Source organism: Salvelinus sp. IW2-2015, unplaced genomic scaffold, assembly GCF_002910315.2.
Source record: "Salvelinus sp. IW2-2015 unplaced genomic scaffold, ASM291031v2 Un_scaffold16326, whole genome shotgun sequence".
Taxonomy (NCBI): Eukaryota; Metazoa; Chordata; class Actinopteri; order Salmoniformes; family Salmonidae; genus Salvelinus; species Salvelinus sp. IW2-2015.
This window is the reverse complement of record NW_019957535.1, coordinates 1,004,569-1,067,113: the sequence shown is the minus strand read 5'-3', so window position 1 is coordinate 1,067,113 and position 62,545 is coordinate 1,004,569. Positions and strand designations below refer to the sequence as shown.

Sequence of the window (62,545 nt, the reverse complement as noted above, 5' to 3'; positions counted from 1 at the left end):
CAACTGTACATCATAGTAAATAGCCGTTCCTTATTATACATTTTTAATTTGGCCTTTAGCCTCGTCACTATCAATGGAGTTCCACTTCTATTACCATTCAACATAGGTTTTAACCCAGCTTAATTMATGTATTTGTTCAGTAATACCTTATATTGGTGATGTTTAAAATATTACCTCAGCTTCATGGATTTGTCGATGATTGAAGTCCAATGCCTAACTCAAGCAGATTATGTCTTTTTCTTCACCTTTTTAAGTAGACCCCATTTGTAAAATTCTTCATAATTTGTAATTGTGTCATTCTATCTTAAGAGATGGTGAGCACTCTGCATTCTACAGGCATAGAACAAACACTGGAAAGTTTCTTCCACTATTCTAGATGTACGATTCATATCTACTCAACTCAGAAGAGTGGGAAAAACATCTGAAACACCTGAAAGCAGTAGCATTAGAGATACTCCCTAGGAGGGCATCTTCATAGGACTCCTCGTAGAAGAGAAACAAGAGGGATATAGTCACCTCAGGTTGCGACGGAGTTTACACTTACTTTGCCACTAATGGGTTTTCCTATGGCTCCACTTACCGCAGTTGGGACTCCATTCTGTGAAGACAACAASCTGTTGTTCATTCCAAGTGTGGGGCCAGGTTATATTGACACCAGTATTAGGCCTTGGAATTTCCAGAATACATGCAACCGCATTAACGGGAAGTACTATGAAAAGGCATCACGTGCAGTCTTAGATGCAGGTGCTGATATTATCTCTATAACGTCATTTAATGAATGGCATGAGGGAACCCAGATTGAGATGGCAATTACAAAAACAAGCCATACTGTGTACATAGATTGCTTATTCAACAAGCCTGTTGTCTATTTTGAGATAACTCRGAAATAAGCAGCAATATTTAGCAGTGAGAGGAAGAGATGGCCAGAATGAGAGTCTAACATCTGACCAGAAATGTACTTCACACATATTGCATTAATCAGCCAGGTATACACAGTATACACAATAGTGTGACAGAAACCTATGTTCACTTTTTATCCTGTGTGGTAACATTAACATGCTAACAAATAAAAAGGCAGCCTTATGTACGGAAGTATAGAATTATGTGATCTTTCTCCTGCTTCATAGGATTATGATGATTTGCACTTTAATGTATAACTCTTTACTTAAATTATATTTGGGCAGTTGCCTACCCAGGGCCTACCCCGAATAAACCCCTTCCTGACTAAAAAGTACTTTTATTGGAGGGTCTGAATTGAATATGCTTCTTAGTCCAGGGAATGCTTAACCTGGTTCTGTGCAACCCACCACGATGTGACAGTTCTTACGTCAGAGCATTATATACTTACTTTTCGATCACAGTCACTATTTAACAGGACACTGAGAATGTTTAATAATGTTTAATAATGTACCCCATAAATTAAATTGTCATATACATAMMAATGACTAAGCAGTTTAAAGYTTGAGTCCTTTATTGAAACAMTAACAAAGTGGTCTACCCTCCTCTGTTTTGGTGAAAAGCTGAGGGATAGGCCTGGAGTAATGTAACCACTCTCAAATTCATAGACAGAGCTATCATCCATGATACCAAAATTATACCGTTTTTTTTTTACATTTACATTGTTTACAAACATTAGAGTAAAACAAGCTCATATTTTGGGTTCTGATGGGGTACAACAGTTGAACTAAGTTAATGAGGCAAGTTATACGTTTAASAATCAATGGGTGTATATATATCATTAATGTATGTCCAAAAATGTATATATCAACTAAAGATTCTAGCTTGAACATACCATTAAATCAACATTGAGAACATCTAGGCTACTCTTATGTGATGTGTCATTTCAGGGTTATCCTTCTCCTCTATAAGCTTTCTTTAAATATAGGAAATGCAACAAAAGGGGCAAACATTGTCATTAAAATCATGATACATCAACATAATYTCTGGTGATGTGAACTGTAGACTAATGTATCTCCAAGACAATTTAGATGGAGGATTAGACTATTCAAAATTATCTACCAAATAAAGCACGAATCTTGTCAAATATGTGAATGTGGGTTTGGATATAGGCAATGCCTATGTTGTATTTGTAATTTTAAACATTTACTTGGAAAACCACATCACCTGCGAGCAAATAGGCTAATTGTACGAGCAGCGGCAATATTGCACAATCATTCCTAATTCAGATTGGGAACGCATGAATCACATTCAATTTAATCAATAGCCTAATGCATTTTTAGCATGCACGCCCGACTAGAATCTCTGCTCGTCTATCTACATTCGGTTTTGCGAAAACGCTTTCASCGTACAGCTGCATTATTGGTAAATAGGGGCAAGGTAGCGCATGGGCAGCCAGTGGGGAATAATTCCACATCGCATCACATGCCTTACATTGCGTCCTTATATGAACGAAACCTTGCATTTGATRATATTTTGTGAATTAACAATAGCCTAACAGTCATTTTCGAATTCTGGTAACCTTGGCAATCAGGTCGCATTAGATGGGTATTCATATAGCCCTCCGTTGCAAGATCGTGGAAACGATATGGGTTTCGGCACCCATGAATCATGGCTAATTCCTGCAAATATTGCCACCGGYGCAGTGTATTTACATCCTTAACGTTTTCGGCATGTAGGATGGTATGAGGGAACGACCTGGCAAGCCAATGGGAAGATATGCATATTTTAACACGCTTGTCGAGATGGTGAGTAAAATGTATTTTCCTCAGCTCCATGTCAGAACAGTGGTACCTGGTTTCGCAAGACATTCTGTGCTAGCTAATTAAAAATAAAACATAAATAAAAAAATTCTACGAAATGTATATATCGCGTCATCGTTCAAGTCACAATTTTGGATTAAAATGATGCATTGCGAAAAGTACACATTTGTATTAAGGTCATTGACGTTATCCTTCAATGTGCCCTCTTGATGCATGAGGATAATGAGTAGTGTTCTCAAATATGCTTACGGCCAACAGTGATATGAAAAAAGGGCGTTTGTTAACCCGAGAGAATAGGTAGCCTATCGAATAAGGCTACATTTGAACAATTGCTTTTATTTTAAACAATTAAACACAATGCTGCATCATGATGAATGACTCATTGCAAGTGTGTATAGGCTACATCAGGTTTTTAAATGACCTTCAGTTGCACTGGCTAAACATCCATTCTCACTTTGGATACTGCTCTTATACCAGCTTCTGCTAGTGTAGCCTATAAACCAAAGGAGAAATGGTTTAGGAAATTATTCTAATAGCTAGCCTGCAAATGGACCTGTTTTATTCCGCCCTCGGATAAATTCAATARCCTGCACAAGACCATTGCATGCACCCCACTAAAGCATTTGCCTGCCTATGATTTTATTCTGCACTGTTTGAGTTAAAACAGCAATAAGCTCACGTAACCTAATATTGCAAGCTCTGATATTGCTAAAATGTAGAGTACAAGTAGTCAATAGTCTGCCCTACATACAGAAACAAACAACATTAGGATATCTTAAAGCAAGTTGGAAATATAGACCAGTAAACACACAGATACAATAGGCGGGAAATATCAACTATTAATATTTATGATGACTTCACTTTTTGGTAGCTGTTCAATAGACAAATTTGCTCTCAATCAGTGCTGTATGGTCCTGCCTGACAAAAATACATACAGTAACACATGTTTTTGATGTTGTGGCCATTGTAATCTGCTCTACTGAAAACATCCCTAAACTGTCTGGAGGGGGTTGGGCCACAAGCTCATGTAACCCAATATTGCAAGCTTTGATATTGCTCAAATGTGGATTACAAGTAGTCAGCTGTCTACTTACACACACAAACAGCATTAGGAAATCTAAATGAATCTTGGAACTATATACCTGTAAACACAGACACAATAGTTCATAGCTGTTCAATAGACAACTTTGCTCTCATTCAGTGCTGTATGGCCGTGCCTGAAAGAAAGGCATATAGTTACACGTTTTTTGATGTTGTGGCGCCAAAGAAAAACAAGTGGGCACAGATATCAAAATAAAAATTTTGTGAGTGCAAGGTTCCATAAAGGTTTTTGGATCTTTAGTCCCTAGTCTTGCAATTAAATCAAAGGGGCAATCACAGATTATCTTTATATTTTGCCTCAAATCCAATATGGCTTCCAAAATMAAATTAAATATGGCTGCCATAATAACATTTGATGCAGGATAAATCACCTGTAAATGAGGCATTTGTTCAGAGATTTGCAACACTCACGCCTATAAAGCCTGTTGGTGTGAATCAATTTGATTCTGAATCCAATATRGCCAACATGATTACACTCACACCTTAAACTGCATACAGCGCCTTCGGAATGTATTCAGACCCCTTAACTTTTTCACCATTTTCTTGTGTTACAGCCTTATTCTAAAATTAATTTGAAATACATTTTTTTTATATTGGCAACAGTCTATGAAGTATTTATTTGGGTCTGCAATCTGAGGTGAGTTAACACTAATGCACTTATCCTCTGCAGCAGAGGTACAGTAACTCTGGGTCTACCTTTCCTGTGGCGGTCCTCATGAAGAGCCAGTTCATCGTAGCATTTGATGGTTTTTGCGACTGCACTTGAAGAACTTTAAAAGTCTTGAATTTCCGTATTGACTGGCCTTCACTCTTAAGTAATGATGACTGCGTTTCTCTTTGATTATTTGAGCTGTTCTTGCCATAATATGGACATGGTCTTTTACCAAATAGGGCAATTTTCTTTATACCACCCCTACCTTGTCCACAACACAACTGCTTGGCTCAAACGCATTAAGACGGAAAGATATTCCACAATACATTTTTTAACAAGGCCACATTCATTGAAATGCATTCCAGGTGACAACCTCATGAAGCTGGTTGAGAGAATGCCAAGGACGTACAAAGCTCTCATCAAGGCAAAGGTGGCTTACTTTGAAGAATTCTCAAATAATACATACAGTTGAAGTCGAAGTTTACATACTGTCACGTTCCTGACCTGTTTTTGTTGTTTTGTATGTGTTTAGTTTTCAGGACGTGAGCTGGTGGAATTCTATGTTGTTGTGTCTAGTTTGTCTGTTTCTATGTCCAGCCTAATATGTTCTCAATCAGAGCAGATGGTAACGTTGTCCCTGATTGAGAATCATATATAGGAGGCTTGTTTTGTGTTGGATTTTGGTGGTGTTTGTTTCCTGTCCTGTGTTTGTGTTCTGCACCAGATAGGTCTGTATCGGTTTCACGTTTGTTATTTTGTAAGTTGTTTGTAGTGTTCACTTGTTCTTTAATTAAACATGTTGAGCACTGGCTACGCTGCATTTTGGTCCTCTCCTTCACCCCTGGAAGAAACCGTTACAGAAACACCCACCAAACCCGGACCAAGCAGCGTAGCAACGGGGAGCAGCAGCGGCCCAGTACACAGGACTACTGGACACAGGAGGAATGGTCTTGGAGATCATGACGGAAAAGGACCCTGGGAAGGGTTGGAGAGAATCGCCGCTCTCGGGAGAAGAAGGAGGCAGCCACAGCCCAGGAGCGGTGGATTGAGGAGGCAGCACGTAAAGAGAGGCTGGAAGCCGAGAGGCTCACCCAAAATTTCTTGGGGGGGGGGCTAAAGGGGAGTGTGGCGAAGCCGGGTTGGATACCTGAGCCAACTCCCCGGCTTACCGCTGGAGTGTAGAGGGCGTCGTACTGGTCAGACACCGTGTTATGCGGTAAAGCGCACGGTGTCCCCAGTACGCGTGCTTAGCCCAGTGCGGCTATTCCACCTTGCCGCACTGGTAGGGCTAGGTTGGCATCGAGCCGGGTGCCATGAACATGTACATGGCAGCCTTACAGGTGGTCCCCGGTTCGCCTGCATTGCCCGACTGGTAGGGCTAGGTTGGGCATCGGCCGGGGTGCCATGAACATGTACATGGCACCGCAGCCTTACAGGTGGTCCCCGGTTCGCCTGCATAGCCAGTGCGGGCTATTCCACCTCGCCGCACTGCAGGGCTACGGGACCATTCAACCTGTAAGGTTGGGAGGCTCGGTGCTCAAGAGCGCGTGTCCTCCTTCACGTCCGGTATATCCGGCGCCACCTTCCCGCCCCAGCCCAGTACCACCAGTGCCTACACCACGCACCAGGCTTCCAGTGCATCTCCAGAGCCTGTTCCTCCTCCACGCACTCTCCCTACGGTGCGTGTCTCCAGCCCAGTGCCTCCAGTTCCGGCACCACGCACCAAGCCTCCTGTGCGTCTCCAGAGCCCTGTACGCACTGTTCCTTCTCCCCGCACTCGCCCTGAGTGTGCTGCCCTCAGCCCGGTACCTCCAGTTCCGGTACCACGCCACCAGGCCTATAGTGCGCCTCGAGATCCAGTGTGCCCTGTTCCTGCTCCCCGCACTCGCCCTGAGGTGCGTGCCCTCAGCCCGGTACCTCCAGTTCCGGCACCACGCATCAGGCCTATAGTGCGTCTCAGCCGGCCAGAGTCTGCCGTCTGCCCGCGGCGCCTGAACTGCCCGTCTGCCCAGCGGCGCCTGAACTGCCCGTCTGCCCAACGCCGTCTGAACTGTCCGTCTGCCCAACGCCGTCTGAGCTGGCCGTCTGCCAAGCGCCATCCGTTCTCCCCAGCGCCATCTGAGCCATCCGTCTCCCCAGCGCCGTCTGAGCCATCCTCCTCCCCAGCGCGTCTAGCCATCCGTCCCCACGCCTCTGAGCCACCGTCTGTCCCGAGCCGTTAGAGCCGCCCGTCTGTCCGAGCCGTCAGAGCCGTTCGTCAGTCAGGAGCCGCTAGAGCCATTCGTCAGTCAGGATCTGCCGGGCCGCCAACCAGACAGGATCTGCCAGAGCCGCCAACCAGACAGGATCTGCCGGAGCCGCCAACCAGACAGGATCTGCCGGAGCCGCCAACCAGACAGGATCTGCCGGAGCCGCCAACCAGACAGGATCTGCGGAGCCGCCAACCAGACAGGATCTGCCGGAGCCGCCAACCAGACAGATCTGCCGAAGCCGTCAGTCAGCCATGAGCGTCCAGAGCCGTCAGCCAGTCATGAGCTGCCCTACAGTCATGAGCTGCCCTACAGTCATGAGCTGCCCACAGTCATGAGCTGCCCTACAGTCATGAGCTGCCCTACAGTCATGAGCTGCCCTACAGTCATGAGCTGCCACTCAGTCCGGAGCTGCCACTCAGTCCGGAGCTGCCACTCAGTCCGGAGCTGCACTCAGTCCGGAGCTGCCACTCAGTCCGGAGCTGCCATTAGTCCTGAGATACCTCTCTGTCCTGAGCTACCTCTCTGTCCTGAGCTACCTCTCTGTCCTGAGCTCTCTGTCCTGAGCTACCTCTCTGTCCTGAGCTACCTCTCTGTCCTGAGCTACCTCTCTGTCCTGAGCTACCTCCAAGATCATGTGGGGGCCTTGGGGAGGATTCTTAGGCTAAGGTCGTGGGCGAGGTCGCCACTCAAAGGACGCTAAGGAGGGGACAAAGACCGTGGTGGAGTGGTGTCCTCGTCCACCGCCGGAGCCGCCACCGCGGACCAGATGCCCACCCAGACCCTCCCTTGAGTTTTAGGGGTGCGCCCGGAGTTCGCACCTTGAGGGGGGGGTTCTGTCACGTTCCTGACCTGTTTTCTGTTGTTTTGTATGTGTTTAGTTGGTCAGGACGTGAGCTGGGTGGGAATTCTATGTTGTGTGTTCTAGTTTGTCTGTTTCTATGTCCAGCCTAATATGGTTCTCAATCAGAGGCAGATGGTAATCGTTGTCCCTGATTGAGAATCATATATAGGAGGCTTGTTTTGTGTTGGGATTTTGTGGGTGTTTGTTTCCTGTCTCTGTGTTTGTGTTCTGCACCAGATAGGTCTGATCGGTTTTCACGTTTGTTATTTTGTAAGTTGTTTGTAGTGTTCACTTGTTCTTTAATTAAACATGTTGAGCACTGGCTACGCTGCATTTTGGTCCTCTCCTTCACCCCGGAAGAAAACCGTTACACATACACCTTAGCCAAATACATTTAAACTCAGTTTTTCACAATTCCTGACATTTAATCCTAGTAGAAATTCCCTGTCTTAGGTCAGTTAGGATCACCACTATATTTTAAGAATGTGAAATGTCATAATAGTAGAGAGAATGATTTATTTCAGCTTTTATTATTTAATCACATTCCCAGTGGATCAGAAGTTTACATACACTCAATTAGTATATGTAGCATTGCCTTTAAATTGTTTAACTTGGGTCAAACATTTCGGGTAGCCTTCCACAAGCTTCCACAATAAGTTGGGTGAATTTGGTCCATTCCTCCTGACAGAGCTGGTGTAACTGAGTCAGGTTTGTAGGCCTCCTTGCTCGCAAACGTTTTTTCAGGTCTGCCGAAAGATTTCTTAGTTTGACGTCAGGGCTTTGTGATGGTCACTCCAATACCTTGACTTTGTTGTCCTTAAGCCATTTTGCCATAACTTTGGAAGTATGCTTGGGGTCATTGTCCATTTGGAAGACCCATTTGCGACCAAGCCTTAACTTCCTGAATGATGTCTTGAGATGTTGTTCAATATATCCACATAATTTTCCTTTCCTCATGATCCATCTATTTTGTGAAGTGCACCAGCCCTCCTGCAGCAAAACACCCTCACAACATGATGCCGCCACCCCCCGTGCTTCACGGTTGGGATGGTGTTTGTTCTTCTTCGGTCTATCATTTTTCTTCTGAGGTCTTGGCTGATTTCTTTTGATTTTCTCATGATGTCAAGCAAAGAGGCACTGGGTTTGAGGGAGGCCTTGAAATACATCCACAGGTACACCTCCAATTGGCTCAAATGATGTCATTAGCCTATCAGAAGCTTCTAAAGCCATGACATCATTTTCTGGAATTTTCCAAGCTGTTTTAAAGGCACAGTCAATTTAGTGTATGCAAACATCTGACCCACTGGAATTGTGATACAGTGAAATAATCTGCCTGTAAACAATTGTTGGAAAAATTACTTGTGTCAATCACAAAGTAGATGTCCTAACTGACTTGCCAAAACTATAGTTTGTTAACAAGACATGTGGAGTGGTTGATAAACCAGTTTTAATGACTCCAACATAAGTGTTTGTAAACTTTCGACTTCAACTGTATATCGTTCTATGCTAGCTAGCTGGCTAGATAAACATGGTGCTAAGATATCAGGTATGAGCTAATAGCCAACGTAGCTAGTTAACGTTAGCTGGTTATCATTTTGAACATGCACCATTTTYGGCAACGAGTCATCTGACTTGCAGTGTAACGTTAGCTATTTACTGGTGTGCTGATCTGACCAGAAGCAGTCAGAAWAGATGATTGTCGTTATAGGGAAAGCAGGAAGCGTTGTAAATTCCTAAATAAAAAGTTGATAATAAGTTTAGCTAACTACAAATGTTCTTTTATGTTTATGGACCAAGAAAGCTGTAGATCAGAGCACGTGYATGCGTTCTCACTTCTCAAACTATGGGCAGATTTGAGTCATTCAGACAGAACGTGCATCGTCAATTTCAGATTTTTTACAACCCTAGCACTCTTTGTTAGATATTATGCACATTTATGGCTGGGTAGAAAATGTCATCGCCATTGAGCTATTTCTCATAGTGGCAGTAAACAGCAGCAAGTGATATGAGGAGATGTGAAAGGGGAGCGGAGTTAGCCTCGCTCTATCCAATCATAGCAGTGGGATCAAGTTACAACCTGCYYRWYGCTTGACAGATAGCTGAAATAGCCAATTGAGTTGTTTATAATTTGGCATAAAATCTAASAAGGAGAGCGAGGGTAGGAAAAAAAGATGAAACGAMGATGTACATTCTGTCACACCCTGATCTGTTTCACCTGTCTTTGTGCTTGTTTCCACCCCCCACCAGGTGTCTCCCATCTCCCCTCATTATCCCTTCGTATTTATACCTGTGTTCTCTGTTGCCAGTTCGTTTTGTTCGTCAAGCGTACCAGCATTATTCCCCTTGCTCCAGTCYTTGCCAAAGTTCCTGTTTTCTATTTTTTCCAGTTTTGACCATTCTGCCTGCCCTGACCCTGAGCCTGCCTGCCATCCTGTACCTTGTCCCACCACACTGGATTATTGACCTCTGCCTTTCCTGAGACTGCTTGCCATTCTGTACCTTCCTTACCTCTGCCTGCCCTTGTCCCGTCRTTTTGCCTGCCCCCTGTTCTAGTTATTAACTTTTATTACTTCGACACTGTCTGCATCTGGGTCTTTCCTAAAATGTGATAGTACGAACTGGCCATGACCGACCCAGCAGACTCAGATTAGCTCCACAATGCTGTCTCCCTGCAAGGAGCCACCATTGGACGACACGAGGAGTTACTGCAATGTCTTATGGAGGGACTCYATACCCTGGCAGAACGCCATGACCAGACTTCGAGACTTTGYTGGAGMAATTCCKCGGATTCCCCACTGGGCAGCGGGTCACACCYGTAATCTCCCAGCMTACCCCAGTGTCCCGAGAWCCCCGCTTACCWCCTCTGGAGCGCTACGCTGGAGATTCCGGAACCTGCCTGAGTTTTTTTTCTCCYAGTGCTCCCTCATTTTCGAGCTGCAGCGTTTTTCGTTCCCATCAAACCGCTCGAGGAWRGCGTACATCATAACKCWAATGTCCGGGAGGGCACTCGCCTGGGCTATGGTGCTCTAGGAGYAACAGTCCGCCGTCCGCCTCWGTCTMGAGGAGTTCATGGYGGAAGTTCGGAAGATGTTTTGTTCTCTGTTGCCCGGGAGACAGGCTGCGTCAAGACTCCCATAGTGTGGCAGACTACGTGGTGGATTTTCACATGTTGGCGACTGAGTGCCTGTAACCCGGAAGCATTGTTCGAGATGTTCCTTCACGGATTATCGGAGGTGGTCATTAGCCCCTCTGCTGTTCATCTTCTGTTGCCCCATACCCTCCGTATACATCCCACTTTCCATGTTTCTAAAATCAAACCCATGTCTCACAGCTCTTTGTCTCCTGTTTCCAGGCCCACCCCTCTCCCCTGTCTCATCGACGGCCAACCGGCATACACGGTGAGGTGTTTCCTGAAGATTATACCTCGGGGCAGGGGATTCCAGTACCTGGTTGACTGGGAGGGTTATGGCCAGGAGGAGAGGTGCTGGGTCCCCGCTAGGGACACCCTGGACCCAGGCCTCAWCGCAGATTTCCAATGCCGACACCCCGGTCAACCAGGTATGCGCCCAGGTGGCGCCCCTAGAGGGGGTACTGTCACACCCTGATCTGTTTCACCTGTCTTTGTGCTGGTCTCCACCCCCCTCCAGATGTCTCCCATCTCCCCTCATTATCCCCTGTGTATTTATACCTGTGTTCGTCTATTACCAGTTTGTTTTGTTCGTCAAGCCTACCAGCGTTTTTCCCCTTGCTCCTGTCTTTTCTAATATTCTGGTTTTATAGTTTTCCCAGTTTTGAACATTCTGCCTGCCCTGACCCTGCCTGCCGTCCTGTACCTTGTCCCACCACACTGGATTACTGACMTCTGCCTGCCCTTGACCTGTTTTGCCTGCCCCCGTCCTAGTAATTTATTACTTCGACACTGTCTGCATCTGGGTCTTTCCTAAAACGTGATACGTTCTGTGTGAATGACTCAAATCTGCCCATAGTTTGAGAAGTAAGAATGCGCACACAGACACACGTGTGCTGATCTACAGTTTACTTGGTCCATAAACATGCAGGAAGATTGCATCCTGACAGCTGAGAAATTATTTCGTCCCTATCAAAAAATACTTGTTTCATAAGCATCCGTGATCACAAACCATGATATTACGTTAGACCCATTTGCATTGAGTTCTTTACAGGCGTGATATGCTGGAGTGATGCTTCTATGCAAGTGTATGATTCTCATGAAACCAGTTTTAAAATGTATGTAGCAAATTGAGTTCCAAAAACCATGATYTACAAAAATCAACTATGATTCTGAGGAATAAGATGTTTTTGGGAAAGTGTCTTTTTTAAGTACATTTTACAATTTCGCCTGAATATTTTTTTTAAACCCCAAATTCTCATTACCGAAATGCATCTGGATTAAATTCTCGGGACATTTATTTTTATTAAAACAAAGTGTTGCTGTAGTTTGTCCATAAATCATTTAAAATGGTATACTAGTTGAAGTTTACATTAAACTACACTGAGTATACCAAACATTAGGAACACCTTCCTTATATTGAGTTGCACCTTTTGCCCTCAGAGCAGCCTCAATTTGTCAGGGCATGGACTCTACAAGGTGTCGAAAGCATTCCACAGGGATGCTGGTCCATGTTGACTCCAATGCTTCCCACAGTTACAGTACCAGTCAAAAGTTTGGACACCTACTCATTCCAGTGTTTTTCTTTATTTTTTATTATGTTCTACATTGCAGAATAGTAGTGAAGACATACTATGAAAACACATATGGAATCGTGTAGTAACCAAAACAAGTGTTAAACAAATCAAAATATATTTGAGATTCTTCAAAGTAGCCACCCTTTGCCTTGATGACATCTTTGACACACCTCCTGAACATATTACGAACGCCCAGAGCACACATCTGCACTCCAGATATAAATTTACGAAGACATCACTCGTAGTATACTAACCAGCCTTTAGTCTTTAAATCTTTGGTTGTTTAGTACATAGCCTCACATGTGAATCGTTAAAGAGACGGGTGGGGATAAGCTTAAAGGTGTGAACGACGCTGATGGGTGTAGACAAAGAAGCCTTCCAGTAGTACCAAAATAATACAAGGACAATTTTCTCAGAAGTGAGTTACAAGTTTATCAACTTTCAAAGCAGAATTACTTTCCCATTGTTCCTCAACTGAAGTGTATGATATACCATTTTCTAGCTCTGACTTCCTACTTCTATCCAATGTAAAAAAAAAAAAAAAAAGGTTTGCTACATAGGACCGATTCGACCGATTCGACCCAATAATAACATTCGAATCACTACAAACGTATACACATATTAGGCCCAGCCTTTGGAACTTTGGTTTTCTTAGATAGCTACTATATTGTGATCACTACATCCGATGCATCTGATTCTGCTTTCAAGCACATGAATCACTGATCTGGCTTTCAGTTCTGTCTATAAAAATGACCTTTTCGTAACAAAATTAACCAGAAATAATGCACATTCACTGAAAATGAGCAGGCTTTGCCAACACTTGGTCTGTTTTCACACATTTTTCCTTTCAACATTTTAGATTAGTGATACACCGATATGACATTTTTGGCTGATACCGATATCCAATATTTTCCATGCCAAAAAGAAAAACACACACACGGACGCAGCGGTCTAAGGCACTGCATCTCAGTGCAAGAGCGTCACTACAGTTCCTGGTTCGACCAGGCTGTATCACATCCGGCCGTGATTGGGAGTCCCATAGGGCAGCACACAAATGGCCCAGCGTTGTCCAGGTTTGGCCGGGGTACTATCATTGTAAATAAAAATGGGTTCTTAACTGACTTGACTAGTTAAATAAAGGTTACAAACACACATCACTGACCAAGAAGTTATTTTGTTGGCATTTACGTATGTCCCCATTACCAGTAAAACATAATCAAAACCAATTTTTTTCACTTACTTGCTGTGCTGTTTCGTTGTTCATTTGTTCAGTCATTTCATTCTCAACCAGGATCTCATCATACATGTCAAGCAGTGAAGTTTCAGCTCTGTCTAGGATTTCATCATACATGTCATAAGTAAGGTTCAGCTCTGTCTGTCCGTGGCCTCTCTTCTTCTGTGGCATTGTCCCTGTGTCCATTTCTATCTTGTCCAGCTGTGCATGTAACATTTCACGTAAACCCTGGTTCTTGTCGCATCAAAGTAGCGGTCCTTGTACCTAGCATCGAGCATGGCGGCGACACAGTATAGGCTCAGAGAGAATACCACCAAATCTCTTGTTCATGGCCTCGAGTACTTTGTAAGTTACCCCACGGTCTGTTCGACAGTTTTGTTGAGAGGGCGTTTCAATGCCATGACAGAGGGTGCTGCAAACGCAGTTGATTAGCTTATTTCTCCAGTCAGTTGTTCAAATGGCGCTAGGAGTGTGTTCATGTTTCAAACATGTTCTCAAATGCCATTGAAATGGCAGCAGCGGTATGAGAACCACCACATCTTGAGCATGCAATACGGCATTCCTCAGTACTAAATCCCTTCTCTGAACACCCATCTTTGATATTTGGCGGGATCTGAATTGTGTTATTAGCCCAGCTTCAGACCGCTCCAACCCAGAACAATGTCTCCTCTGCTATGTCAAAGTCCTTCTCTGATTTTATGGTTCAGAATGGGTGTACAGATCCCTGGAGATTTCAGAATCCCCAGGCAAGAGAATATTATTTATTTTCACATGTACACCATTCTTTTTCTTGTATCGACTATTTCTTTATTGATCATAAGTTACTTCCAAATGTCACCTCTTCTGAATATTTACCCATTGTAATTTCTGACCATGGACCTTTATCCCTCGACATAGGACTATCAGGACAAACTCGTACTCCTCTCTGTTGAGATTACATTCTCTTCTCCTGTCTGATGCAGACTTCCTAACATTATTTCCAGTCTCTTGTTTCAAATCAGACAATCTCATTCTCTCTTATGGGAATCACTTAAGGCCAACCTTAGAGGATAATTAATTTCTTATTATTCTCATTTAACCTTTCTGGCGCAGGCATTCCACTAGCGACCCACCTCGCCAACCCGGTGAAATTGGCAGAGCGCCAAATCAAAATACATAAAACTCATAAAATATACAAGTGTTATACATCGGCTTAAAGATTAACTTCTTGTTAATCCAGCCGCTTTGTCAGATTTCGAAAAGGCTTTACGGCGAAAGCATACCATGCGATTATCTGAGGACGGCGCCCCGCTTACAAAAGCATACAAACATTTTGCAACCAAGTAAAGGAATTACAAAAGTCAGAAATAGTGATAAAATTAATCACTTACCTTTGAAGATCTTCATATGGTTGCAGTCACAAGAGTCGTCCCAGCTACACAATAAATGTTTGTTTTGTTCGATAAAGTCCCTCTTTATATCCCAAAAACTCTGTTTTGTTGGCGCGTTTTTTTCAGTAATCCACTGGCTCCAAGGCGGTCAAAACATGCAGACGAATACATCCTAATAGTACCCGTAAAGTTTGTCGAAACATGTCAAACGATGTTTATATTTAATCCTCACGTTGTCAGTTGTCTAAATAATCAATAATACTTCAACTGGACAATAGCGTATTCAAAAGAAAGGAAAACAACGAAGGGCGCTCACGCGCCAAACCAGCTCTGCATTCTTCCTCAGTCCACTGACAGAAAGGTCTCATTCTTCTTCATTTTTCAGAAAACAAGCCTGAAACAATGTCTAAAGACTGTTGATATCTAGTGGAAAGCCATAGGAACTGCAATCTGGGTCTAACCCATTAGTAACTAGCTATAGGTATTCAATTGAAAATAACCCACATAAAAAAATCCATTCTGATGACTTTCCTCAGGTTTTGCTCTGCCCAAATCATTCTGTTATATCCACAGACATTATTCTAAACAGTTTGGAAACTTTAGAATGTTTTCTATCAATACCAATTTATAGCATATCCTAGCTTCTGGGCCTAGTAACAGGCAGTTTACTTTGGTCACGCTTCCATCCAGACGTCAAAATACTGCCCCAGCCATAATTTATTTTATTATTTATTTTTATTTTAACCGTTTTTCCAGTAAGTTGACTGAGAACACGTTTCCTCATTTGCAGCAGACGACCTGGGGAATGTTTACCAGGGGAGAGGAGGGGGATGAATGAGCAATTATAAACGGGGATTATTAGGTGACCAAGATGGTTTGAGGGCCAGAGGAATTAGAAGTGAAATGTGAGTAAAGGTTGGTTGGCGAAATGATACTGAAAGTGCTGTCGAAGTGTCTTACCAGGACTCATATCACAGGAACAAACCGGCTTTATAACGGACAGATATTCATTTTTTTATATTCGGATGCTGTTTAACAATTTATTCCAAACAATTCTCCAACTCCCCTGAGGTGGTAATCTCGCTTAGATGCAGAGAAAGCATTTGACAGAATTGAATGGGAGTACCTATTTGCTGTACTTAAAAAAATGGATTTGGGGACAAATTTAGCCCATGGAACCGACTCTCTTTATTATTCGCCGTCGCCATTGAACCCCTTTCAGTAGCTTTGCGGGCATCCTCCTCTTTCCAAGGTGTAACACGGTTAGGTCATCATAACATAGGTTATCATTATATGCATTATATGCCGCTTTGTCAGATTTCGAAAAAAACTGATTTTCAGAGATGGGGTAGCTTACAGGATTAATGCTGTAAAAATGAACAGTTTAACCGCTGTCTCTTATACACATCTAGATGTGTATAAGAGACAGCCTTGTAACCTGTTTACCTTCTATGCTGGAGAACTTTGGCTCCTCCGGTTACAAGCTGAATCTCCAGAAAAGTGACTGCTTCCCAATCAATCCAGCAGCGCTACAGCTCCAGCAGACAGACTTGCCCTTTCAGATTAGCCGCTCTGGTTTCATTAGCCGCTCTGGTTTCAAGTAACTCGTTCATTATATGCTCTTTTTTCTGCAAACTGTTATCCCTTCCTTACGCAAATTAAAACTGATTTTCAGAGATGGGGTAGCTTACGACTTCACTTATAGGAAGGATTAATGCTGTAAAAAATTAACAGTTTACCCACATTTATCTATTTTAATCTATTCCCATTGTTTTTACCAAAGTGTTTTTTTAAAGTCACTTAATCACATATTATCTGGGGAGGCAAGGTACCCAGAGTCAGTAGATCTTTACTTCAGAGATGCAAGTTTAGTGGAGGGCTTGCACTACCCAACTTTTTATACTATTACTGGGCAACAAACTTTCAGAAATTGCCATTAAGTTTACATGCTGCAGATACCCTACGGTACCATCTCGAGGCACATTTTAGTATTTCTGCTTCTCTTCCTATTCTACTCTGCTCTTCTCTCCCAGCATTCCCCTCTCGCTATACTGGCAATCCTRTAGTGCTTTCCACACTTAAGATTCGGTACCAGTTTCGACGGCATTTAACATTCTCCTCTGCATCTACTAAGGATCCTATTGATAAGAATCACTTATTCCCCACTTCCCTAATAGATAATACCTTTCCTTGTCCAGTAAGACTTACATGTAAATGCGATTTATTTATTTTCTCAACCTGGCCTCTAAATATTCTTTGCCTCAATCTCACTTTTTCCGTTACCTTCAAATTAGGCATTGTCTCTCCTCCCAATTTTCTGGCTTCCCTGCTCCACCCCCTTGCCAACCCTGGGATGGCAATGACTCTTTAACCTCAACAGAAAGCAGTCATTTCTCAGATCTGTGTATTATGTCATTGGACAAACACTCCACCAACAAAACTAAAACKGCTTGGGAACGGGAAATGGGTGTTGAATTTACCAAGGAGTGGTGGGATGAGGCSATTGATAGGGTACGCTCCACTATATCTTGTGCTCGTCTTGGTCTCATACAATTTATGGTTTTACATAGAGTGCATTTTTCCAAATCCAGATTGTCTGACATATATCCAAATGTAAATGATGAGTGTGATAGTCACATGTTCATTTAATGCTCTAAACTACAACATTACTGGGATTCTATTTATTTTATTTTATCTGAGGTACTTGAAATGAACCTGCAGCCATGTCCCTTGATAGCCGTTTTGGGTATTCCAGAATACCTGTTCTCCTTGGACCCCAAACATGCCGACATTGTTGCTCTTACATCCTTACTAGCTCGACGTAGAATTCTTCTCCAGTGGAAGTCTGCTCAGCCCTCCTCTACTTCTCAATCGCTCACCGATGTAATGTTCTTTCTAAAGCTTGAGAAAATTAAGTATTCTCTTAAGGGTTCCAATTATACATTTGTTAGAAAATGGCAACCRTTTATATCATACTTCAATGGCTTGCAGAGGCTCCCCTCTGATAAGATGCTTTAAKGTTTCCCAGTAGGTTTTCCCAGTAGTCATTACATAATATGTACAGTCATCAATATAATGCTATCCAGTCCAAGCAAGGTTTACTGATAATTTTACTTATTTATTTCTGTTTTTGTTGCTCCACTTTTTGTATCTTGAATCTGTATTGAGTTGTCTGTGAGAKAATTTTTTTAAATTATAATGTAAAAAACTTGAATTAAATTATATTTAAATATATATATTTTATTTTAAATGAACACTGGTTTGTTAAACAATCTCTCAAGCACAAACCCACGCGCTAGTGAGTAGCCAGCTAATATTTATTTTTCAGGTTTAGCCAACTAGGTATAATTTCACAAGCTCTGAATTCAGCTAACAAGGCAAACCATTTGAATTGTTATGGAACACACCCTTCTGTCCGTCTCCAACTGTTTGAACAGCATGCTAGCCTGTCCACTTTGCTCAGATGTTGAAATCAAGTGGCCTACCTTATTTCTCAGAATGAGAACGAATTGCAAATTCTTTATATAATCGTTTCATGCTTTTTGCACATTTATAAAACACAGACTCAACGGCTTGTATAACAATCATTATTTAACAAAAATGCTGCTAGTGATACGTGGTACCRTGATACGCGCTAGACAAACTGAGCATGCATTTTGCAGAATGAATGTTCATTGGTACATCCGTTTTAAAAGTGTCTGCTATGCTCGCAATTTGAGGAGTTGAAACAAACAGGGTATGGTTGAAAAGGTTCACTTCACCTCTACTACAGTAAAATAATGTCTCCATGTGTTTCCGTGACCATATGACCGATTCTGTTGACCAAATCTCAAATGCGAATAGCGAGTTGAAACCGTTTGTCAGAGAGGAAGAAGTGATCTCTTCATCTTTGTTTATATGAGCGGTAGGGGGAGGGGCTTGGGAGAAAGAGGCGAAGCGAGAGGTTTCACTCTCGCCGAAATCTGTCCAAAATGAGCCCTATGGTTTTCTCTGCGCTTATTTTGAACCAAAGCTTGTCACCTGCCTTGATTCTGCGATATAGGCATTTGGAATATCGCGCAAAAACATRCATTTGAATTCATCTGATAAATTGCCCAGCCTTAATCACAAATGCAGTGAGCCAGTTGAAGGTCATGTTGGATTCAGGCAGACGTATTGAACGAGCAATTAATCAAAGCTCATTTCTAAATGATAAGGTGACTTAAGAGTCCAATCCTGGGGGGCCACATTGGGGGCAAGTCGTAAAGCTAGGGAGAGGTTGTCAGAGTCCAGGGTTGGATTCTCTTTCTTTTYGTTGGAGCCTCCCAGTTGCATCATTGATCCTCAAAGAGGCTTGTAACTTTAAATACTTGGTGTTGCCATGCCAAGCAGTCTGCTGCCTTTTATATATCCATAAAAAGTTGTTTCAGTGTATATGGTAGGMATATCGGATTCCCATCATACACAAAAATAGTACAGGTCATAAGTACAGTACACAAATCTGAAAAATGTCTCATTTAAAACATGTACATATACAGGTGATTAAACCACCATTTAATGGTAATGTGGCAGCCATATTAGATTTGTCATAATAGGATTTGGAGGCAAATTTAAGGTGGGCCCTAACGTAAATKACAAGAGTAGGGGCTAAACATATCAAATCCACAGAGAAACCTTTGAATGGGGAAAATGTTCAGTGTCTGAGCCAACTTGCCTTGATTACAATAGCCACAACATAACAAATGTGTAACCGCATGCATTTTTGTCAGGCAGGACCATACAGCCCTGAATGAGAACACATTTGACTTGGAAAGTTGTCTATTGAACAGTTACCAAAAAGTGAAGTTTACATTCATCATAAATATTCAAAGTTGATATTTCCGACTATTGCATCGGTGTGTTTACAGRTCTATATTTCCGACATGCATGAAGATATCCTAATGTTGTTTGTTTGTGKATGTAGGGCAGACAACTGACTACTTGTATTCCAAACTTAAGCAATATCAGAGCTTGCAATTTTGGGTTACATGAGCTGAGGTGGCCCACCCCCTCTACAGCAAGGCATTATTCTGCACTTTGAGKTATTTATTAATGACCTTCAGAGAAGTCATATTGAGATTAAACTCTATTTTACAAAATCAAGCACATACAGTATAGGTATACATAGACAATATACACATTAACTTACAAAATACAGCCAATTAAAACAAACACATTCTACTAAGCTAAATTATATGGAATTGTTTTGAGAAGGTAATACCAAGGATCATTTAGCTATTTCATTTTGAATTATTTTATGACACCTTGAAGTATCGAAGAAAATAATATATTTTCAGAAAAATATTTTTKGGGSCCATACTGCTATTAGTCCACACAAACGCATTGAATAACAAATTCACTACATGGAAAAACAAATAGTCCCAAAAACATATCTAAAGGAAGTTTGTTCTGAAGTGTCTGTCCTATATCTGAGAGATATAAGTATTTCACCCCTTATYTTTGGCACTTAACAGTCTCCATATATACTTCCACTCATTTTCTACAACTCGTATTAGGAGACATTCAGACTCACAAGTCTCACAGACTCACAAGTCTTGTGAGGCCTGTGAATGTCCTAGAGCAAAGCATGTATGTGTTCATGAGAGTCTAACCTTTCCACAGAGGGGTCATATTAGTGTGTAGCCCAAGCTGTTCGGATGCTACGGACAGAAGTTGACAGATCGGCTGTAAAGATGCCTGTGGGCGTCCTAGAGCAAAACAACCGACATGTACATGTTCTTGAGAGTCATCTTTCCATAGATGGGTCATACTAGTAGGCCAAACCGTTCAGATGCTATAGACGATTCTGTGGGAAGACCGATTTTYGGGATGTCTCATGGCCTGACTAACACCCCTCTAGCTCTGTCACCTTTCACCGCAGATGCAGTAAAACTGTTGCCTCGTCACAGCCAGGTCAGCAGTTGGGGCAATTGTGTACACAATAGTATCACCCGCATATAGATTMATAATTTTCATAATTGTTAAACAAATTCACCAGCAACGAGAGGGGCAGCACACTTGAGCATATCCAATTGGTCCTGGGGATTTATTGGTATCTACAGCAAGTAAGRCATCAAGGACTTGTTTTTCTGTGTATCGCCGAAATGCAAAAACTTTACTATAATTTTCAGAGTCAGAGTCAATCTGCATAATTCCCGAATCAGCATTTAGCCCACTGAAATGTATGATTAAATGCTTCAATGATGGCATTTTTGTCCGTAATGGGGCCAGATTCTGAATTAATTTCTTGGGGCGGAGAGGAGGAATTTACAACCCTTCAGAGATTTGAAAGTTTTCAGGAATATAGCCGGATTCCCCTTGCAATCCGAAATAGTGATTACATAAATCAGATTTAGCCTTTCTGATTAGTCTTATACATTGTTTCCTCAGTTGTCTATATCTGGGCCTAAGCCTGTGTGCCTAGCCTTGACCCAGGCAACATTTCTCGTACGAATGACTTCAGATAATTCAGGAGTGAACCAACCAGGCATTCGATCTACCTTTAGCTATCAGAGTTTTGAGGGGCATGATTATCTACAATAGTGTTGAAGACATTTACAAAAAAATCTTAGATAAATCAGGTTCAGGGATAGCTGAGATACAATCAATGTCACTAAAATAAAGATAATATAAAAACGCTTGTTAACTAAAAAGTTTTTAAAGTTCCACTTAGTGATGACATGAGGCTTAGATTTATGCTTCTCCAATCTGACACAGACAACTGGGCAATGGTCACTAATCTCCAGTGGGAAAACCCCACTAGCAACATATTTATCTGGAGTATTTGTAAAAATACGATCAATCAAGATGGATTTAGAAGAATCTTTAGGATTCGGCCGTGTAGGCTCAGTTATCAGCTGAAACAGGTTTAGCAGAGCAGTGTATCTGACACTGGTGTCCTCCAATCAATATTTAAATTGACCACAATTAATAGCTCAGATCTACCATACTTGGATAGTAATTCTGATAAATTGTTCAGAGCATGACGGAGCCGAGGTAGAGCAATACACTCCCGTGTCAGCTGGTTATTATGACCAAGGCCCAAATTAAGAACGAGACAATACCACATTTTAGGGACAGAGAAACATTTCAATTGTCCTTTGTAAATATGGCAGCACCCCACTTCTGCCAATTCTTTCTGATCTGTAAACATTAGAACCAGACAGAGTCCAGCACAGAATTATTCAACTAAGTTTCAGAAATTACCAGAATGTCCACAGTGGATTGAGAAGACAGTTTCGATAAAATCCATCTTTGAAATCAGATTTCTGGCATTTACATGAACAAATCCAAGACAGCAGCTTTCATGTCAGATGGAGCCTCTAATTCAAGCATGCTATGATCAGTAGCTAACCCCTCATTTGAAAATACCATGGGATTGGTTTGACATAGCGTTGTATATGATCAAACACCATTTYTTTCAAAAGTTTACTAAGGGTTGGTAATAGGCTGATTGGTCAGCTATTTGAGCCAGTTAAGGGGGCTTTACTATTCTTAGGTAGTGGAATAACTTTTGCTTCCCTCCAGGACCTGAGGGCACACGCTTTCTAGTATACATGCTAGACGATTCTGTGCATCAAACCTAGTGGCAACAGTTTGGGAAAGGCCCTTTTCTGTTTCAGCATGACAGAAATGGTTTGTYGAGATCGGKGCGGAAGAACTTGACTGGCCTGCACAGAGCCCTGACCTCTACTCCATCGAACACCTTTGGGATGAATTGAAAAACCAACTGCGAGCCAGTCCTAATCGCCCAACATCAGTGCCCGATCTCACTAATACTCGTGGCTTAGTGGAAGCAAGTCCCTGCAGAAATGTTCCATAATCTAGTGGAAAGCCTTCCCAGAAGAGTGGAGGCTGTTATAGCAGCAAAGGGGGGGATCAACTCCATATTAATGCCCTTGATTCTGTAATGAGATGTATGTGGACACCTCATCGAACCTTTGGTCATATATTGTAACATCGTTCACACCCTCATAAGCTCTAGATCCACCCATTGCTTAAAGAATTCACGTGAACACGTGACCATGTGCTAAAGCAGTGAGGTAGTGCTTAAAAAAYGAAAAATATTTCAGGTAAAAACACTATCTAGACTTGGGGCTATATCATGAGAATCTTTGGTTCAGGTCATGATGTGAACAAAGGAATTTGGAGCTGTCCATTGCCTTTTCATTGCAAATGTCCTGATCTTCTCAAAAATATGTTTCTCCGGTTGTGTCTATTCCGGGGGGTATTCTTGCACATCTCTGCATAGCAGCTGAAACTGGTTCCTTCTGAGTGAAAGCTCTTTGGCCAAAACAACACCAGACTCCAGACAAKTGAAGCTGTAATGGAAGAAAGCAGACAAGACATTAAAACCTTGCATACCAGCGAAAACATGAATTGACCCCAAAGTTCAAGCAATGAGCTCAAAGTAAAAAGACAAAATACCTGAAGTGTTGCTTGTTCACCCTCGTTCATCTCCTTGTACTGGTGGAGGAGAGCAGGTTCTTATGTTGAAAGACACATTTCAGAAAGTTGATTAAAACATTAATTCATCTCCTATGGCTTGATATTGCCTGTAGACTGCTACATCTGGACTAAAATACCCTGTTTACACGCAAACTGACTCCAGCTAAACAATGGCAATGCTAACTATCTAGATTTAGCAAACATTTATCATTTACCAGCTGGCCAGATGCACATGGTATTCATCTAGCTAGCCAGCTAGTTGAGCATGCAAAAAACGACCTCAGAATCTACTGCATAATCCAATGTATTTAGCCATCATTTCATCGTGGCTAGCTAGCTAGTCAATTTAGKTAACATGTGTCCCTATCACTTAACATGGGATTTGATTAACTTGCTAATCAATTACCATTCACACCACAGTGGCTATTTTCGGTAGCTAGTAAGTTAAACATGACAAWGAATACATCAACATTAACAGCAGAATGCAACTGGCCAGCTCAGCTAGCTAATGTTAGCTGACTATACCTGTATTTAACTGTCTAGCTAGCTACGTAGCAATGAAAACTACTWTTTGATACAGTTGAGCCAATAACGTATGCACATGTAGCTAGCTTGCCATTTTCACTGTAGACTCTTAGCTGTGACCCGTTAGGGTTTAGGATTCACGGCAGACTGAAACACTTTCAAAATAMTCCTTCCCACTGGGCTTCAACCAGACTGCCTTTGCCACTGAAGACAGAGCTGTGTTGATACCTACATTTTGCATGTTGTTCGTTATGAAAATATGAGTAAGTCCAATGATCAAGGCATTTTTGTCTTTGATCAAGCTATGGATCTTTCAAATAGAGAGAAATAGAAATGGTGTCTCTTTTGTAAAAAGCACATAAAGGCTTCATAATTCAAAGGTCATTTTAACTGACTGCTATTATCTCATAGAACAAAATGTATAATATCTACTAAGCCTGTGTTAACCTCAGACCTTATTTTTACTGTTAATTACAAAACACTATTCTTTCCCCATAGAGATGGCTGAACGAACCAGAGGTAACTAATTTCTGGGTTTCAGGACTATAAACTGGTGAGTTCTATATCCGCAGAGAGCAGGGTGTGCCATTTGACAGAGAAGCCTWGAGTGACAGACTGGGCTCTTTTTCTCGTCAATGTCCCAGCCCCCTCATTATCTCAACCAGTCGTGGCCAGGCAAGATTCAGAATTTTCTCCGTGGCTAAACATCTTCGTGATTTCACATTTGATTTATCTTTACAGATGACATACAAGTTTGTTATTAAAGGTGCAAAATGAAGAAATCACTACGTCATTTCGTGGTTGCAAARATTTTAATAGTTCACCTAATTACCAGTTTGTGACAAAACAAGCACTGAGTGTAGATAATCATTGTACCAAATCAAATTGTAAGTGTCACATGCGCCGAATACAACAGGTAGACTTACACTGAAATGCTTACTTACAAGCCCTTAACCAACAATGCAGTTAAATAATTTAGAAAATATTTACTAAATAAAGTAGTAACACAATAAAATAACAATTCTGAGTCTATATACAGGGTGTACTGGTACCGAGTCAATGTGTGGGGGTAAAGGTTAGCCGAAGTAATTTGTACATGTAGGTATGGGTAAAGTGACTATGCATAGATAATGAAATGGCCACCCCCGSTGTTTTTTGGACCTAGGCCTTTTGGACCTAGACATGGCGCTCCGGTACTGCTTGCCTTGCGGTAGCAGAGAGAACAGTCTATGACTTGGGTGACTGGAGTCTTTGACAACTTTTGGGGCCTTCCTCTGACACGCCTAGTATATAGTTYCTGGATGGCAGGAAGCTTGGCCCCAGTGATGTACTGGGCCATACGCATTACCCTCTGTAGTGCCTTACAGTCGGATGCCGAGCAGTTTCCATACCAGGTGGTGATGCAACCGGTCAGGATGCTCTCGATGGTGCAGCTGTATAACTTTTTGAGGATCTAGACACCCATGCCAAATCTTTTTAGTCTCCTGAGGGGGAAAAGGTGTTGTCGTGCCCTCTTCACGACTGTCTTGGTGTGTTTGGAACATGATAGTTTGTTGGTAATGTGGACACCAAGGAACTTGAAACTCTCGACCCGCTCCAATACAGCCCCGTCGATGTGAATGGGAGCGTGTTCGGCCCTCCTTTTCCTGGCTCACATTGAGGGAGAGGTTGTTGTTCTGGCACCACACTGCCAGGTCTCTGACCTCCTCCCTATAGGCTGTCTAATCGTTGTCGGTCATCAGACCAACCACTGTTGTGTCGTCAGAAAACTTAATGATGGTGTTGGAGTCGTACTTGGGCACGCAGTCGTGGGTGAATAGGGAGTACTGGAGGGGACTAGGCACACACCCCTGAGGGGCCTCCGTGTTGAGGATCAGCATGGCAGATGTATTGTTGCGGGGCCAGACAGATTACAAGGACGTGTGCTCAGAGCACGCGTGGACCAAGTGTCCACTGACATTTTAAACCTCCCCTGAGATGTCACTGTAGTCCCTGGTTCGAATCCAGGCTGCATCACAGCCGGCTGTGATTGGGAGTCCAATTGGGCGGGACACAATTGGTCCAGCATCGTCCGGGTTTGGCCGTCATTGTAAATAAGAWTTYTTTCTTAAATTACTTGCCTAGTTAAATAAAGATTMAATAAAATARAAATATGGGCCACCATGTGTCCACTTTCCTCTTAGCCTTAAGATAACATCATTCTCATATGCGTGTGATTGATGTCTTAAGATAATGACACTCCGAAAAATACAGTATTATGTGAATTGGAGGAGTAGGTGCTTAATTGAAYTACCAGTATGCATGTGTGATGAGTATCCTTGCTTGAGACCTGAAGAATTGTGCTAGCTCCCGGAACTTATACCTAGGCTTTAACTAAATAGGCTAACACTGTCTTGCATCACTGATATTAATCAAGTTCAGTATCAGGCCAGTCACACATGTAAAGTAATATAACCAAGTTATTTCAGTTGTGCAAGTCTATAGCCTTAATTGTCAATACATTTTTACAATTCTAAGCCGTGGGGGGGGGGGGTCTCAACTGACATAAAATTGTTTTAAGGTGGTCATACTATGGATCATTTAGCTATTTGATTTAGATTTGGGGGGATTTGGGATAAAAAAATGTGGATCAATTATTGAATTTGGCTTTTTACTACTATAGCCGAAAGAAACACAAAAAAATACTTAAACATATCTCTAGCTTAAATTGACGGATTTTTATGGTGATTTTATTTTATTTTCTTACCGGTACGTCAAATCGACTCTAGGGGGTTAAAGGAGCAATCTGCGATTGCTACAAATACAAGCTTGTTTTACTCCATTGTTTGTAAACGCTGTAATCGTAAATAAACACTGTATAGCCTCAAAACATGATTAAAACTATAATTATGATCTCATGGTCAGTCCTCACATCCATAGCTCCGTCTATGAATTTCTCCAGCTCTATCCCAAAAACAGTAGCGGGGTATTGTTTGAACTGAAGATTGTAACTATTGTAACCTTACTTATTCTCTCTTTCCTAAGGAGACATCAATGAGATGACCTGGGAACTCAAAATCAGACCAAATTCACTAGACGACTAAGGACCTTATTCCAACTGTGTGCAGCAACACTTCATTCAAACGCTACTTCACCGAGAAGAGCATTCTCATTGCTGAGCCAATGTAGAACCTGCACCTTCAGGATTGCATGACTTCTTTCCTTGCCTGGATTTCAGCACACAGTCAGCTCTACCAGGTGTGGAATAGTTATTTAGTTATTTTGTAACTCATAGTTAAATTATATAATGCATATTCAATGTTACATTACCTTTTTGATTGAAGAATTATAGGTAACACTTTATTTGGATAGTCCATCTGTAGATGCTTTACAGACTATCATTAACATGTCAACTAACTATCCACTAACCCTTAATCTAAACCTTATTTTAACCATAACCTTAGCAAGCACTTACTTATCAACAGATAGTATGAGCATCTACAGATGGAAAATCTGGATTATAATTATAGGATTGCAATGTAGGCCAGCGAGAGGCAATACATTTTTACTAAACGCAAACGAGCCCAAGCATCTCACACTGTACGTTAAAGCTTCCACGTCTTGCGGTCTTTATTCAAGCCAAACTACACAACATGATGCAAGTGCACTTTCAGCAATTTGCCCTGTACCTTTCGTACCATAGTTTGTTTATATCCATTGGTTATTGCTGGTTGTCGAAAGGCACATTTGACCTACCCTGGCCAGCGGAGTTTCACGTTTGGAACTATTCTATTGGTCCCTAGTTGCAAACTCCACCTACTCTGTAAACCGGGCGAGCTAATCTAGTGTGCCTGTTCACAAATTGCCTCACTGCACGAGCCATGACAAAAAATGTTTGCCAAACTATTAATTGGACGTGACAAAATAACGTAAAAGCCACTATCTTAATGCGGTTGGCCCTCTCGTACGAGGCAAGGATGCCACGAGATATACCGTTTACAAACAATCTTGAAAATGTGTCATCGGGCCTCTAGGCAAAATTGTAGCCGACTTCGCACAGTCTTCCCTTTTAGTCACTTTGATTAAATGATAYGGAATTTACTGATTTGAGTTTAATGTCATTTCTTTTCTTTTTTTACATATCTTTATAGGACAGAGTATGCCATCTGCATCTTTCCACAGAATTCTACGACCATTTCTACTTGGCACCTTTCTCCTGGGCTGTTTTGTGACTCTGTTTTTGATGTACTTCAAACCGTCAACTAGCTGGCTATCAGGTCCTGTAGAGTCAACAGCATCCACTATCCAAGTTAAAAATCTCTTCTCTACCAAGGGTGACAAAAACCTTACCACTGTACTCGTCTGGCTCTGGCCCTTTGGACAGACCTATGACATTGGTGTCTGCAGCTCTCTGTTCAACATTGAGGGCTGTTTCATCACAGCAGATCGGAACCTATATAATAAGTCAGATGGTGTCATCATACATCACAGGGATATCTGTACTGATCTCTCCAACCTGCCCCCCCTTCACCGTCCCTCCTTCCAAAAGTGGATATGGATGAACCTAGAGTCACCATCCCACTCCTCTCAGCTGCCCGGTATTGAAAACTTGTTCAATTTAACTCTGAACTATCGCCAGGATGCTGATATCGAAGTGCCTTATGGGTCGATTGTGACGGCCCAAGGGGACGAGGATTTCGTGCCACCGAGCAAAAGCAAGTTGATCTGCTGGATTGTCAGCAACTGGAACCAGGATCACGTGCGAGTGAAGTACTACAACGAGCTCTATAAACATATTGAGGTTCACGCTTATGGACAAGCCTTTGGAGAGTACATTGCAGATCAAGAATACTTTCCTACCATCGCCAGTTGTAAATTCTACTTGGCGTTTGAGAACTCAATTCACAAAGACTACATCACAGAGAAACTGTATAACCCACTCTCTGTAGGGACGGTGCCTGTGGTTTTAGGTCCACCAAGACAGAACTACGAGAACTTTGTCCAGGGGGAAGCCTTTATCCATGTGGATGACTTCACCTCACCCAAAGAGCTGGCTGATTATCTCCTGCTCTTGGACAGGAATGAGGAAATGTATCTCAGATACTTTGAGTGGCGACGGCACTTTAAAGTGAAAAAGGCATACTTCTGGGCCGAACACACGTGCCTCGCTTGTGATCATCTCAGAAGGCACAAGGAGTACAAGGCATTCAATAACCTTGATAAATGGTTTTGGGGTGGAACGCCTTGAAGGGCCATGAAATTGTTGTTTTGCAGTTGGAGGCATTGCTTTAAAATATATTCAGTCATGATGTATTTGACATTGACAATGTTCCAACATGTTTTTCTCACTGGTTATAGGGGCCCAAATGAGCCATTCTCTTTTTTATTTTGTTACCAGACAGATTTGCTCAGTCTTAATGTGTCTATTGCATTTCAATTCAATCATGATTTATGTTGTAATTTGCAATGCATTTAATATTTGTTTCATAAAATCTCACTTTTATACATGACCAAAAGTATGTGGACACCTGCTCGTCGAACATCTCATTCCAAAATCATGGGCATTAATATGGAGTTGGTCCCCCCTTTTGCTGCTATAACAGCCTCTACTCTTCTGGGAAGGCTTTCCACTAGATGTTGGAACATTGCTGCAGGGACTTGCTTCCATTCAGCCACAAGAGCATTAGTGAGGTCGGGCACTGGTCGGGCTCGCAGTCGGCATTCCAATTCATCCCAAAGGTGTTCGATTCGATGGGGTTGAGGTCAGAGCACTGTGCAGGCCAGTCAAGTTCTTCCACAACGATTTCGGACAAACCATTTCTGTATGGACCTCAGTGCACAGGGGCATTGTCATGCTGAAACAGGAAAGGGCCTTCTCCAAACTTTTGCTACAAAGTTGGAAACAGAATCATCTAGAATGTCATTGTATGCTGTAGCTTAAGATTTCCTTTCACTGGAACTAAGAGGCCTAGCCCGAACCATGAACAGCCTCAGACCATTATTCCTCCTCCACCGAACTTTACAGTTGGCGCTACGCATTCGGGCAGGTAGCGTATTTCCTGGCAACCGCCAAACCCAGATTCGTCCATTCACCAGATGTGATTCATCACTCCAGAGAACGTGTTTCCACTGCTCTAGAGTCCAATGGCGGTAATATTTACACCTCTCCAGCTGACGCTTGGCATTGCACATGGTGGTCTTAGGCTTGTGTGCGACTGCTCGGCCATTTCATGAAGCTCCCGACGAACAGTTCTTAAGCTGACATTGCTTCCAGAGGCCGTTTGGAACTTGGTAGTGACTGCTACAACCGAGGACAGACGATTTTTACCCGCTACGCGCTTCAGCACTCGGCGGTCCCGTTCTGTGAGTTTGTGTGGCTTACCACTTCGCCGCTGAGCCGTTGTTGCTCCTAGACGTTTCCACATCCCCAATAAACACTAAATACAGCACTTAAAGTCGACTGGTGCAGCTCCAGCAGGGCAGAAACTCGACGAACTGATTTGTTGGAAARTTGGCATCCTATGACAGTGCAACGTTGAAAGTCACTGAGCTCTTCAGTAAGGACATTCTACTGTCAATGTTTGTACATGGAGATTACATGGCTGTGTACTCGATTTTATACACCTGTCAGCAACGGATATGGCTGAAATAGCAGAATCCATTCATTTGAAGGGCTGTCCACATACTTTTGTGTATATAGGTGTGTTTAATCTCTGAATGTGACCACATTTGCTGCTATTTGTTTTTTATGATGTACTGTAACTGTTTTGCTATATGGGAATCGGGCTGGCATGACATTTTTATATGGCAGTATACAATACATTTTTGAAATTGAAGAAATAGTTGTCAATTAAAATATGTACTATTTATTGAATTGAGGCATTTTATGATAGACCTTCATATGTATTAGTGATACAGTCATCTATGCAGTGTTTATTGAACACATATGAAAGTAATTCAATTGTGTCATTTACTGTCAAATGTAAATGTGTGTATTGTTTGAAGGTTGCATTTGCACCGCAAAACACACTGACACTCATCTTTGATCATGTATGTACAGTAATACAGTGCAGAAAGAAGGAAAGGAAGATACATAAAAAATAGAGAACTATTATGTTAATAGTGGTTTCTTAGTGAGCATTATCACATTAAATGCATTGCAGTTCTATCATATGCTCCATGAATATTTTACTTACAATGCGAACATTATCCAATTTCATTTGGAATGTTTTTGCTCTCAAATATTTACATCCTATTGTGGTACAATGATGAGAGCACACATTTGACATGAATAATGCATCATATGCTTATCTGTGTGGGCTTGTCTATTGCCATCTAGCCACATTGTCTTAAATATTCACTTGTATATCTTTAACCTTTAAGCAAATTTCACCATATGAGTTCAGTGCATGAAAAATAGGATAACTATTCAAGCTTGGATCTGCCCACACATCTGTGGTTTCATTGTGAAAGATTGAAAATGYTATTAACTTGCTTAGATTTGTTATTTTTTACCAAAGATACCTCCAACCTTGAACTTAAACACCACATAATGRTCTGAGGTAGTATGTACATTATGTACACTACCGTTCAAAAGTTTGGGGTCACGTCGAAATTTCCTTGTTTTTGAAAAAAAAATAATAATATGTCCATTTAAAATAACATCAAATTGATCAGAAATACAGTGTATTGAGGAGTGCAGTGTATTCTTTCAAAAACAAGGACATTTTGAAGTGACCCCAAACTTTTGAACGATAGTGTATATCATAATACCTGTCATTATGTCGTGTTTGACTATATTATGATGCTGGTATGATGTATAGTTCAAATACAGTGTACCACTTTCGTTGAAGGTTGAATACACAAACCATTCAGCATACATAAACGATTCATAAAATGTTCATGAAATCGGTACCCTAATGACCTTCAGAGTGCATTCATATAGTCATTATTGAATAGTATGTCACATGACAGGATAAATGTGAAAATAAAAGTCACGTGAACAAATACATTTTTGGCAGAACAAACATTTTTCTTCCCTTATTTTACTTTATTGGTTCACTGAAATACTGTTTACTTGTTACTATTTCCATTATTATATATCACTACAAAGTAATCATGAATGTTGCCATTGTTATACTTTGCTTACTTTGAATTTAATTTCCAAATATCCATAGCCAGCACAAAGCATATTCTTGAAATGGTCTGAAATAATATCCTACCTCTGATGTTTTTACCAAAAACAGAACACAGTCACCGGCAATTGTTAAAAGCAATTTAGCCATTTCCTTTTGCTTTCCAAATGTAAAAAAAACACAAAGTTTACTTACCATATATTATTTCGTAATGTAAATGATAGTGATCAACCAAAACATGAAATAAGAAAATGTTTCTGTTTGGCAAGAACAACGATTAACTGTGGACAAATGTCACTAATGACATGCAGTTGATCCTCAAATATATGAACCTCAGCGTTAGACTGACCTGGCAACCGAATGGGAAATATAACTTCTGTTGCTTACATGCTCTAAAAATACACCAGATATTTACAGTATCTGGCTATATGTTTTGCATACACATGTAAAAATGCAATCAATAAAAGTAATAAAAGGTTTGAGAAGTTGAATTTGAAAGTTAAGGACATTTCAGTGTTCCGAACTACCACCATTTCCAATGTTTTCCCATCTGAGTTCTTTCTGTTGATGCTTTACGAATGCACTATGAAGGTCTTTATAAATGTTACTTACACCTTAATGGATGTGTTATGAATGTTTCGTATGCTGTTATGAATGCTTTATGTAGGARTAATGGATGTCACTGTGCTTGCTTAGCTGTGCCACTTCCTTCAGCTCACACCGAGAAAATGACCTCTGCCTCGGTTCACACGGCGACCCTCTCGAAACACCTTTAGCTAGCTGCGCTACCAAAAAGCTACATTACCAATGCAATGCTACAGGTGGTAGTTTCAAGCCAAGTTAGGGCTGGATTCAATCCGTTTTGCAGAAGATCCGCAGTATRGCGCAATTCAAATGTAAAGGTCATTTCCGTTTGAGCCGACATATGCAGCGTTTACCATGAAKGCAGTCTCCGCAAGCACAGGAACATTGCCTTTAATTATCAATCGCGCCATCTTCCACGATACGCATTAAATCAAGTTATTACATGCAACCTTCAAAGTTATTGTCACCTAAAGGGTTACCATTGAATCTTCGAGCAAACGGTGTAAACAACTTTCAGGCTGCTTTCATTTTGTTTTATTTACTCTGAGTGGGACCATTTGTATAAAGAGGGTCAAAATGTATTTTTCTTATAGACTATGTAGGAAAAAAAACAAATCATAGCCTCTACATGTCGAATACGTCAYCTTTTGTTGACTCCCTGAAGATGATCTACAGTACTGTGCACGGCCAACATTCGTAATGGTGTGTTCCATCCTTAAAACAAACTAGTCCACTGACACAGATCATGCCTGTATGTAGACAAGCGGAATTCTGTAACTTTCATTTAAAAAAACACCCCACAGCTCTACCATTAATTAAAAAGTGTAGGATGATTTAAGAAGGCCGTTCAACAAATGGCTTTTTATTCCACTGTTCCAGTCTGTGATTCGTTTATACTGCTGTGACATAGCCTAGTTCCAAAGGCTGAAGCAGAGCTGCGCCAGCGGTGCATTATAGCGTTCCGCAAGTCAGGGGTGAGCTGCACAGAGCCCAGCAAAGTCGATCAATCTAGCTGATATTGTGGGCAGCTGACAGTAATATGTAGGCTACCCTTGGTTGGGCCATTTTTTAATACATTTTTTTACCTTTATTTAACTAGGCAAGTCAGTTAAGAACAAATTCTTATTTACAATGACAACCTACCCCAGCCAAACCCTAACCCGGACGACGCTGGGCCAATTGTGCTCCGCCCTATGGGATTCTCAATCACGGTCGGTTGTAATACACCCTGGAATTGAACCAGGGTCGGTAGTGACACCTCTAGCACTGAGATGCAGTGCCATAGACCGCTGCACCACTCGGGAGCCCAGAGTTGACCTATACTCCAACTAAGTTAGCTAGTCCATTAATAGCTAATTAAGTTTGGAAAGCAAATTGCTAACACTAATTCTCACTTGCTAATAATGCCCAGTGAGTAGGCCAACAACTACTGGCTAATAGATTAACTTTTTTTATTTGACTAGGCAAGTCAGTTAAGAACAAATTCTTTTTTACAATGACAGCCTACCCCGGCCAAATCCGGAAAACGCTGGCCCAATTGTGCACCTCCCAATCACGGCCAGATGTGATTCAGCATGGATTCAAACCAGGGACTGTAGTGATACCTCATTGCACTGAGATGCAGTGCCTTAGACAGCTGCGCCACTCGGGAGCCCAACTTGCAGAGGTAGGTATTAATAAATAACTTGCGAGTAAAATGAAATGACAGCACATAGCCTATTAGTGTCAGCAGACTACTACATTTTTAAAGCCACAGATTATAACTAATAAAAAGATTGTAGTCTTCAGCTCAGCCACTGGCATTGCCTTGATCTCCTGGCTATGTCATAGTTGTATCAACCAATCATATTTTCAAATGATGCAATAAAATACAGTCAATCAAGACCGTCAAAAGGCATTCTAAACACTTTAGAATAATGTAGTGTATATTTTGTATTTGTAATATTTCTGTCGCTAACTTTCAAGTGTATTCAGCTTTAAATAATGTTGGTGCTTCAAAGCAGCTCATGAACGATGGGGGGAAAAGAGACACTCAAACCGGAGAGCCAGTGTTGAAGACGGTGGTAATACTGTTGTGGGAAGGACATTTTTCCACCAGTGAGACAATTACACAAAGGAGAATGCAGACAGTTTTTTGGCATAGACGCTAATCCCGTTGTGACATTACCTAATTTCAACCATCTTTTTGAAATTCAGCAGAGATATAGAACTTTTATAGATGTGTCACTCMTTGTGCTGGTGGCTGTCTCAAATGGAGCCGTCGTGAGTTCATGAACTGTCCCAGAATATGATTCTGAAACTGTTTTGCTGTACAGAAATGAAACTGAGGTTCAATGTGGTGGGGATCTGTCGCAAAAGGTTTGTTCTCTGATCTCTTTTTTTCTTTGCACAAATTCTGTTGTCCCTTTTCAAGTCTGTGAATGAGTGTATTAGGAGAGCAGCTTAGGATGTGTTTCCTATTCAAGTCAGTGTCATGGACATTGTCTCTTCATGTTTTGCTGAATCCTAATTGAACAATGCTCATTTTTTGCCAGTTTACTGGAAGAGATTACAAGGTTTTTGCCAAATGTTGTGTTGAACTGTCGATGTGTTTTAGTGTCAAGAAAATAAAGAAATTGATAAAAGCAAATACGTTTTAAATTGTTCATATACATTACATATTGATTGGAAGACAATGTGCCAGATTGACTAAGTTTAATGTTCATAAGGTTTCCCCGCTCCTCCGCTCTCTCCACTGGCTTCCAGTTGAAGCTCGCATCCGCTACAAGACCATGGTGCTTGCCTACGGAGCTGTGAGGGGAACGGCTCCTCCGTACCTTCAGGCTCTGATCAGGCCCTACACCCAAACAAGGGCACTGCGTTCATCCACCTCTGGCCTGCTCGCCTCCCTACCTCTGAGGAAGTACAGTTCCCGCTCAGCCCAGTCAAAACTGTTCGCTGCTCTGGCACCCCAATGGTGGAACAAACTCCCTCACGACGCCAGGTCAGCGGAGTCAATCACCACCTTCCGGAGACACCTGAAACCCCACCTCTTTAAGGAATACCTAGTTAGATACACTATTGTAAAGTGGTTGTTCCACTGGATATCATAAGGTGAATGCACCAATTTGTAAGTCGCTCTGGATAAGAGCGTCTGCTAAATGACTTAAATGTAAATGTTTCAATAAGAAAGTCTTCTAAATGAAGAGTATCCCAAATCCCAGACTGTAGCTAATCCTGTTTAGATCCTGTAAAAAAAAATCTGTTCAGACCAGGATCCTATTGAGAATAGGATTCTGAAAAAAAAGGGCCAAGTGTTATGATGGTAGCACCTCAATTCTCTGGCTGTTAGTTACCCAAGATCCTCACTAGAACTYTGGCATTCACAATCATCCCTTCGAACATGCAGAGTTGACACAGTTTGATTCATTGTCTCAGTTGGACATGGCGGACCAAACCCTAACTTTAGATAAGCATGATAGAATTCAATGCAAGATTTGCGTGGATACTATACACTGTAAAATAATCTTGTTTTTACAGTATTATACAATAAAACTCACAGTAAAGTTCCATATGAATTATTTAGAGTAAATTGACATAAATGACAATGCAGTCTGGGATTTTAGGTGTAAACAGTAAATGATTCCTTAAATTTCAAATGAACTTTGGTTTAACAGTACATTACTGTAACCGCACAGTGTTGTGGGRTGCTGGCAACCTTTTCAAACAAGTGATCCAACCAAACAAGGTGTGTATAGCATTTATGATTTACAAAATATTACAGTAATGGAAAACTGATTCCCACAGTCAATGTGCACATTTATCAACAATAAAATACTGTAAAGCATTATACTCCAGCACACAGTAAATTACTATGAGGCATTATACTTCAGCATACTGTAAATTATGGTGCAAAGAATTGCTGTATTTCAAATGGTTCTGTAATTCCACCCCAAAGAATATAGTATCATACAGTATGTTTGGCACACCAAAAACCTTTTGACCACTAGTGGTTACATGGTATTGTTGTTTCTGGCTCATTAACATACATGGAGGCATGCCTTATAAGGGGCTACATTTCTGCCACCCGTTTGTGAGAGTGCTGTACCAATTTAACTGATATGTGGTAGTGTTGATATTAGTGATGTGCATTCCGGCTCTTTCAGTGAGCCGGCTCGTTCGGCTCAGCTCACCAAAAAGTAGCCGGCTCTTWTGGCTCCCAAACGGCTCATTAAAAAATATATGTTTTGTAATTTTTCAAGTCATACAGTTTGCGATATTTTGACTATGATTGGTGTTAAAACAATTCTAATTAAATTATTAAATTAAATCATACTCTACCTTAACCACAATGTATTTMAAAATGCATTGGTTTGTTATGAAAAACAATGATATTAAACATTTGTATTTAAAGTACAACTCTTTAATGTATATAAACAAAATGCATATAAATCTAACCATTCAAAACACATACAATATGAACAACATAATAATAGAATATTGCACAATATCAAAGAAAAATTAATAACAGAACTGCAAAACTGCAGCATCCCACTTAAAACATTAAACTGGTCCCTCGTTTCTCTTCTTTATTGCCATGTTATAACCAGCAGCACACACAGCAATGCTGCCCATATTTTGCTTTCATGAGAGATTCGCTTTCAGAAATGCAAGCTGCCTCACTTTCGAGGGGCTGATGCGGTTTCTTCTCTCAGTAATTATTTGTCCCGTTTTCGARAAGATCCTCTCAGAGGGAACGGATGTGGCCGCTATGCAGAGTCTCCCTGTCATGACTTTAGTAAGCCTTGGGCAGACAGAGGCCTTGTTCTTCCACCAGCTCAGAGGATCTGCAGATCTTTGTAGGAGGGGCTGTCCCTCCCTGCTGCTGAGGTTATTCTTTGATGAGCCTCATCAATCGCTCTGGCATCACTGAAGGCTAACTTCTTAAACCTGGGGTCAAGTGCAGCGGTTTCTGATAGCACGTGATTATATTCCATTCTGTGGAACTTTCTGTCCATTGATGAACATATGGGTGTCCGTCACATGTCCTGTGGTTACATTTGATTCTCTCTGGCAACTGGCTGTGATTCGCTGCAGACCCTTACACAGGAGTATCATTTTTGAGGCTGTCACAGAGCTGAAAAGAGAGAACAGTAACTTATTAGTTCAGGTTCATGTTTTGTCTACTGATACTACATTCTCATCATATACATATATAATACTGGATTAAATAATGATGTAGGAATAAGTGCTTACTGTACCTTTCTCCACTGATCTCCACAGTGACCTGCTCAAGGGGTTCCAGGACTCTGCACACCTCCTCCACCACCTCTCATTCCTCTTGGGTCAGAGCATCAACAGGTGCATTGACAATGGCCAGGGTAGAGATGATGGCATCCTTTGACTCAGGAAACCGCTTCAACATGTTGAATTCTACCTTGTAGTGCAGTCTTGTTCAGGTCTCAGCTCAGGCATCCCCATCTGGCGTTGTGTAGACTTTAGTTTTTCAGCACCTACTGCGCTCCTGTGGAAGTATTCCACAGCTGCTTTCACTTTGTCCACAGTGGTCGAGTCGAGTCTCCAGCCCATCCAGCTACTCATTGGACCCTATGATCACTCGGCTACGCATGCTTCTTTCTCCCTAATGTCAATATGCCTTGTCCATTGCCGTTTTGGTTAGCAATTATTGCCTTAATTCACTGTAGAGCCTCCAGGCCTGCTCAATATGCCTCAGCTAACCCTCTTGTCCCACCTCCCACACATGCGGTGACCTAACCTGGTTTAATTGGTGTCTCGAGAGACAATACCTCTCTCATCATCACTCAATGCCTAGGTTTACCTCCACTGTATTCACATCCTACCATACCTTTGTCTGTACATTATGCATTGAATCTATTCTACCGCGCCCAGAAATCTGCTCCTTTTACTCTCTGTTCCAAACGTGCTAGACGACCAGTTCTTATAGCCCTTATCCTAMTCCTCCTCTGCTCCTCTAGTGATGTAGAGGTTAATCCAGGCCCTGCAGTGCCTAGCTCCACTCCTATTCCCCAGGCGCTCTCATTTGTGGACTTCTGTAACCGAAAAAGCCTTGGTTTCATGCATGTTAACATTAGAAGCCTCCTCCCTAAGTTTGTTTCATTCACTGCTTTGGCACACTCTGCCAACCCGGATATCCTAGCTGTGTCTGAATCCTGGCTTAGGAAGAGAAAAAAAAGAACTAAGGTCACCAGTGACAGTGGACGTGGACCCCACTCCACCATAGTCTTATTCCGCTTTAGTAGCGTCCTTTGAGCGGCGACCCTCGCCGCCAACCTAGGACTGGCAACCCTACTAAAGGGCCCCACTGGACCGAGGGGCAGCTCCGGACCGAGGGGCAGCTCCGGACCGAGGGGCAGCTGTTACGTTCCCCAGTTTCTGTGTTGTAGTTTGTATTTGAGTGTATGTTTCAGGAGATGGCTTCCTGAAATTCTCCCCAAGCAGCTGATTGGTCGGCCCCAATTAATGATTGGAGAGCTGACCCCGCTCCCTCGTCAAGATACAGCGGTCCCTAATTACCATTGCCACCTGAAGATATAAAAGCCAGTGTTCTGTTGTTCAGAAGAGAGAGATCATTGCAGGCTGAGATCATAGGCAGGCTGAGATCATAGGCAGGCTGAGATCATTGCTGGAGAATTTGATTGTGATATAGTGTTGGTTGTTTATCAGAAAGCGTTGGTATGTACTGTGTTAGTTGTTGCTGGGAGCAGTTGGTATGTTCCGTGTGATTGTTGCTCAGCTAGAGCTTATTTGATGTCCTTTGTTTATTAGTTTGTTTGAGTAATTGTTTGATATTCTGTTTCATTTGTTCCCAGGGGGGAAGGGGAAGGCACCTAGGGAGTGCTTAGGCAAGAGGCCCGCGGGCATACATATACCCGTAGTATATTCATTGTCTAGGCACACTAGGTAAGACCTGGGCGGACCACCCCCTGTATTTTGGTTAGCGCACCAGGCGGTGCTAAGTTAGGTAAGTAGTGGTTAGKCAGGTTAGATAGGAGAGGGGGAGCTTTGACATTTACTTTCTTTGCTTTGGTTCCGTCCAGCCCCTTTTCCCCATATTACCGTGTAAAGGAATAAAATCCTAGTAAACGGTCAATTCTGCCTTTTGTCATCCTTTCTCACACCTACAGTCCCATACCTCTTTCACTTCACGGGGAGTTGAGTTGCAGCAGGGTGTTGCGTTCCCTCTTCTCAGAGGCGTGCGTAACAGCAGCTCAGGACCGAGGGGCAGCTCCGGACCGAGGGGCAGCTCCGGACTGAAGGGCAGCTCCGGACTGAAGGGCGGCTCTGGCAGCTCCTGGCTGACAGACGGCTCTGGCGGCTCCTGGCTGACGGACGGCTCTGGCGGCTCCTGGCTGACAGGCTGCTGCGGCTCCTGGAGACGCGGCTCCCTGGCGGCTCCTGACTACGGCGGCTCTGCGCTCCTACTGACGGCGCTTCTGCGGCTCCTGACTGACGGCGCTCTGGCGCTCTGACTGACGGGCGGCTCTGGCGGCTCCAGACAGACGGGCGGCTCTGGCGGCTCCAGACAGACGGGCGGCTCTGGCGGCTCAGACAGACGGCGGCTTCCAGACAACGGCGGCTCAGGCGACGCTTACAGGGAGACGCTCAGCGGCGCACAGTACCGCCTGGTGCATGGTGCATGGTGCCGGAACTGGAGGTACCGGGCTGGGGACACGCACCTCTGGGCGAGTGCCGGGAGCTGGAACTGGAGGCCTGGTACGTGGTGCCGGCACCGGAGGGCTGGTGCGAGGRGCTGCCACAGGAGGGMTGGTGCGTGGAGAAGGCACCGGATAGACCTGACCGTGGAGGCGCACTACAGGTCTCGAGCACCGAGCCTGCCCAACCCTACCTGGCTGAATGCTCACCATAGCCATGCCAGTGCGGCGAGGTGGAATAGCCCACACTGGGCTGTGCTGGCGAACCTTGGACACCATGCGTAGGGCTGGTGCCATGTACACCAGCCCGAGGAGACTCACTGGAGACCAGATGCGTAGAGCCGGCTTCATGGCACCTGGCTCGACGCCCACTCTAGCCCGGCCGATACGAGGCGCTGCTATGTACCGCACCGGGCTATGCACACGTACTGGAGACACGGTGCGCTCTTCCGCATAACACGGTGTCTKCCCAGACGCTCGCTCTCCACGGTAAGCACGGGGAGTTGGCTCAGGTCTCCTACCTGGCTTTGCCACACACCCCGTGTGCCTCCCCCAAGAAATTTTTGGGGCTGCCTCTCTGACTTCCAGCCGCGCTTTCGTGTAGCCTCCTCATACCACCGCCTCTCCGCTTTCGCTGCCTCCAGCTCAGCCTTTGGGCGGCGATATTCACCAGCCTGTGCCCAGGGTCCCTTACCGTCCAGAATCTCCTCCCAAGTCCATTTCTCCAGATATCGCTGCTGCTGCTGCCCGTTACCACGCTGCTTGGTCCGGGTGGTTCTGTAACGGCTAACGAAATGTCGGCCCAATACGCAGCGTGGTAAGGGTTCATGATGAATCTTTAATAGAACAAACTGAACACTGAGATACAAGACAATAAAGTGAACTACTGAAAACCGAAACAGTTCCGTGTGGAACACAGACACGGAAGACAACCACCCACAAAACACAACAGAAAACAGGCTACCTAAATATGGTTCCCAATCAGAGACAATGACTAACACCTGCCTCTGATTGAGAACCATATCAGGCCAAACGAAAACCCCAACATAGAAACACAAAACATAGATAACCCACCCAACTCACGCCCTGAACATACTAAATGAAAGAAAATACAAAAGAACTAAGGTCAGAACGTGACACCTAACTATAACATTTTCCGCCAAGATAGAACTGCTAAAGGGGGCGGAGTTGCAATTTACTGCAGAGGTAGCCTGCAGAGTTCGGTCTTACTATCCAGGTCTGTGCCCAAACAATTTGAGCTTCTATTTTAAAAATCCACGTTTCCAGACACAAGTCTCTCACCGTTGTCGCTTGCTATAGACCACCTTCTGCCCACAGCTGTGCCCTGGACACCCTATGTGAATTGATTGCCCCCCAATCTCAACAGCCTTGGTTATTCAAATGACTGCCTCGCCTGGTTCACCAACTACTTCTCAGACAGAGTTCAGTGTGTCGAATCAGAGGGCCTGTTTTCCGGACCTCTGGCAGTCTCTATGGGGGTGCCACAGGGTTCAATTCTCGGGACGACTCTTTTCTCTGTATACATCAATGATGTCGCTCTTGCTGCTGGTGATTCTCTGATCTACCTCTACGCATACGACACCATTCTGTATACCTCTGGCCCTTCTTTGGACACTGTGTTAACTAACCTCTAGACGAGCTTCCATGCCATACAACTCTCCTTCCGTGGCCTCCAACTGCTCTTAAATGCAAGTAAAACTAAATGCATGCTCTTCAACCGATCGCTGGCCACACCTACCAGCCCATCCAGCATCCCTACTCTGGACGGTTCTGACTTAGAATATGTGGACAACTACTAATACCTAGATGTCTGGTTAGAATAAGCTCTCCTTCCAGACGAACATTAAGCATCTCCTATCCAAAATTTAATCTAGATTCGGCTTCCTATTTCGCAACAAAGCATCCTTCACACATGCTGCAAAACGTACCCTCGTAAAACTGACTATCCTGCTGATCCTTGACTTCGGCGATGTAATTTACGAAATAGCCTCCAACACTCTACTCAGCAAATTGGATGCAGTCTATCACAGTGCCATCCGTTTTGTCACCAAAGCCCTATATACTACCCACCACTGTGACCTGTATGCTCTTGTTGGCTGGCCCTTGCTTCATATTCGTCGCCAAACCCACTGGCTCCAGGTCATCTATAAGTCTCTGCTAGGTAATGTCCCGCCTTATCTCAGCTCACTATAGCAGCACCCACCCGTAGCACGCGCTCCAGCAGGTATATTTCACTGGTCACCCCAAAGCCAATTCCTCCTTTAACTGCCTTTCTTTTCCAGTTCTCTGCTGCCAATGACTGGGACAAATTGCAAAAATCACTGAAGCTGGATACTCATATCTCCCTCACTAACTTTAAGCACCAGCTGTCAAAGCAGCTCACAGATAACTGCACATGTTATCTGCGCATCTGTAAATAGCCCATCCAACTACCTCATCCCCATACTGTTATTTATTTTTGCTCCTTTGCACCCCAGTATCTCTATTTGCACATTCATCTTCTGCACATCTATCACTCCAGTGTTTAATTGCTAAATTGTAAGTATTTTGCTACTCTGCCCTATTTATTGCTTTACCTCCCTTATCTTACCTCATTTGCACACACTGCATATAGACTTATTCATTTATTTTTTTCTTTCTATTGTGTTATTGACTGTATGTTTGTTTAACTTTGTGTTGTTGTTTGTGTCGCACTGCTTTGCTTTCTCTTGGCCAGGTCGCAGTTGTAAATGAGAACTTGTTCTCAACTAGCCAACCTGGTTAAATAAAGGTGAAATAAAAATTAAAGTCTGAGCAGACAGTCAGAACGAATGTGTGTGCGCTTGAGCATTTAGGCCTATATAATTTATTTCTTTTTTTCGAATTAGTTAATTMTATTTATTTAAATCTTTTAAATATTCATATCTTAATTTTTTTATAAATAGATTCGGCTATTCTGATATGCGAGCCGGCTCCCAATGTTCACCTACAATTAGACACATTCTTCAGTAAAAATGTCCACATTCAACCGGCTGAATTGCCCTAGAGGCACCAATTCATCCAGTTTTGGAGAGTTTAGGAGATTATCACACAAGTAAGGTGCAAAAAAAAACACTAAAAGCAGATTGAAGGGATCTCCAAAATTAGACATCCCTGACAACGGGACTGGTAGCTCTTACGTCTGTAGGTTAACAATGAAGTAAGGTATGGCTGAAGTTTGTGCAAGAGGGCTTATAAGAATTCCCACTAGGACCTCTGGCGAGCAATCAAACAGGCAAAGCGTCAATACAGGACTGAGTTGGATTTGGCAGGATTTGCAAACTATCACGGATTACAAAGCGAAACCCATCTGCGAGCTGCCCAGTTACGCAAGCCTACCAGACAAGCTAAATGCCTTCTATGCTCGTGTAACAGGGTTATATTGGTGATTCCCCTTGCCACTTTATTGTTAAGCCAATGGGTTTTTGGTTTTAGTTTTGTCTTGCCTTCACCTACTCAACATGGCATCTTATTGGCTGGTTTGCGTAGCTTGCTTACGAGGGGGGATGTTTCAGTTAGAATCGTCCCAGTGAACAAGCACCAAACCAGCGGTAAGTTGTTGGTTGCAAAGCACTGTACGTCAAAAGTGATTTTTATACTCCCAAGTGATGATTTAAATGTACAATTTATATCAATCAGTTTGTAAATGTTATTCGAACATCACACATAAGATGCAGTGTTTTTTGGAGAATATTGGTTGTGCATTTTGTTGTAAAGAATTCCCGCCAGTACTAGCTAGCAACTTACTGTGTCTGGTGGGGGGGTTCATATATTTTGTACAGTGCGTGAGTGCAGAGTTTGGATGGTGAGCCGTGCATTGCATGACGTGCAATTTTGTGCTGTTCCTATCAGGTACATTGTTAAAGATATTATATTGTAATTGTATTATTTTGGTAACTACAGCCCAGTGAACAAGCACCAAACCAGCGCCCAGTGAACAAGCACCAAACCAACGAATAAATCTCCATGACTGGTGCTACACGTTGGAGTTCGTGTCGATGATTGATTGTACACAATGCAAGAAGAGTACAGTTACACTCGCTTTGAAGCTTGAGAGCATCAGCTGTTCCCTATGACTGTGTGATCTCGCTCTCCTTGGCCCATGTGAGTAAGTCCTTTTAAACAGGTTAACATTCACAAGGCCGCAGTGCCAGATGGATTACCAGGACGCATACTCCGAGCATGTGCTGATCAGATGCAAGTGTCTTCACTCGCATTTTCAACCTCTCCCTGACCAAAGTATGTGAGCGGAGCGTGCCCAATTTGACTGGAGTGCTGAGCGAGTTTCCCAAAGGCTTGAGCACAGGCCTTCTCACCCGCTCCAATTTTTCTCCAGTACCGCTCACTTCACGAGCTCAGGGCATTACCGTCCCAGCATGCATTTGTAGGCTACTTGTGTGCTGCTATAGCCCCTTGCTTTACCTATTGTCATGGAGTTCTCTAAATATTTCCATAAAGAAACTGATAAAACATACAGGTGCAAAATCAAGGTGACTTATGAGGAGGACCAAGCGTAATAGTGGGAGTGCAATGATGTAGTGTCCACAACATTAAATAATAATGGAATCTGAAAAAAGATGTATCCCAAAAGCATGGTGCACTTTCTATGTGCACATGCTAACAGAAAGGAACAAGGTAGGTAGCTTGCTAAGTGTGTCATTGTAGCAAAGTATGTACAGTATAAACAACAAATCTGATCTCTTAAATGTTATATTATCTATACAATAGGCTATAATTGATTTTGGCCCAATAGGCCTAACATATTACTACCTCTTTCAAGGAGCTTTCCGTTTTGATAGGGTTATTTTGCCTAAAAACCTTTAGGCCTACCTATAGAAAATAAAACAATAACTCTGCATCCCTGCCTGTTGTAACTTTAATGGGTTACAGAGTTAATGTTTAAGTTAATTCATCGAGCTGTATCTAAAGATATTTGTAATTGTATTAGAATTTGTGTGTTGGAGATTGAGAGAACTACATACATATTTTGTACTGGTTAATATTGAATTAGGCTTTTGACTGCAAGTTCCAGAATGCCTTGCGACAGGAAGTAGAGAGCGAACGCGCTTGTTAAGTGCAATTGACAGGTGATTATTTTGACTCCTTTCCGCTAGCAACTCATTATTCATTGTTCTGTAGAATCTAAAGTTTGTAAATGTAACGTGAACAAGTATTATTACTAAAAGAAGCTTTCATATCAAACCCGACGTCCCGAGTCATTACTTTGAAGATAGTTATTCTATACTGCCCAGCCTGGCAAGAGTGGCCTGAAAGGTGTTTAGCACCCCCGGTGGTGCAGCGCTCCAAGGCGCTGCATCTCAGTGCAAGAGGCATCACTACAGTCATTGGTTTGAATCGAGGCTGTATCACATCCGTCCCATAAGGCAGCGCACAATTGGCCCAGCGTCGTCCGGGTTTGGCCGGGGTAGGCCTTCATTGTAAATAAGAATTTGTTCTTTAACTGACATGCCTAGTTAAATAAAGTTAAATCATCATTTTTTTCTGCAAGCCCTGCTGGCCTGCTCTCCTGAAGCAAAACTAGTGTTTCTAAAAATGAATTCAAAGGCGCTGTAGACTGAGCCTAACAAGGCATTTCATTCTAAGTGAAAGCCCATATGCGTAATTTATTGGCTACAATGAATTAATACAACAAAATGTTGTTTAATTGTGGAGAGCTTAATGTCCCTACCAGCCTAGTGTGTCGCACTCTCAAATATTTCACAATGTATTTCTTCATAGGCTACAGCCTTGAAATAGGCTAATAACGTAGCCTAAATAATACATTTTCCTTCCTTTTTCGGCTACCTTTCTGGCTCCTGACCAGGAGAAGAGTGTTTATATGAGTGTTTATAAGCCAATTAATACGACATGTAGCCTATTTCAAATGATGAGCGTTTCTTACAGTAACCTTTTCATGTTGTTTATTAAAATACTTTTTATTCAAATAGTTTGGTTTCAATCCTTAAAAACCAAATGGCAGGTCCAGGTAGTCCAAAAAATAGATGTTGATTTTAATGAATGGAGCGAATTTGGAGCGAGGAATGGTTTTTAGCAGAGTGGTTGGAAAGGAAGTGGAATACTGGAGCGTGAGCTGTGAGCGCTATTTCTGACCGCTCAACTCAACTCTGTCCTTTACCCTGTCTGTAATACCTACCTGTTTCAAGTAGACCACCATAGTCCCTGTGCCCAAGAACGCCAAGGTAACCTGTCCACTGTTCCCCGGGCGCCGACGACGTGGATGTCAATTAAGGCAGCCCCCCGCACCTCTCTGATTCAGAGGGGTTGGGTTAAATGCATTAGACACAATTCAGTTGAATGCATTCAATTGTACAACTGACTAGGTATCCCCCTTTCCTTTCTAAATGACTATCGCCCATGTAGCATTCACATCTATAGCCATGAAATGCTTTGAAAGGCTGGTCATGGCTCATATCAATGCCATCAGCCCAGACACCCTGGACCCASTCCAATTCGCATACTGCCCCAACAGATGATGCAGTCTCTATTGCACTCTACACTGCCCTCTCCCACCTGGATAAGAGGAATACCTATGTTAGAATGTTGTTCATTGACTACAGCTCAGTGTTCAACACCATAGTGCCCTCCAAGCTCATTACTCAGCTTGGACACCTCCCTCTGCAACTGGATCCTGGACTTCTTGACGGGCCGCACCCAGGTGGTGAGGTTAGGCAACAACACATCTGCCATGCTGACGTGGGACCCTCACGGGTGACTCCAACACAATCATTAAATTTGCTGACGACACAATGGTGGTAGGCCTGATCATCGACAACAATGAGACAGACTATAGGGAGGAGGTCAGTGACCTGGCCAGGAAAACAACCTTTCCCTCAACATCAGCAAAACAAAGGAGCTGATCATGGACTACAGAAAACGGAGCGCCAAAGCACGCTCCCATCCACAGGGCTGTAGTGGAGTGGGTCGAGAKCTTCAAGTTCCTCAGTGTCCACATCACTAAGGAATTAACATGGTCCACACACACCAACAAAGTTGTGAAGGCACGACAACGCCTCTTCCCCCTTAGGAGGCTGAAAAGATTTCGCATGAACCCTCAGATCCTCAAAAAGTTATACAGTTGTACCATTGAGAGCATCTTGACTGAGTGCATCACTGCTTCGTATGGCAACGACTTGACATCTGACTGCAAGGCGCTACAAAGTGTAGTGTCTACTGCCCAGTTAATCACTGGTGCCGAGCTCCCTGCCATCCGGGACCTCTATACCAGGCGGTGTCAGAGGATGGCCCTAAAAATGGTCAAAGACTCCAGCCGCCCAAGTCAGACTATTCTCTCTGCAACCGCACGGCAAGCAGTACCGATGCACCTAGTCTGAAACCAACAGTTTCTTATCGCAAGCCATAAGACTGCTAAATAGTCAACCAAAGAGCTGCATTAACCCGTTTGCACTAACTCGACTCATCACATATGCTGCTGCAACTGCTAATTATCTATCCCATTCCCTAGTCACTTTACCCCTACCTATATGTATATATTGTGACCCGTTTCAGGAAACTAGGCGTATGTCGCGGCTTCACAGGAGAGCCGTTTGAGCATAAAATGTTTTTATCAAAATGCAGTTTTKGGCAGAAATGTCTTCTCGAACATGTGAACTTTAATGTGGCTTAATAACAAATGTTTGTCATCTGTAAATATGAATAAAGTTGTTAAATTAAGAGCCTAGTTGGTTTAGCCAAAGAAAAAGTCAGGAACCTTCGATTGGCTGAGATAATGAGTGGGCTGGACATGCCGAGAGATGAGTTTCAGATTGTTCTGCGGTGTAGCATCTTGTGTCTATAAAATGAGCTGCTCGTTATGCGTAGATAATCCTTTCTACTGCAGTTTTTGCTAAAGATATACCGTTAGCCATGGAGAACTGCAAATATGTTGCTACTGCTCTCAATAACATTGCTGCCCTGAATTTATCAGGCGCTAATCGACAAAGGTCAGTGGGAARAAGTTGTGATGGACTACTTTCTAGAGAACGATCATGCCATGCTGACACTTTCTGACCCTAAAAACATTTTAATTRAAAACCTTGATGGGGAAGAAACGACGATCAACAGTGTTGTTGTCAGAGAGGGAGGACGATCTGATGATTCTTATGGCATTGCACACGGTCAGTGTGAACCAGAGGGACTTGATACAATGGGCCAAGCAAGCTGTACATCCAAAACGGAAATGACACAGGACGTCTTATTTAATRAAAGGGGTTGCAGTCTGCCGTGAAGCTTTCATCCATGTATACGGGTAAGAATCTAGCTACAGTTTCAGATATACGTTTCAAATTTTGTCAGAAAGTTGTTTTCATTGCAAGTTAACATTTAACCTATTTGGTTAACTTTAGCTAGCTATGACAATCGGTTTGTATTGCTAGTTAAAGCTTGCTGTTAGCTAGCCAGCTGATGGCTGAATATCTAGATAACATTACGTGTATGAACTGTGTGTAGTGATATCTCAGAATGCCATTTCGCATCTATTGTATAGTAGTAGTAATGCGAAAATATTTGTTCCTGGAATTTGTCTTTCAGCATCAGTAAAACACGCCTGACGACTCCACCAGTCATACAAAGAGAATGGTCTAATGCCTCTCATCAAAGAGAGCTGGCCCAAGCAAGCACAGGTTACACCTGAAGCATGAGGACTTGCAGCGTGTGGTTAACTTCATCAACAACTACACAGAGGATAATGCAATAGTATTTCCTGGATGCCACCCAGGACACAAACACTTTGGTGGATAGCTGCTGCCATCCTATGTGACAAAAGCAGCAGTGTGGCGTCTCTACAAGGAATCGATGACAACACTTGTTATGTAAAGCATAAACAATACGTTTTGATTGTTTAATTGACCTCCAACATGATTGGCACTATTATTGATCTCACATTATTTCTGCCCCCGACTGGTGCTTCGGCCTCATCAAGCAGCGCTTCAGAAAGAGCGTAGTGAACACTTTGTCTGAGATTGCTGGTGTTGTGAAAAGCTATGGCTGGCAACAACACCYGACTCTGTACTTCAGGCCGCTGCCACAGATCAAGCAGTACCAGCACTTCACGTGAATATAATTTTCCTGACATTGCATGAGGTTATTCTTCTTATATAAACTTGGGAGGTGAATTGATTGTTGTGCAAGGTTGTAATGTCTTCTAATTAATTTTTGTTACATCCTTTTTTACAGCTTCGATGCTCTGGAGCCTGGTGTTGTTGTTGCCAAGGAGCGTTTGGACTCAGTCGGGACCAGATTTCAGCTGCTGCGCAACGCTGAAATCCTTCCTCCCATAGATGATCTGCCTGTACAATCATCGCCAGGACTGGACACAGCTAGACAAACTTATATTTTTGAGAAGATCAGGGAGTTTTGAGACAAAGAGGCTATGGACATCACATGCCCTGCACCAAGGTCAAGGGCAGGACAGAAACAGGCTCTCCGAATATAGATTCCCTTGTTCATGCGTGGTTCAGACGGANCTATGGACATCACATGCCCTGCACCAAGGTCAAGGGCAGGACAGAAACAGGCTCTCCGAATATAGATTCCCTTGTTCATGCGTGGTTCAGACGGAACAGTCATCAGCCCTATCTGCAGTGCCTCTATTCAAATGACTCTCCTAACACACACGCCATACATTGCTGCTACTATTTTTTTTTTATCCTGCTGCTCAGCCACTTTACTCCTGATTGTATGCGTATAACTACCTCGTCTATCACTGCTATCGTTATTGATATTGTTCTTGTACATACTGTGTATTATTTTATTTATATTGACACTATCTATTTCTGATGTTGCTACTATGCAAGATAACCATTGGCTGTAGCGTTTACACCTTCTGTAGAGACACATCCACTTAGCAAGATATTGATATATAAAATGAATATTGATATGTGTGATCGTAACGTGATTTAGTGACATACCACAACAGTATCAAGGGTCCACCACATAAATATATGGCACATGCATCTGTTTATGTACTGTACATGTGCACCTCACTCAGGTTTTAACTCAGGTTGCATGGCCTTAACTTATGTATGGAGTACTATGTGATAAGTGTGTGTGTAATAGTATATAAAGTACGCTAATGTAATGCTGTGAAGGCATTTGGGTAGTGGTGTAAAGTACTTTAGTAAAAATACTTTAAAGTACTACTTAAGTATTTTTGGGGGGTATCTGAACATTACTTTACTATTTATATTTTTGGCAACATTCTTCACTACATTCCGAAAGAAAATAATATACTTTTTACGCCATCCATTTTCCCTGACACCCAAAAGTACTCGTTACATTTTGACAGGACAATTGTCCAATTCACAAAAGTACATTTTAGCAATTCCAATCACTTTTGATAAATAAGTATATTTTCTACCAAGTACTTTTAGACTTTTACAAGTCGTATTTTACTGGGTAACTTACTTTTACATGAGTCATTTTCTATTAAGATATCTTTACTTAAGTATCAATCTAGTACTTTTTCCAGCTGTTTCGTTCGTCGATGGAAGGATCAGACCAAGGTGCAGCGTGGTAGGCGTACATTTTATGTATTAAATGAACACCAAAAAAACTACAAATACAAAACGAAACGTAACGTCTAGTAGGGCTAAACAGCACAGTACCAAAAACAAGATCCCACAAACTACAGGTGTAAAAAGGCTGTCTAAGTATGATCCCCAATCAGAGACAACGATAGACAGCTGCCTCTGATTTGGAACCATACCCGGCCAACAAAGAAATAGAAAACATGGATTGCCCACCCTAGTCACACCCTGACCTAACCAAATAGAGAACTAAAAGGATCTCTAAGGTCAAGGCGTGACACCACCACTGGGTGTGGCTGGGGGTTAAAGCATTTCTTTCACGTGACCCATCAATTTAGACAAGTGTGTCTGGGTAAGCGTCATCTAATATTTGTAAAATACTTTTACCTCGAATTTGTCCTTATTGTAGGCTACTACTTTTACCACTTTTAGTCCATGTTTACTACACTACTCATTGTTTAGCACATGCGAATCCTTAAAGGAGATGGGTGGGGGTGGCTTAAGAGGGTGTGAACAATGCTGAATGTGTGTAGACAAAGGAGAGCTCTCCAGTAGGTCCCAAATATTCAAAGTCCTTTTCTCAAAAGTACATTTATCAACTTTCAAAGCAGAATCACTTTCCCATTGTTCCTCAAAAATGCAGTGAATGATATACCATTTTGTAGCTCTGAGTCTCTACTTTTAACCAATGTAAAAAAAACTATTTCAAATGTTGCTACAGAAGACCGATTTGAGCCGGTAAGTCACATATAGTATCTACCTCAGTTACCTCATACCCCTGCACAACAACTCTGTACTGGTACCCCGGTTATATAGCCAAGTTATCTTTACCCATTGTGTATTTATTCTTCGTGTTATTATCCTTCTATTATTTAAAAATGTTTCTCTCTGCATTGTTGGGAAGGACCCGTAAGTTAGCATGTCACTGTTACCTGCTGTTTACGAAGCATGTGACAAATACAATTTGATTTGATTTATTTCATAAACAAAGAGTGTGCAATGCATTGATCTATGATACTTCAAAAGAGGGCCAGCTTACTCCTCTGATACAGAATGCAGTGATGTGTACTGAACCTAATCGCCGGTAAAAAAGCAGTTTGCTAACAATGTAATTTTTTTATTTTTTTATAATAATTTAGTTATCAAAGCCGCATACAAACATGGACTCTTTTTTGAGTAAGGCAGCTCCAAAATGCAGGTGTTTCAGCCTAGCTCAGTGCTTTCTGTGGTAGTGGGGCAGCCAGCAGAAAATACAGAGCGTAGGGGTTGGTAATGTTCTTTAGTTGTGCTATGATTGGCTCAGCATTCTGTCACTCTATCATGACACAAGGCGAGACCCAGATGCAGACACAGGAGGCAGATGGTTGGAGTCTTGCAATTTTTATTAATCCAAAAGGAGTAGGCAAGAGAACGGTCGTGGACAGGCAAAAGGTCAAAACCAGATTAGAGTCCAGGAGGTACAGAGTGGCAGACAGGCACTTTGTCAAGGCAGGCAGAATTGTCAGGCAGGCGGGTACGGAGTCCAGAAACAGGCAAGGGTCAAAACCGGGAGGACTAGAAAAAGGAGAATAGCAAAAAGCAGGAGAACGGGAAAAACACTGGTTGACTTGGAAAAACATACAAGACGAACTGGCACAGAGAGAAAGGAAACACAGGGATAAATACACTGGGGAAAATCAGCGACACCTGGAGGGGGTGGAGACAATCACAAGGACAGGTGAAACAGATCAGGGCGGGGCACTACGTCACCGTCAAGTCTAAGGGTAGAGCTCAAAAATTCAAGCCCCTTGGGTGCTGCCATAGAGTTACATTAGAAGTGCCCATCCAAGACGGCTGAAGGTCATTGGCCACAGATACAATTACGACAAATCACATTATATATAGCTTTGATTGAACTGATCATGTCAACGTCTTATTTTCAAAATCTTAGCAAGCAGTCATCATCATGAATCAAGTCGACAATCTACTGGAAAATCCTTTTTAATCCTTGTCATATGAAGAGAAATAATGAAGAGAAATTATAGATAAAACGTATCGGCGCTCATCGGCCATAAACATTACACAACAAGTTGGAAATTGCAAATTCAACTATGAGTGGTTTGGAAGGAATCAGTGGCTAACTGCAAGCATTGCTGTCACGGCTGTTGAAAGGAGAGGACCAAGGTGCAGCGTGGTGAGCCAAACAAAACAATATACACTACAAAAACAAACYGTGAAGCTCAAAGGCAAAGTGCCCTAAACAAAGTCAACCTCCCACAAAGACAGGTGGGRAAAAAGGCTACCTAAGTATGGTTCCCAATCAGAGACAACGATAGACAGCTGTCCCTGATTGAGAACCATACCCRGCCAAAACATAGAATATAGAATACCCACCCCAACTCACGCCCTGACCAAACCAAAATAGAGAMATWAAAAGGATCTCTAAGGTCAGRGCGTGACAATTGCAAAGGAATCACTAGCATTCTGTTCAATGGAGTGGCTGTATGGTCACCAAGTCTTGTCTTAAGTGTCTCTTTTCCTAGCTTAAAATTATAAATATTCAACATTAGTCATGCTGTCAATGAAGCAAGATTTGTGCCGTGCTCAAAAAAACTTAACTCGGGAACTGGGAAATCTGACTTCAGTGAGTTCAAGACAACTTGGAACTCCGGAAAAAAAATTAGTTTTGAACGTTCATCCAACTCGGAATCTCGGGCCTCTTTCTAGAGTTACGACCTGAAGATCCCTGACGTCATCATGAGTCGACCTTGTTTTTTACCCAGTTCCGTTTGCTTGAAAGCACCATAAATCCAGAGAATGCCAGACTTTGATGACAAAGTTTGATGACAAAATTTGCACACGATGGACCACAACGCCACCTTCCTTTTCAAGTTGACAAAATTACAAAATGGCACCGGAAGAAATGGCAGCAGTTTTACGGGCGCCCAACCAATTGTGCTATATTGTGGGTTTTTTCGCGTTATTTGTAATTTATTTTGTACATAATGTTTCTGCAACCGTATCTTACAGCAAAAAAAAGAGCTTCTGGATATCAGGACAGATCACTCACCTCGGATTAGACAAAGATTTTTTCTTCAACAAGCAAGATGTACAAGACTTTCTCCAAACACCCGACAGGGCCGACATCCCCGTTATTTGCAAGATGAAGCGACGCAGGTAAAGAGGACAAAGAGCCGGATGGATGCCTGGTCAGGACCCGGAAAAGGCGAGTGGGAAAGCTGTTTCGCTGCCAGACAAGGCTCCGCTAATGGCCAGGTGTAGCAGTGGTAAGGTGTTGGGACAGCTTTATGTAGGCCCTAACAGTTTGTGGGCATTGTTTGTCACCGTTATAGTGCAATTAATGTATTGTATAGTGTTGTGTTGTGTAGTGGCTTTACTGGCATGTGTCCCAATTATTCTTTTTTTGTTTGCCCCACCAAGATATTCATGCGTAAATCTCCGCTGGCGCTATGATAAACTGCGTCCAATGGCTTCAATACAGTGGTAGCTGCGTTCATATAGACTATATTCTAAAGCCGGAATCAATGTCGACTGAATCATTTGTTTTCTGGTATTTAACGAAATGCATTCCCTATTCCTATAAAAGAAACCCATTTTAATTCTTAACTAACTCATCAWTATTGTTAAGGGACAACTGGACCTCACTAAAATACCGTAGATCMCTTCATTACTCCCTTCATCTTTACAAAGTTATGCTCCACAAGCTTCCAAAATATCCCACTTCCCTGTTGAAATATAAAWATWTGAGATACCAAACCCRTTYGYAARGTTRGCTAACTTTTGAKGTCCYGCTTGTCTCCACAAAGTTTGGTAAATCYGCCKTTAGTTTTAATGCGCCACAGTTATGGAATACCTTACAAAACACAATACACCTGAATTCCCTGGTGCCAACAGGGCAGTTTAAAACGTGTTTCAATTGATTATTTTACAAGTACAAAACATTATGAATTATGCTCTTTCCATGACAGACTGACCAGGTGACTACAGGTGAAAGCTATGATCCCTTAATGATGTCACTTTTTAAATCCACTTAAAATCAGTGTAGATGAAAGGGAAGAGATTAAAGAAGAATTTTTAAGCTTTGAGAMAATCGAGACAGACTGTTTATGTGTGCAATTCAGAKGGTGAAWMGGCAAGACTAAACGGGGTATGGYSTTTGAACGGGKTATGGYAGWAAGTGCCRGRCGCACCGGTTTGTTTCAAGAACTGCAACGCTGCTGGGTTTTTCCACACTCAATAGTTTCTCGTATGTATCAAGAATGGTCCACTACCCAAGGACATCCAGCCAACTTGACACAACTGTGGGAAGCATTGGAGTCAGCACGGGCCAGTATCCCTGTAGAACGTTTTTGACACATTGCAGAGTCCATGACCTGACGAATTGAGGCTGTTCTGAGGGGGGGGGTGTATTTGGTATTTTATTAGGATCCCCATTAGCTGTTGCGAAAGCTACTCTTCCTGGGGTCCAAACCTAATATGAAACGTCCGGATGAAAAGCGTGCCCAGAGTAAACTGCCTGCTACTCAGGCCCAGAAGCTAAGATATGCATATTATTAGTAGATTTGGATGGAAAACACTCTGGAGTTTCTAAAACTGTCTGTGGGTATAACAGAACTCATATGGCTGGCAAAAACCTGAGAAAAATTCCAACCAGGAAGTGGGAAATCTGAGGTTTGTAGTTTTTCAACTCTTTGCCTATCCAAGATACAGTGGAAATTTGGAAGGCTTCCACTAGATGTCAACAGTCTTTAGAACCTTGTTTGAGGCTTCTACTGTGAAGGGGGAGAGAATAAGAGCTGATTGAGTAAGGGGTCTGCCAGAAGGCCATGTGCTCAGTCAGGCGTAGGCCCGTGAGAGTTAGCTGCGTTCCATCGCATTTCTAAAGACAAAGGAATTCTCCGGTTGAAACATTGAAGATTTATGATAAAAACATCCTAAAGATTGATTATATACATCGTTTGACATGTTTCTACGAACTGTAATATAACTTTTTTGACTTTGTCTGGACCTAGTGCCTGCGCATTTGGATTACTGTACTAAACGCGCGAACAAAAAGGAGGTATTTGGACATAAATGATGGACTTTATCGAACAAAACTAACATTTATTGTGGAACTGGGATTCCTGGGAGTGCATTCTGATGAAGATCATCAAAGGTAAGTATATTTATAATGCTATTTCTGACTTCTGTTGACTCCAAAACATGGCGGATATCTTTATGGCTTATTTGGGCTCTGAGCGCTGTACTCAGATTATGCATGGTGTGCTTTTTCCGTAAAGTTTTTTGAAATCTGACAAAGCGGTTGCATAAAGGACAAGTTTATCTAAAGTTCCATGTTTAATACTTGTATCTTTTATCAATGTTTATTATGAGTATTTCTGTAAATTGGATGTGGCTCTCTGCAAAATCACCGGATGTTTTGGAGGCAAAACATTACTGAACATAACGCGCCAATGTAAACTAAGATTTTTGGATATAAATATGAACTTTATCGAACAAAACATACATGTATTGTGTAACATGAAGTCCTATGAGTGTCATCTGATGAAGATCATCAAAGGTTAGTGATTAATTCTATCTCTATTTATGCTTTTTGTGGCTCCTCACTTCGGCTGGAAAAATGGCTGGGATTTTYGGTGACTAGGTGCAGACCTAACATAATCGTTTGGTGTGCTTTCGTCGTAAAGTATTTTTGAAATCGGAGACTGTGGTGGGATTAACAACAAGTTTATCTTAAAAATGGTGTAAAATACTTGTATGTCTGWGAATTTTAATTATGAGATTTCTGTTGTTTTGAATTTGGCACCCTGCACTTTCACTGGCTGTTGTCATATCGATCCCGTTAACGGGATCTCAGCCGTAAGAAGTTAACCAACGTATTTGATTGAATAGTGTACTATTTATTATTAAAGATTAAAGAGGAAGGGAAAGTGAAAATGAATGGAGTAAAAAGAGTGAAGCGAGGAGTGTGGAAGAGTGAGGTGGAAAGGTAAAGAGAAGGAAAGTCGAGTGAAGAAAAGAGGAGAAAGAATGGAGCAGAAGAAAAAGTTAAGAGAGTTAGAAGAGTGACACAAGGAGAGTGAAGAAGAGCAGACAGAGGAGGTACATTTCCATTCCAAGAAATGGAAATGCCATTTTAATGACAACATGATGAGAGAATTTCCATTTATACACTCAGGTCAAGACGATAGAATGGTTAATAACTGCACCCTTTGTTATTCCTCTTTTTCAATTGGCAGCGGGGGAAGAACGGCAGTGGTAGAACATCAACAGACGAAAAAGCATAAAGCCTCTTTRATTGGCCGTGTTGGTATGCCCTCTGTCACCACATTCTTCAAGAAGGTAGAGCCTTCCCGAGAAGAATATAATTCAGCTGTGCAGGAAGGTGTCTTTGCATACCACACTATGCGACACAATCATAGCTACAGATCTATGGACTGCACAGCACAACTGACACGGAAGYTTTATGAGCCRAAGTTCACATGTGCTAGGACAAARTGTGAYRCYACAGTGMGTAACGTGTTAGCACCATGGGCAACTACTTTGKTAWCACAGGACCTAGACCAGGTWGAATTTGTGTCCCTGTCCATTCATGRACATGTAAAGCTGCTGCCAATAGAAGTCAGATATTGTAAGATATATGATGGCAACACATCTGTGGAAACAAAACTGCTTGATTTTGTTGAATTGAAAGGAGAAACGGCAGAGGAAATTGCAGCTGAGGTCCTGGTGGTCATCCAAAAAATGTAACCTGGAAAACAAAGTCGTGGCATTCTCTGCCGACAACACAAATATCAACTTTGGAGGACTGAATAGGCTGGGGAGGGTCAATGTCCATACCAAAGTTAAAAATGCTCTGCAGCGGGAGGTGATTGGCTTAGGTTGTCCTGCYCACATCATTCATACCACGGCCAGAACAGCTTTGGATATGATTCCCCTTGATGTTGCGTACCTGCTCGCAAAGATATTTGGATATTTTCATATTTTCACAGTCAGAGTAGAAATACTGAAGAGCTTTTGTRAGTTTGTTGGCCAGGAGTACCATAACATTTTAGGACACAGCAATGTTCGCTGGMTGTCCATGCTCCCTGCTCTAGAAAGAGTGCTGAAAAKGTATGTGCCATTGAAATCCTTTTTTCTTCCTGAAGACAAATGCCCTGTTGTCCTGCGAACAATGTTCGAAGATCCATTGACTGAACTTTGGCTGGCGTTTGTCCTTGGAAACTTCACCGTATTCAGTGACACGATCAAGATGCTTGAAGGCCGGGACCGCTGTGCTGTGGAGTCAGCTGCAATTCTGAGAAACGTTGAGGCAAAATTGACTGCAAGACGTGATGACAAYTTCATTCCAGTTTTGGTCAGAGGACTTCTGAGAGAGCAAGAGGAAAATGGAGCAATGTCTAAAGAGAGCTTTCTCAAAACAGCCCAATCGTTCTTCACTAYGGCTGTGAACYACTTGCAACCATGGGGAAAGCACACAGATAATCTAAAATATTTACATTGTCTCCTTTTAAAAAGGCAACCTCAACATGAAGAGATCCAGAAGGCAGCAGGCACTCTGCAGGAAAAATGCCCCAATGTGACCATCAATGAGGATGCATTGTTTGACGAGGTTACTGGCCTGCAAGAGGTCCTAAAGGGGGGGATCGCTTGAAGAATGGAAAACATCTGAGACACCRCTTAGTCAGAGATGGAGCACGGTGGTTACCCACTTCAAAGAGAACGACATCCCACACACTAACCTGGCTAGATTAGCGTCTGTTGTCATGTGCKTACCTGGAAGTAATGCACCAGTCGAGAGAGTGTTCTMCCAAATGAATGATATATGGACAGCAGCAAGATATAGGTTCACTGTTCCTACCATCAAGGCMATGCTTATTGTGAAGACAAACTTCAACCTCCCCTGCCAGGAGTTCATGGAGAAGCTGGCCAAAGACCAGAGCAATCCTGACGAAGATACATTCTTCTGAGAAATATACATATTAGGTTGTTATAAGTATAATATTTAGTTACCAATCTCATCATCATCTTATTTCTTTATTATGTTAAGTATTTCACATATACTATTATCTGTTTTTTCAATTTTGCTCATGTTTCCTTCTGCTCTAATTCTACCCAGACTACCAGGACCACTGAATGGCTGTTCAGATCTGTCTTGTCTGTAGTGTTTCTGTAATATAGTTGTTTTCTCTATCACAGTGTGCCTGTTAGACTAAATACATGAAACTGGAATTGTCCCCCTTTTTTGTTTCATAGATAATAACATTGGATATTTTAATGATATATTGACCGCCGAACTGGAAATGTCCCCGGTTTTAATTTCAGAAATCTGGTCACCTTAGGCAACAGAATACACAACAGTATCRTCCGCATACAAATGGMGGTTACAATTTCTTACAGACTAACCAATATTGTTTATATATACATTGAACAAAAATAAACGCAACATGTAAAATGGGGCTAGGCCACTTTTTTCTCCATTTCCACCTAAATGATGTGCCCAAAGTAAACTGCCTGTTGCTCAGGCCCTGAAGCCAGGATATGCATATAATTGGTACCATTGGAAAGAAACCACTTTGAAGTTTGTAGAAATGTTAAAATAATGTAGGAGAATATAACACAATAGATATGGTAGGAGGAAATCCAAAGAAAAACCAACCCGGAAATGTTTTTTTTTGAGAGACCATCCTCTTAGAAATGCAAGAGAAAGGTCATATTATAAAATTGCTCCCTGGATGCAATTCCTATGGCTTCCACAGGGTGTCAGCAGTCTATGTTCAAGGCTTGTATTTTCAAAAACAAATAAGGCTTGTATTTTCAAAAACAAATAAGAAATAGTTTTTGTAGAAGGACACAGTCTTGGAAATCCGTGTCGGGGAGCGCCATGAAGAAATTATGCACCTGCTAAAATCGGTTCCTATTGAACATACTTCTTTCCGAAATAAATAATGTAGTTTGATTACATTTTAGGGTATCTGAGGAGTAAATAGAAATGTATTTTGACTTGTTGGAACAAAGTTTAGGCTTTCAGCCGATATAAGACACTTATATTTACCTAAATGTTTAAAATCRAATATAAATATTAGAATTTATTTGAATTGCGCTCCCTCCAGTTTCCCCGGAAGTTGTCCCGCTAGCGGGACCCCGATCCCTAACAGTTCCCAGAAATGTTSCATACACACAAAAAGCTTATATGTCTCAAATTCTTTGCACAAATTTGTTTATGTCCCTTTTGGTGAGCATTTCTCCTTTRCCAAGAAATTATCCATCTGACAGGTGTGGCATATCAAGAAGCTGATTAAACAGATTGATCAAATCACAGGTGCACCTTGTGCCGAGGACAATAAAAGGCCACTCTAAAATGGGCAGTTTTGTCACACTACACAATGCTACAGATGTCTCAAGTTTTGAGGTAGCGTGCMGTTGGCATGCWGACTGCAGGAATGTCCACCAGAGCTGTTGTCAGATAATTTAATATTAATTTCTCTACCGTAAGCCGTCTCCAATGTCATTTTAGAGAATTTGGTAGTACGTCCAACMGGCCTCACAGCCGCAGACCACGTGTAGCCACCCCAGCCCAGGACCTCCACATCTGGCTTCTTCACCTGTGGGATCATCTGAGACCAGACACCCAGACAGACAGCTAATGAAACTGAGGAGTATTTCTGTCTGWAAAGCCCTTTTGTAGGGAAAAATGCATTCTTATTGGCTGGGCATGGCTCCCAAGTGGGTGGGCCTGTGGAATGTCATGCGATGTATGTTGAGCGGTCATCCCACTATGACTCAGGAAACCATGCAGTTTATTAGGCTACAGATTAAATAAGTTGTGATGAACTTCACATGGTGGTGAAAGTGCACAGTGATAAGCTTGATGCTCTTTTCCAATAAATATCGAGGGTCTTATTCTGGTGACATGATGATTGATGCTTGGCTGCTGTTTGACAAATAAAAATAATATCGCTCTTATCCATAATAATCTCATAATGTAGGTARACTACCCACACTGTAGGCTTATCAGCAAGCTGTTGAGCTGGCTAGAGTACACGTGCCAAGACCAGAGTGGACACGTTTGCTATCTAATGCAACAAGTTGTTGAACAAAACAGGTGGGACACCGATTTGTAGAGATCCTTATACCGCTCTGTCTTTCAAAATAAAAGGCCTGCAGGACACGTTTTTTATTAAAAGAATCACCCCACTGGTCACAAACTGATTGAATCAACGTTGATTCAATGTMATTTGTCAAGGTAATGTGGCATGGAATCTACGTGGAAAATAGGTAAARATTTCAACCACGGGGTGATGTCRTCATGGTAACCAAATTTCWGCATAAAATTTGTATAAAATATGTTGAATTTGTACCTTTTAMAACAACATCAGATCTTCAACATTATATCCACTATCAGAAAGAAAAAAGKCTGGCCAGCAGCTCATGTTGGAGAACTGATTTATTTACAGCTAACCTCTGGTCTCCCATCCAGGGTTTTAACCAAGCCCAGCMATGATATTTGTCATTGACTATTATCAATTGTGAGAATGATTGTTGAGTGATCTCCACTTAAAAATGTAATAGATCCACTGTGGCTATGGAAGTCATTTCAAAGGATAAGTTTCACAGAACAAATGAAATAGGACCATACTTTATCAGTCATATGTAATCAATGATGCCATTTAGGCCTAAATACCATTTGCGAAGTCATCAACAGCTATTGTTTCAATTCAACACAGAATTGTAAAACAAATCGAATTCAATTGTATTCGTCACATGCTCCGAATACAACTGGTGTAGACTTTACTGTGAAATGCTTGCTTACGAGCCCTTCCCAACAATGCAGAGTTTAATAATAATAACATAAAATACACAAGAATGGAGCTATATGCAGGGAGTGCCAATACTAGATACATGTGCAGAGGTATTTGAGGTAGGGTAAAGTGTCTAGGCATTAGGATAGATAATAACAGTCAAATAAAGAACAGAGAAGCAGCAGCAAATTATGAATACAATTGTGTGTGTGTGTGTAGGTGGAGGCTGTTGCGGGGAGGACGGCTCCTAACAATGGCTGGAACGGAGAAAATGGAATGGCACTAAACACATGGAAACCATGTTTTTGATGTATTTGGTACCATTCCACTTATTCTGCTCTAGCCATTACTACGAGCCCGTCCTCCCCAATTAAGGTGCCAGCAACCCCCTGTGGTGTGTTTTGTGTGTGGCGGTATGCGTGTTGTGTGTGTATGAAGTTAATTTTTGTGGGTTTTGTGTGGGATGTAGTGTGTGTGATTGAAGTTTTCATACCCCTTGATTTATTCCACATTTTGTTGTGTTACAGCCTGAATATAAAATTGATTAAAAAAAAATTTTTACTCACCCATCTACACACTATACTACAAATTGAAAAATGTTTTTAGAATCTTTAGCAAATGCATTGACATAATTATTCACACCCCGGAGTCAATACTTTGTAGAAGCACATTTGGCAGCAATTACAGCTGTGAGTCTTTCTGGGTGAGTCTCTAAGAGGTTTCCACACCTGGATTGTGCAACCTTTGTCCATTATTCTTTTCAGAATTCTTCAAGCTCTGTCGAGTTGGTTGGTGATGAAATCAAATCAAAGATTATTTGTCACGTGCGCCAAATACAACAGGTGTAGAACTTACAGTGAAATGCTTACTTACAGGCTCTAACCAACAGTGCAAAAAAGGTATTAGGTGAACAATAGGTAAGT

At 42.2% G+C, this 62,545-nt stretch overlaps 1 protein-coding gene and 1 pseudogene across 1 annotated transcript; both read left to right on the top strand.

Annotated features, from left to right (window-relative positions):
- The window catches only part of LOC112080437 (glycoprotein endo-alpha-1,2-mannosidase-like), a 2,869-nt pseudogene extending 1,979 nt beyond the window's left edge, over window positions 1-890 (top strand).
- A 1,447-nt stretch (window positions 891-2,337) lies between these two features.
- Window positions 2,338-35,156, top strand: LOC112080443 (4-galactosyl-N-acetylglucosaminide 3-alpha-L-fucosyltransferase 9). The gene is made up of 3 exons (XM_024146212.2): window positions 2,338-2,705; window positions 26,890-27,102; window positions 27,996-35,156. Exon 3 carries the CDS (start codon window positions 28,004-28,006, stop codon window positions 29,090-29,092), a length of 1,089 nt encoding a protein of 362 aa, XP_024001980.1. The 5' UTR covers window positions 2,338-2,705; window positions 26,890-27,102; window positions 27,996-28,003; the 3' UTR covers window positions 29,093-35,156.
- Window positions 35,157-62,545: the final 27,389 nt, after the last annotated feature.

What these genes read in the sequence shown, in the direction of transcription:
- LOC112080443 (XM_024146212.2), top strand. Translation starts at nt 28,004, where the DNA reads ATGCCATCTGCATCTTTCCACAGAATTCTACGACCATTTCTACTTGGC.